Genomic DNA, 72,089 nt, shown 5'->3' with positions numbered 1-72,089 from the left:
GCTGCACAGCCGATGCGATATGTCTGTGAACGACGTCCCCTCCACCCTAATCTGGCCCTGACTGACCCCGCCAGTCTTTTGGCTAACTATGGAAATGGTCCCTGTGAGGTTGTAAACACAACTGATGCACCATGTGCCAGGCAACCGATCAGGGTAATCTTACGCCCTCAGTATATCACAGCCAGACAAGCTGTGGATCTCTTGGCTTGTTGGCACTTGTAGCTCCACAGTAGCCGGAGAGCCTCAGGTTGCTCTCTCTAACTATAGAGTTACTACTGTATGTAGTTGTTTTATAATATGTTATGTAACATGAACACACAACGGGTTCTTCTCCGCGTTTATATGTCACAGCTGGTTACCAAACGCTGAGCTGATCTCTTCAATGCCCAAATCAGGGAAAGGAGATAAAAGCCGAGACAAACACCATAATAACTTCAACATGAAAGCATGAGCCGTAATTACATGCAGGAACAGCAGACACACAGCTGGGAGACGTTTCTGTGGACACGGCTGGATAGACCCGCTTCCCATCCAGCTGTTTCTATGTAGACCCTATCTGTCAGTCTAGCAGCTCAGGGCTTTATGTGCTTAGATAAAAATAATCTGCAGAAACAATTAAACGTATAATTATTGTTTCTTTTTTTTTTTTGGAAGAACTTTATTGTTATATATGGGGGACATTTATCAAACCTTCTAAAGAAGAAAGTGGAGGCCGTGCCCCTAGCAACCAGCCAGATTTTAACTGTAATGTTATGGAATGTGCTTGATTCTGATTGGTTGCTATAGGTCACTCGTCTATTTAGAAGGTTTGGTAAATAACTGGTAGTACATATATCTCCCCCTATACTGAAGGAGGTCCATTAAGTCCAGTCCTTCATCATTTCTAATTGAGTTGATCCAGGGAAGATGAAACAAAACCGATAATGCGACAATTGTCATTTTATGTGAAGCAAATTCCTTCCGGATATGACAAATAAATAGTCCAGTTATTTTGTGTATTTTACTCAGCTCAGTAAAACACCAGCTTTGATATTAATATCAAGTAGCAGCTTTGCCCCTTGTTTTAGATGCTTCATTCTAGCACTGGACAGTGACCTTGTGTAAATCTCCCAGAGCTGTTCGTCTAGTTGAAACCCGCATGAAACATAAGATTGTATAACTGTGTCTGTTAAAGCATCTGGACAGGCAGAACTGACCTATGAGCTCGGCAGTAACTGTGTAACAAATGTCAGTGATACAGATGTAACGTTCGGACAGAGTAACTATAATTACACGGAGCACATTGTCGGTGGACATATAATATACACTGACTGAGGGTTCTATTCTGCAAGAGTGACGATGATCAGAATATTATCAGGCAACATCATCACAAGTTTTATCAATTATGATCATTTATTGCTGCTATTCAGCAATATTTTGTGCGAGGACAGCGGTTGCGGTAACACGCTGTCCCTGCGATGTCACAGAAGGCATTGCTATCGGGATTCCGAAAACAATCCCTTCTGTTAGTTGTTCTACACATGCTCAGTCATGGGCACGGGAATAGTCTCTGTCCCTGCTTGCGTTGACCGCTGACGGGGTAAGTACATCTCCAGCCTGTCCAAAGTGATTGACATGTGTATACAGGCTTTATACTAGCCTGTATACATGTATATATATATGTGATTTTATATTTAACATTTATATATAAATGTTAAATATAATCGCACATAAATATACATGTATACAGCCAGTATACACATGTCAATCACTTTCGGCAAGTTTAACAGACTCTAGTTGGACTTACCTTTCGGCGGTCACCGGAAACCAGCGATGGAGACTGGGCGGACTTACAAGATGCTGCAGGGGCTTATGGGAAAATTTCCCTCTGTCCCTGCAGTTTTTGGGAAATATAAGTATTTTCCTTATAGAACGCTATTCTGAGATGGCGTTATATAAAGTAATGATTTTTCGAGTAATTTAGCACTTTTTGCTTTGCTGAATAGCAAAAAGCGTTAAAGCACTGTACAGATCAATGGCTGATCCCTACAGTGCGGTACTCAGCGAGATGGGAATTAGTGGAGAAGATAATTGCGTTATTTTCTCCATTATCCCATTGCTGAATAGGGGAGTTACATAAAAAGTACGGAAATCATAGTTTCCTAATTTTTTAATGTTAAAAATTCATTGCTGAATAGACCAATGAAAGCCTACATGATTAACACTGACAGCATATAAGCATAGAGGTGCGAAACTAATGTACAGTGATGAGACAAATGAGTATTATCACAAGTAAGTGTCTAGTCTAAATAAACGAATAGGACATGATACCACCACTTATCTGATAAATGTCATGGAGACAAATGTAACATACAGATAAAGGGGCCTATTCATCATCACTTCATTTTCACAAAAGCAGGTGAAAAAGCACATTTTCACCTGCAATTGTGAAAATTAAGTTATCAGGCCATTCATTAAGAAGGTAAAGCAGTAGATATCACAGATATGACCACTGTCCCCATACACTAGTATCACAGATATCTCATACTTACCTTTCTCTCCCGGAATGGCCGCTGTCCCCGATACACTAGTATCACAGATATCTCCTGATTACCTTCCTCTCCTGGAATGGCCCGCTGTCCCCATACACTAGTATCACAGATATCTCCTACTTACCTTCTGTTTGGGGAATGGCCGCTGTCCCCATACACTAGTATCACAGATATCTCCTACTTACCTTTCTCTCCCGGAATGTCCCGCTGTCCCCATACGCTAGTATCACAGATATCTCCTACTTACCTTCCTTTCCCGGAATGTCCCGCTGTCCCCATACACTAGTATCACAGATATCTCCTACTTACCTTCTGTTTGCGGAATGGCCGCTGTCCCCATACACTAGTATCACAGATATCTCCTACTTACCTTTCTCTCCCGGAATGGCCGCTGTCCCCATACACTAGTATCACAGATATCTCCTGATTACCTTCCTCTCCTGGAATGGCCGCTGTCCCCATACACTAGTATCACAGATATCTCCTGATTACCTTCCTCTCCTGGAATGGCCCGCTGTCCCCATACACTAGTATCACAGATATCTCCTGCTTACCTTCCGTTTGCGGAATGGCAGCTGTCCCCATACACTAGTATCACAGATATCTCCTACTTACCTTTCTCTCCCGGAATGGCCGCTGTCCCCATACACTAGTATCACAGATATCTCCTGATTACCTTCCTCTCCTGGAATGGCCGGCTGTCCCCATACGCTAGTATCACAGATATCTCCTGCTTACCTTCCTCTCCTGGAATGGCCCGCTGTCCCCATACACTAGTATCACAGATATCTCCTACTTACCTTTCTCTCCCGGAATGGCCGCTGTCCCCATACACTAGTATCACAGATATCTCCTGATTACCTTCCTCTCCTGGAATGGCCCGCTGTCCCCATACACTAGTATCACAGATATCTCCTGCTTACCTTCCTCTCCTGGAATGGCCCGCTGTCCCCATACACTAGTATCACAGATATCTCCTACTTCCCTTCTGTTTGCGGAATGGCCCACTGTCCCCATACACTAGTATCACAGATATCTCCTACTTACCTTTCTCTCCCAGAATGGCCGCTGTCCCCATACACTAGTATCACAGATATCTCCTGATTACCTTCCTCTCCTGGAATGGCCCGCTGTCCCCATACACTAGTATCACAGATATCTCCTGCTTACCTTCCTCTCCTGGAATGGCCCGCTGTCCCCATACACTAGTATCACAGATATCTCCTACTTACCTTCCGTTTGCGGAATGGCCCGCTGTCCCCATACACTAGTATCACAGATATCTCCTACTTACCTTCTATTTGCGGAATGGCCCGCTGTCCCCATACACTAGTATCACAGATATCTCCTACTTACCTTCTGTTTGCGGAATGGCCTGCTGTCCCCATACACTAGTATCACAGATATCTCCTACTTACCTTTCTCTCCCGGAATGGCCGCTGTCCCCATACACTAGTATCACAGATATCTCCTGATTACCTTCCTCTCCTGGAATGGCCCGCTGTCCCCATACACTAGTATCACAGATATCTCCTGCTTACCTTCCTCTCCTGGAATGGCCCGCTGTCCCCATACACTAGTATCACAGATATCTCCTACTTACCTTCCGTTTGCGGAATGGCCCGCTGTCCCCATACACTAGTATCACAGATATCTCCTACTTACCTTTCTCTCCCGGAATGGCCGCTGTCCCCATACACTGGTATCACAGATATCTCATATCTCCTGATTACCTTCCTCTCCTGGAATGGCCCGCTGTCCCCATACACTAGTATCACAGATATCTCCTGCTTACCTTCCTCTCCTGGAATGGCCCGCTGTCCCCATACACTAGTATCACAGATATCTCCTACTTACCTTCCGTTTGCGGAATGGCCCGCTGTCCCCATACACTAGTATCACAGATATCTCCTACTTACCTTCCGTTTGCGGAATGGCCCGCTGTCCCCATACACTAGTATCACAGATATCTCCTACTTACCTTCTGTTTGCGGAATGGCCCGCTGTCCCCATACACTAGTATCACAGATATCTCCTACTTACCTTCTGTTTGCGGAATGGCCCGCTGTCCCCATACACTAGTATCACAGATATCTCCTACTTACCTTCTGTTTGCGGAATGGCCCGCTGTCCCCATACACTAGTATCACAGATATCTCCTACTTACCTTCCATTTGCGGAATGGCTCGCTGTCCCCATACACTAGTATTACAGATATCTCCTGATTACCTTCCATTTGCAGAATGGCCCGCTGTCCCCATACACTAGTATCACAGATATCTCCTACTTACCTTCTGTTTGCGGAATGGCCCGCTGTCCTCATACACTAGTATCACAGATATCTCCTACTTACCTTCTGTTTGTGGAATGGCCCGCTGTCCCCATACACTAGTATCACAGATATCTCCTACTTACCTTCTGTTTGCGGAATGGCCCACTGTCCCCATACACTAGTATCACAGATATCTCCTACTTACCTTCTGTTTGCGGAATGGCCCGCTGTCCCCATAAAACTAGTATCCCAGATATCTCCTACTTACCTTCCTCTCCCGGAATGGCCTGCTGTCCCCATACACTAGTATCACAGATATCTCCTACTTACCTTCCGTTTGCGGAATGGTCCACTGTCCCCATACACTAGTATCACAGATATCTATTACTTACCTTCCTCTTGCGAAATGGCCCGCTATCCCCATACACTAGTATCACAGATATCTCCTACTTACCTTCTGTTTGCGGAATGGCCCGCTGTCCCCATACACTAGTATCCCAGATATCTCCTACTTACCTTCTGTTTGCGGAATGGCCCGCTGTCCCCATACATTTGTATCACAGATATCTCCTACTTACCTTCCTCTCCCGGAATGGCCCTCTGTCCCCATACACTAGTATCCCAGATATCTCCTACTTACCTTCCTCTCCCGGAATGGCCTGCTGTCCCCATACACTAGTATCACAGATATCTCCTACTTACCTTCTGTTTGCGGAATGGCCCGCTGTCCCCATACACTAGTATCCCAGATATCTCCTACTTACCTTCCTCTCCCAGAATGGCCTGCTGTCCCCATACACTAGTTTCACAGATATCTCTAACTTACCTTCCGTTTGTGGAATGGCCCGCTGTCCCCATACACTAGTATCACAGATATCTCCTACTTATCTTCTGTTTGTGGAATGGCCCGCTGTCCCCATACACTAGTATCACATATATCTCCTACTTACCTTCTGTTTGCGGAATGGCCCGCTGTCCCCATACATTAGTATCACAGATATCTCCTACTTGCCTTCCTCTCCCGGAATGGCCCGCTGTCCCCGTACACTAGTATCCCAGATATCTCCTACTTACCTTCCTCTCCCGGAATGGCCTGCTGTCCCCATACACTAGTATCACAGATATCTCCTACTTACCTTTCTCTCTCGGAATGGCCTGCTGTCCCCATACACTAGTATCACAGATATCTCCTACTTACCTTCCATTTGCGGAATGGCCCGCTGTCCCCATACACTAGTATCACAGATATCTCCTACTTACCTTCTGTTTGTGGAATGGCCCGCTGTCCCCATACACTAGTATCCCAGATATCTCCTACTTACCTTCTATTTGTGGAATGGCCCGCTGTCCCCATACACTAGTATCCCAGATATCTCCTACTTACCTTCTGTTTGAGGAATGGCCCGCTGTCCCCATACACTAGTATGGGGACAGAATTCATCAAGCTCCGAAAATATAATATTTTCGGAGCTTGACTGCGGGAACATTTGCTGTCTTCAGATGGCGAATGCCCCCGCTTGTTGATCGCCACCCATTCATCCCTCTGGAGAAGGTCTGGGTTGCGATAAGGGATCCTTTCGAATCCCTCTGCCCCTGTCTGGCTCCGTCCGTTGGACGTCGGTGCTCCTGTGCGCATGCGTGACCTGTAGGTCGCGCATGCGCACCGCCGTCACTGCTCCGACAGGAGCAGTGAAAAGATTCACTGCTCCGAAAAGGAGCAGTGAAGCCGCTCGCGGGGGCAGCTGATTTCGTTGCGGCTGCGGCGAGTAAGAGTGTTAACTATAAGGGTCCGTTCGGACCCCGATAATTAACATCATGAATAGGCCACAAAGTGATTAACACTGCACATAATACTTTGTCATAAGACATAATATATATTGTATTGAATATTTATAAATCAAACACGGATAAAATTTAAGCCCAGAGATGTAAAAGCAATGTGCAGCGATAAGACAAATGAATATCACACATAGCGGCTGATTAAGCTACTAATGAAAATAAACATGAACATTTAATAAACAAGTGAAAAAATAAACTTACCAATAGAGGATATATAAGTCACCGGATAAAAAGGTCGTTGGGGCAGAGCCAAAAGAAACCTAACAAAGGAGATTTTTTAATAAATTAACGAGCCAAAATTCACAAAAAGAAGGAGACACAAAGTGAACAAAGTAAGACGGCCAAAAACGTACCAAAAAAATACACGACAAAAAAAACAACCACACCAAAGAAAACGAACGGAAAAATATAAAACAAAAAGACAAACCAAAAACAACTCCCAACAACGCCAAATCCAAATCCCGCCAACAATCCACTCCGACCAACGTAACCTCCAACAACCGCCACCTCGACTCGAGACGCCCCAAGCCATAAATAGTGTTTATTTTCCCGCACAAATTAAGGAGGGATCATAGGAACGCACAATCAATGATGCGGCCGAAAAATAAGGACGCATGTATAAATACGTCACGAGCCAAAAAAAACTTTCTGGTGTATTTCTTGTTTGGAGATAAGAAATGGCTACAGACCAGGGAAACAATGGCCAACAGTCTGCCGGTAAGTATTTCAGGCATTTCCAAACAATGATTATTTTGAAACATAATATAGTGCAAGTTGTCAAGCTTAAATTTCTCAACATTTAAACAAATAGGTGAGGAGGATGACATGGAAGAGGCTGCTGGGCCCAGTATTCTCGCCAAAGCAGGGAAAAAGAAAAGGCAGCCACAATTCACAAGAAAGGAGATGGAGGTTTTGGTTCAGAAGTGTGTGGACATCCTGCCACAGGCAGACAGGAATATGAGTGCAAGCCAGAAGTGGAGAATGTGGGAGGAGGTAGCCAGTGCTGTCAATAGGGTGGGTGATTATGTCCGTCTAGCCCAGGATGTCAAACGGCGGTAAGTAAAAACTTGACCCCCCTAAAACCAAACCCCCCCCCAAAAAAAAGAATAATGGTTCCATTTTCACCCACAGATGGGGCGACTTCAAATATCGCCTGAAGCAAAAACTGGCGGACAGGGCTAGGCATGCAAGGGGGACAGGTGGGGGTCCCACCCCTGTGTCATTGGAGTTGAATGATTTAGAAGAGCTGGCACAGGGGTGTGTGCAGCCTGTGGAGGTGTTTGGCGTGTCCAACATGGATACGGACATGCCAGACTTTGCGGCTCCTCATGTTGTCCCAGGTAAATATTGTGATGTCACCAACTCTGAAATGTTATTGTGCCAATATGTAGATTCTAATGTGCCTCTTTTATCATTTTGCCAACAAAGACACAGGCGGATGAGTCTGCTCCAGAGGGGAGCCTTGGCCGCAGAATTTCTGCTGGCTCTGCAGGGGAGGAACCAGTACATCCGGCTGAGGACCCTGCAGAAGCCAGTCCAGGGCAATCCCCCTCGCAGGCAGTGTCCCTCCTCACAGAACTCAATTTTAAATCGGATTTCCATACGGAGATTCTGCAGAGGATGGACGCCAGTCTTGTACGGGTGGCTGAGGCCCTGGAGCAAAATGCTGCGGCCAACGTGACCATTGGTCAGGCCCTGGCGGAAAATACCAGGGCCAACATCCGCATCGCCAATGCCCTGGAGCAGCTCGTTCGCCAGCACATGGTGGAGCCGACCTCCCTTCCTGCCGGAACATCAGGATCCTCCACCTCTTGCACAACATCAGCCAATCCTCCAAATGTGCCTAGCCCTGTGCCTAGTCCAGAGGCCACAACATCTGCCTCTGGACGGGCCAGCCCGATGACATCCCGGACCTGGTCTGGCGCCCACCCTCCCCCAGCCAAACGGGAGAAAAAACGTTGACAGCACTGGCTACTTTTCCCACACTCCTTCTGTGCTTGCCCCATATTCCTTTCTGGCCAAAACTTCCCTCTCCTTTCTTGTGAATTGTTTTTAATTTTTAGATTTAAGTTTCCATACCTTTTATGTTTACACAAATAAAAAATTTTTTGGGGAATAACACTGCCAAAAATGTTTGGGGCAAAAATGTGCCTGAAAATGTTTTTAGTTTCCAATAAATTTTGAAAAAATGTTCGACATTGTATTCTGACATTATTTTAGAAATGGTTTACATTTAATCCTGGCCCACAAGGCGAAAACGAGCTCCCCAAAAATTTAAACGAAATTAAAAAAAAAGGCCTCTTTAAGGAACACTTTAAAATTTACATAAGGATGCAAATTCTCCAGACAAAAGCAAAATGGAAAAATACACACAAACATGATGACATTATTGTTACAATAGCACAAAAACCAAATACCAACCAAAAAAAAAACACCAACAAATGTACGCTAATTGATTGTGTAATCCTGACATTAGCAGCTATGATTTCCACCTGCGTACGGTTTTGTGCTAACCCAAAAAACTGATTTCAAAACACATTACAAGCTGGTTTTCAATACAAAACTAATTGTTTTTCTGACAAGCCGTGATTAATCGATGAAACATCGTGGAGGGCCGGGACGGAGGAGAAGGCCATCGCCAATGTGGTCGAGTAATCCAGACCCTAAGCTGTGCGAGCAGTTTGAACGAAAGAGGATCATCCAGTGACGTATGAGTTGGTACGAACACATTTGACATTCGCATCTGATAATGTATGTACGCCCAAAAAACGCCTCGCCACGCCTGCGTTTTTCCATCTCCACCCCCGTCAACGCCCAAAAACGCCCTGTTCTGTCAATCACATTTGACATGTCACTTCCTGTACGCTATTTGACGAACGAGACAAAAAAAACTTGCAATATGCCGTACGCACATGTGCAGTGTTACACCGACGAATGCGCGCTTTCTCAACATCGGAACGCAACGAGCGTACTGCTGTTAACGAGCGGCTCTGAATGAGGGCCATTGTATACAGATGTTTGGTCTGACTTATGGAAATAAATGATTGACAAGCACACAGTGGACAAAATATATTATTTATTATCCTGAACTCCTCTCGAATATAAATAGAATACTGTGAGATGAGCATATAGTAACATTTCTGTTGAATACACTAAAGCCGGCCATACACACTGCGATATAGTAGCCGATCCGATGGATTGGCACGATACAGCTGCTATATCGTACAGTGTATGGGTATGATAACGTCCCGCGCGCGCTCGCATGGGGTCGGTACATCGCATCCCCAGATCTTACGGAAAATTCACTCGATCTGGGGATGCGATGTACGACCCCATGTTGTGCTATGCAGGTGAGGGAGGGGGATTTGCTGGCATATCGGGTGGTCAGCTACCACTTCGCTCCATTTGTAGGGACCGCCCGATATGTCGGGCATCGGATCGTCCGTCGTCATACATGGTGCATATTGCACTGTGTATGGCCTGCTGCATTAGACACACATTCAAGGCGAATTTAACCAAAAATTTTTGGAATAAAACACACGATGAGACTTTATTTGTTATAATTACTGATTCAGAACCGGACGCTCTGAAAGAGCGCTCGCTCTGAATCAGGACGTTTTTTTTTTTTGGTGCGGCCTCCAGGCCGCTCGCATAGCTGTGGGTGACCACCAACAGCTATTGCGAGCGTCCAGGTGATGGTCGCGATGGTCAAGACCATCGGGGCTTGCGACGAGACCCTTGCGGTAGGGTCTCGTTCCCGCAAAGCCCCAGTGAGCTTCTGGCTCTTAATAGAGCCGGAAGCTTACCACTGACATCACTCGTGATGTCAGTGGGGCCGCCCCCAAACGGCAGGCGTTCCGTCAGGAACGACTCCGTTTGGCCAGCCACCCCCCCTGCCCGCCTCCAAAACGGTGCGAGCTGTCGATCAAAATCAACAGCCGCCCCCTTTTGGTGCATGACCTGGAGCACCCGTCGCTAGCCAGGTCTCGCGCATGCGCACGTCGGAGCCGGCTCTGGCATGTGCAGTGGCCAAACATCGACCCGCTCACAAGCGCATAGCGCTTGCAAGCGGGTCTGAATCAGGCCCTGTATTCACTAGTATATGTCATTATATGTGACTCAAAAAATTTAGCTGATTAAAGGTTACATTGGGAGTGGGAGGCACATATAGAAACCGTTGTAATTCCTACACCGGTCACCTGATTTGGATGTAATTACCCTCAAATTAAATCTGAAAGTCTGCAGTTAAAGCACATCTTGTTTGTTTCATTTCAAAGCCATTGTGGTGGTGAATAGAGGCCAAAATATGAAAATTCTGTCAATGTCCCAATATTTATGCACCTGACTGTATATGGCGTCTTCATAAATATAGAAGACATTAAAATGTAATGACTGGTGCAGTCATTACACCCACAGCTATAGCGAGCGGCCAGGAAGATGGTCGCGATGGCCAAGACCATCGCAACCATCGGGCTTGCGACGAGACCCTTGTGGTAAGGTCTCGTGGCCGCAAGCCCCAGAGAGATTTCGGCTCTAACAGAGCCAAAATCTCTCTACTGACATCACTCGTGATGTCAGTGGGGCCGCCCCCAAACGACAGGCGTTCTCATGGGAACGCCTCAGTTTGGGCAGCCACGCCCCCCGGCCCACCAACCAAAGGGGGCGAGCTGTCACTCAACATCGACAGCTCGCCCCCTTTGGTGCGAGACCCGGAGGGACGGAGTGCCCGTTGCTATCCGGGTCTCGCGCATGCGCACGACGGAGCCAGCTCCGTCGTGCGCATGCGCTCTGGGCCACCATTGACCCGGTTGCGAGCGCTCAGCGCTCGCTTCTGAATCAGGCCCACAGGGCAATATGAGACATGGGGAAGGACAACATAAGACAGAGAAGGGGAGGGTTGGCAAGACCAATACATGGCACGGGGGACACAATATAAGGCATGAAGGGGGGTAGAGGACAATATAAAACAGAGGGGGAGAGAACAATAAAAGATGGGGTGTACAGTACAAGATATGATGGGTAGAAGTCAATTTAAGATATGCGGGAGCACAATACATGCTTTAGGTATGTTTGCGGCTTTTCCCACAAGACCTAGCCCCTTTATATTTTTTGGTCGCGCACCACAGTACCCCTGAGGGGCGCTGAAAAATATATTCGCTTACCAACAAAATTGGGCTTGGGCCTGCCCTGTGCATAGGCCCCATAGTCCTTACAAATGACTTATCTGGAGTTAGTTGTAAAGAAGTGACAGGTATAAGCTTGTAGATGAAAGTAAATCTCCTATCTAGAATTTACATCTCAGTTCCTCCTGGCAAGACAGCTGCTTAATCACCTCATTTCCAGCCACTTAATCAGCCAATTCCCTCCTGCAACAGTGTCGTTCACCTAATTGTAAGCGATAGGTGCTGACATCACCCGCTGAGGAATCTGTGTTACCTCAGAATGTTTTACACTAAGCCTGTGAACTTTAAAGGTAACTTATGGCGTGAGACGGAACGTGAAGCAGAATGGTGGATTTGTGCTCACTTTGGGGAAAAGTCTGATAATTTCTCATATGTCAGGGGATAGGATTCTATTTCTTGCAGGATGATGTTTATAGGTCAGAGGCGGTGTCAGTCTGTGGTAGGTGCGATACGGAAATATACTGTATACTCACTGTCTCATGCATGGATTTAACCTTCTCACAGCCCGACAGTTCCTCATCCTCAGAACGTAAGAGGAATGGTTTTGAAATTTAAAAGGGACACTAACATCAATGTCAGTACTTCAAAGAGCCCCCTAATGAAAATACAAGTTCACATTGTTTTCTTTTATTAATAATTCGTATTAATTGTTAATACGATGATTGTAGAAACTTTTTTTGGCTAACATTTTTATTTTATTTATTAAGTCATGAATAAATCATAAGTGTGAAATACAGTACAATGCCCCCCCAGAAACAGCCACGTTAGCTCTTACGTGCAGTTGCTGAATTTCTAGCTGCCCCTCCAGTTGGCACAGCATGGGGCATGGTGCTGCATAGGTGGGCGGAGCATGGGGAGTGGTGGCACAATTGCTTAATTGTGACCCCACTATACAATGGCCACATTACCATCATTGCAAAGCAGGGGGTGGGGTCACGATGTTGCAATTCAGTTGGTCAGGGCATCAGGTCGCTGCCCCCAGCCAGTATGTGTAAGTTGAAGCTTACTCAGCTTGACCGTCAGAACCCCTCTGCCGGGTGCCGGAAGTCAGCGTCACACCCAAGTGTTGTAGAATGGTCCTGGTCTACACCCACCAAAAGCTGCAGCAAGTCAATCATGCAGCCGATAAAGGGGTGACTGCGAGCCAATCAATCACATGCGCAGAACAGGTGCTGCACAATCCCAAAACCACTTTCCCTTTTCTCTCCCAATCCCCCAAACATAGGGCCTGATTCAGACCCACTTGCGAGCGGCTGTACGCTCGCAAGTGGGTCGATGGTATGCACTGAGCATGCGCACGACGGAGGGAGCTCCGTCGTGCGCATGCGCCAGACGCGATGAGCGAAGGACTTTCCTTCGCTCGTTGTGTCTGATCAAAGGGGGCGTGCTGTCGATGTTGATTGACAGCACGCCCCCTTTGGTGGGCGTGCCGGGGCCTGCCTCCCTGACGGGGGCGTTCCCAAGGGAACGCCTACCGTCAGAAGCCGGCCCACTGACATCACTAGTGATGTCAGTGGGAGTGATTTTGGCTCTGATAGAGCCACAATCACTCCGGGCCTTGCGGTTGAAAACCTCAACCGCAGGCTCCGGCTCGCAGTTTCGATGGTCGCGATGGTCACGACCATCGCGGCCATCAAACTGCACGCTCGTATAGGCTGTGGGTGGTGACCCACAGCTATACGTGCGTCCAGGAGGACGCTCCATAATTATGGAGGGCGGCCTCATTCAGAGCGTGCGCTCTGCTCAGAGCGTACGGCTCTGAATGAGGGCCATAATCTCTTACAATACCCCCCACATGCACACCAGCACACACACACGCACACCAGCACACACACACGCACACCAGCACACACACACACGCATGCACACACATACCAGCACACACACGCATACACGCACACCATCACACACATGCATGCACACCAGCACACACACATACACATCCGCACTCACACACGCATACACACACACACATATACATACATATCAGCACTCACACACACACACATGCAGACTTTCACTACATCCACCAACACCTTCTCTTTATAGCTGGGTACACACTATGCGCCATTTCACAGTATATTGTTCCAAGGCAGATCGTAATGATATATTGTCCAGATCGCATAGTGTGTACGCCCGTCGCGCATGTCTGTGGGGCGTCCATCGCATCATCTCATCCGCTGTGCAGCACAGCAGATGGGACAATGCAATGAACGACACCATGTTGCTAAATGCAGCATGGAACCACACATGGCGCCGTCGTCCACTGCATTGTGCAGTGTGTATGGACAGTGCCACGTATCGTGCTCTCGCTGGGTACCCACATCGTGTAGTATGTACCCAGCGTAACTCTGTGCTGCAATCTGGAGAAAAATAGAAACAATGACCCCCCTACTCCCTCTATCATTCCTTCCCTTCCTTTTACTCTCCACTTCGCCCGACCTCCCTTCTCCTCTATGCTATAAGCATCTTTGAGGTTTAGAGGAAAAAGAACCCGATGCTATAAGTAAATAATGTAAAAAAGAAAATCTATAAAAATTATATTTTTTGCTTCGTAAATAATGGTGATATATAGAATTCTTAGAGAGCTGCTGTTCTGATAGATTAATGAGATCCACATATAAATATAAAAGACAAAGAGAAACCAACAACTGCAGAACAGCCTCCACGGTGTGTGGAGCGAAACGCGTCAGACCCTTCAGCTTTTTGCGCCCCTGTTTTGCACCATCCACCTGTAACACCCTAATAGCCTGCCTGGGAAGCTGTGTATCCCTCTAACCAAAAACATACCTATCCAGAGTACCGTCCCTGTTTGTGGGGCCACCAGCTGGTGCGGTTCCATCTGACACCGCATAGAGGAAGCAGTGCAGCTAAAGCACGTGGCTGGAATCCCCAGCATTTGGGTGATCACCATATCCCGTTGGTTACCTGGGATTACCTACATGGCCAAATACTCTGATAAATATTTCCCACTTATAGGTCAGGTCTCTGACTCCGGGACACTATGCTATCTATGTGTGTGGACCGCTACCAAAGGATATGTAGGAGGGGAGATTTCACCTATTTGGTGGCTGATACACAGGACAGTGGGTGTATAGGGATCTGATTTTATACAGGTTTCTTAATATTGATTATAAAATTGCTCATGGGGGAGTTAAACTCATGGACTTGGACATTTTATGGTATTATTGATATCTGTATTATTTTTAAATATCAGTGCAATATATATAATAATACTTGTAGAAATATATTATTGCTACTGCATTTTGATCATTATCTCTGCCTTACCAGAGGTTTATATATATTTTTTTTGGTATTAGTGCTGTTCTGCAATTGTTGGTTTATCTCTGAGGTTTAGGTTTTATCATCAGCACTGTAATAAAGACAATTCCAGCCTATCTACGATAATATAGAAATAAATTCTCTCCGTTTCTCATATACTTACAGTACAAGGTTATTGCTACTACGTTCTGCAATGGCCATGGGCACTTAGGGTGCCAGGTAGGGGGCTGGGTGGATTAATCTCCACCTACAAATCTCCACGACACCTACAAAAATGGCATGGCCAATATAACTCTGCCTTGATTGCTGATTGGTCACATGAAGAGTGGTTTTGGTGCCGCTTTGTCTAAAGCCCCCCATACATCTACCATCCGGTCTCGCGATCCTGAGATGGGATCAGAAACACTGATCCGCTGTTCGGAAGTAGCGTCTGGCGGCCATCGATGTTCCGCGATCTGTCGGAGGATCGGTGAAATTCTCCATGTTAAATTTCACCGAAGTGCCAATCACACACACAATTTACTGTATCACACAGGGGATCTCCTGTTAGCTCGGGGACATTTCCCAAGGACCAGTGAGTGTGCCAACCACCCCTGTCTTAAACTACATTACATACATCTGATGGTGGGTGAGGGGGGTGAAAAGTATCATAAAATAATAACACACGCCACCAGATAATTGCACTCTGCATTCAGATTTAACTTTGTGTTTCTATTGCCTCATTTTTTATTCAAAGTATATATTTTCCCCCTATTTTTCCCTTCATATTTCCCAGGTTTTCCCTTTAAAGTACTTAATAAACTGCTTAAAATACTTTTATTCCTGTTCCAGTTATCAGGTGACTCTATTTATTCTAATATCCTTCCAAAAATAATTTTCTGTCTGTCCCAATTGAAACAATGCATTGTAAAAAAAAAAACAAATCGCTTCAGCTCCTTAAATGGTAGTAAAACACGTATTACCGCTGACACTGAGCATATGAGCCACAATGGGTGCTGGGCATGGACAGATTACATACTACCCTTCTCCCTAAAGAGGACAGTCTTCCTATACCTGTACAATCTGCCAATTTATATCTCTAATTAATGCTAAAACTTTGGCATCTACAAAATATCCACTGAAATGTATTTTAATTTTATTTTTTTCCCCCGATACTCTGCCGGTGTTACATAATAGTGTAACGGCACACGTGCAGGGAATTCATGAGACGATTCCACCATACCACTCAAATAAATAGGTCGTTTCCACATGCACAGGACACAACATGTCAAAGCGATATTATTCCCATCTCCCAAAAGTATTTTATGATCGCCATCTGCCTGCCCGAAGTGGTACTGCAGCAGCTGAAGTTTCTTACATATTTTTTTTTATTTAAAAGTTTCAAACTTCACAAGCAATATTTTTTTTGTCTTTCAGGCATCTGTGAGTACTGCTTGTTATTTTACAGGTTGTGTTTGAAAAAATGACAGCTAGCAGCTGATTGCTTGGTACTTTATCTCTCTCCACAGTGGGGGAGATGTGTCAAAGTTTGGAGAGAGATATCGTGGAGAGAAATAAAGTACCAACCAATCAGATCCTGTCATTTTTCCAAACACAGCCTGTAAAATTACAGTTAGAAGCGGATTGGTTGGCACTTTATCTCTCCCCAAGGTTTGATACATCTCCTTGATATGGGGCAGTATAGTGAAACAAACTCACATGGAGATTTGAAAGGTTGGGTTTTTAATTCCCGCCCACACTACTACAATAGTGACACTGATGGCTGGCAGATGGTAACTACCATTCTCTCGGTGCAGGCTCAGATCTCCTGGATCACATGACCATACAGGGGGAAATGTATCAAGCTTTAGAGAGAGATAAAGTGGAAAAGTTGCTCAATAAACCAATCAGCACCTAAACTGTCATTTATCCAGCACAGTCCATGAAATGACAGTTAGAAGCTGATCAGTTGCTCTGGGCAACTTTTCCACTCTCTCCCAGTCTTGATACATCTCCCCCACAGTGAGAAAACTTAGTCCGACAGTCAGATGTTTATAGTGGGAGTGTAAATGGATAATGCCAAACATTGCTGCTCCTCCCGCCTGTCAGCAAATAGCACTATTCAAACACGCTCACTGCACTTGACATTCAGCCGGAACAAGTGCTCAGGTTTCTGTGCTCCGGGATATGGGCTGACTTTCCAGCATCCAATCTGTGCAGCTGCTTGTGGGATGCTGGGACACAGAGATGCCAAGTGCCTCCTCCATACAGAGGGCGAGCAGCAGATAACGAGGGGCTGTGACGTCATAGCCGGATGTTTCTGTGCAGATTGTAGCACCAGCTCCCCTGCCAGCGATAGTTTACTAATAAAGCAGGAATAAACATCTCTCTGCAAATAGACACAGTGCAGGAGATCAGCATTGCAGAAATCACTGTCCCCAAGTCACCTACAATTAATGTGGCCGGGACACGTCTCATAGTAACCACAGACAGAAACCTCCCGTGTAGCAGAAGGCCTCTAATGGGCATAAAAAGGGTACACGTCCCCACATGCCATCATACCAGGCGATACTGGGATTTTGTATTAACTGAGAATTTTTGTCCTTGTACATCACTTGCATTTGATATATGCGCACTGGTATTAGAGTGTTTTAAACGATACAACATTGGTCCAGGTGGGGAGGAGTGAGGCATCAGGTGGCAAATCACATTATTGCAGCCCGACAGTCGCAACATTTTTCAGAGATTTTGGGAAGGAGGGTGGGCTTGGCACTAGACTCTCCCCCAAATTTGTGAGTCTCCCAGAAGGGCAAGTATGTTTTCAACATTTAAAAAAATAGCTTCTGTAGCTATTCTTATTATATATACAGTAAGTTAACCCCCCATGGACCATCCATGCCCCCTCAGGTGACATAAGCAGCTGTACAATGTGACCTCACGACGTCAATTAGAGAAAGCCTGCCGGCTTTTCGGAGCGCCAGGAGACAGACTGACCTGCTTATTCAGGCCTCCAGGTGGCCGTACTGACCCATAAAGCCATCGGCCCTTGTAGCATTTGCCAGAATTGCCAGATGGCCTGTCTGATCAGGTCGGGCCTCCCAGAGTTAATCACATTAGTGCGGCTGTATGAAGCTGGCGCACAATGCGTGGGCCATCCTAAAGCTCTCTGTACCAGTAGGAAGAAGTTATGTCTGTCTGTTGCGTAGCAACGGTTACAAAAATCTGCTAATTGTTAGCTTGTTATTTATCATCTTGGAGAAGTTCTGGGAACCAGTATCACCTGCTGCTATTAGGAATGTGCTGCCAAACATAACGGAGGGGGATGCCCCATTGTTGGGTAGAGCTACTTGCTTGTCAGCACTAGTAAGGGTATAGCAGGTCTGGATAACTGCAAGTAGCTACATAGACACCAATCAAACAGCAAATTCTTGGAAATAAATTGATGGATGAAATGTAAGTATCAGAACTCATGTTAATGTGCATGTAGCCGATGTGGGATATGTGTTTGAAAAATGACAGGAGCTGATTGGTTTTCACTTCATCTCTCTCCAAGCTTTGATACATCCCACCAGCACATAACCATGTCACCAGGTCTCTGTCCCTCCTGCCTCAGCCATCTCTACCTTCCCTACTTCCTGCACTCAGGTCCCCTTCTACACACTCATGCCTCATGTCATCTGTCCCTCTCCCCTCTCCACTAGATTGTAAGCTCCTAGGAGCAGGGTCCTCCTCCCCAATGTCTCACAGCCTTCTTCTCTAGCACTTCTATGACAGCCTTCACCTTCCCAGCTGTACTGTGTATGGAGAATTGTGTTGCTAATTGTGTTCTGTTTATATTTTGGTTACTGTATTGTAATGTAATGTTTTGTGTATGCTTTACTGTATATACGGCGCTGCGGACCACTTGTGGAGCCCTATAAATAAAATGTAATAATAATAATCCCACTCTATATACCAATAGCTAGCGCTTACTCTCTGTATCGCAGCCTTAAAGGTTGTATCTGAGATGGTACTTACCACACCGGAGCACCTCTAGGAGACCCGGTGAAAAACTCTGCTCTTCTGAGTATTTTCTCCTTGGTGTAGGGATGGACATCGAGCATCGATGATTCAAAATCATCGATTGTTTATGGCTTTGTGCGCCGGATATAGAGACTCCTTTTTTTCTTTCCTGATTAAATTATGGCTGGTGTCGAATACTTTTACCATCGATGGCAATGGTTTTTTGCCATCTATGGACGAGTTTGAGCCGATATTTTTTGGGATGGGACAGAGCTGATCCCCATGCACAGCACCCGCTAAGCCCCGTGCTGGTTTTTGATTGGCCTGCGGCCTGCCATTCCCCACCTCAGCGGTGGCCATCGAGGGTTGCAAACTATCGATTACCATTGATGGTTTTGTGCCATCGATGGCAAACAATCACTGATGGACCCATCAATGAACACCCCTCCGATGGCCATCCCTCGCTTGGTGTCTGAAGCAGAGCAAGTTCTGCCAAGGCTTACGTTAAAATGCGCATAGTGGTTTCACTCAGAGGGAACGCCACGCCAGTTTCGCTGGCCCATGGCCCGCCTGGTATAGGGAACGTCAGGTTATGATGGCATTAAACACTTTTTTTCCCGCATGATTATTTAATGATTCCTATGGGGATGGTGGTAAGCTGCGCAAATTAGGCAAGATTTATTTAGCTAAACTTCGCCCTTTATCTGGTTTCATAAATATTCCCTATAGTGTGGTGTCATTTGTATAGTAGATGATAGCACCTCTGCCATGCAGGAAGACGATCCCAATGATTGGCTCCAGGGAGATCCCTCCCACAGTCAGCACAAGGAACACAAGAGCAGCGGGTGTACAATACTCAGGAGGGCCTTACACAAAGGGGCTGTGTACAAACAGTAATGACACCTGTACAACTGGGTCCGTGCACCACCAGGCAAGGACCCAATGGCTTTAATCAGCTTTCTTTAAACTGAACAGACCAATTCACTCAGAAACATAATCAAACATTAGTCAATGATGTGGGTGCATGCTACCACATGTCAATGAAAGTCTGGCACACACTCCTAACTCAGGGCCCGTTGCAGAGTTGTAGGCTACTAGCATCACTGCTACATCTTTGGGCAATGCTAAAATAGGCTAATCCTGCAGGAGGCGTCTGAGAACAAAAGACGGCCCCTGATGGCATCGCAGATCAGAGTGCTGCGTCCAAAGGTGCAGCAACAGAGCACCATCGCGATAATTGGTAGCGGCATCGGCCATCTGAATGCGGGCCATTCATCTACAGCCCCAATTCCCCGTACTGCCCATCTGACCAGATATGCAGATCGACAGTCAGCAATCCGTCAGCGGATCGGGGTAATTCAACATTTTAAAAACTCCCTGACTTGCCGATTCCGAGTCAATGTCGGGGAATAGAGATTGTTCAACATACCGGATTCCCCGAACGGTAATTATGGCAATTAGTCGCAGAAGCATGGGCCCTGCAACTGATTGCCGTAATTCCCTGTTCTGCCAGGGTAGGGGGAATCTGGGATATTTTCGGGAAAGCTGGCTGCAAGTCTCCATTAGGGAGTGCTAAAACTATGGCAGGGCATGCTGGGATGTGTAGTTTCACATCAGCTTGAGAGCCGCAGACTGGCCAGGCCTGCTCTAGTACCTAACCATAACCCTCCCCCAACTACCTAACCTTAAAAAAAATTTTGTGTCCACCTCTTGAACATGTCGACGTTTTAACCCCATCAACCGTTTGTATATGTCGACCATCTGGTGTTGACATATTGAATGTCGACATATTAATTGTCAAACTTCTATGCGGATACCCTTAATTATGTATGCTATGTATGAAGCTATTCGTATAGCACACACATACTCCGTAGCGCTTTTACAGAGACTATTTAGTCATTCACATCAGTTCCTGTCCCAGTGGAACTTACAATCTATATTCCCTATCATATCGACGCTTAAAATAAGATTATTGTTTTTCTTTTTAGCAATAGCCAGGCACCCAAGGGGAGATTGTGCTTGCAATAAGCATTATTGGATGTAACCGCCTAATAAAGCATCAGAAGGGGATGCTGCCATCTTGTGGCGTTTTAAGAGATTAAAAAAATAAACACAGTCTGGTGCATAAATATTGGGACATTGACAGAATTTTCATATTTTGGCCTCTATTCACCGCCACAATGGCTTTGAAATGAAACAAACAAGATGTGCTTTACCTGCAGACTTTCAGATTTAATTTAAGGGTAATTACATCCAAATCAGGTGAACGGTGTAGGAATTACAACGGTTTGTATATGTGCCTCCCACTTTTTAAGGGGCCAAAAGTAATGGGACTATCAACTTTAAAAGCTATTTCATGGACGGGTGTGGGCTATTCCCTCGTTATTTCATTATCAATTAAACAGGTAAAAGGTCTGGAGTTGATTCTAGGTGTGACATTTGCATTTGGAATCAGTTGCTGTCGACTCTCAATATGAGATCCAAAGAGCTGTCACTATCAGTGAAGCAAGCCATCATTAGGCTGAAAAATCATAACAAACCCATCAGAGAGATAGCAAAAACATTAGGTGTGGCCAAATCAACTGTTTGGAACATTCTTAAAAAGAAAGAACGCACCGGAGAGCTCAACAACACCAAAAGACCTGGAAGACCACGGAAAACAGCTGTGGTGGATGACAGAAGAATTATTTCCCTGGTGAAGAAAAACCCCTTCACAACAGTTGGCCAAATCAAGAACACTCTCCAAGAGGTAGGTGTATATGTGTCAAAGTCAACAATCAAGAGAAGACTTCACAAGAGTGAATATAGAGGGTTCACCACAAAATGTAAATCATTGGTAAGCCTCAAAAACAGGAAGACCAGATTAGAGTTTGCCAAACAACATCTAAAAAAGCCATTACAGTTCTGGAACAACATCCCCTGGACAGATGAGACAAAGATCAACTTGTACCAGAGCAATGTGAAGAGAAGAGTATGGAGAAGGAAAGGAACTGCTCATGATCCAAAACATACCACCTCATCAGTGAAGCATGGTGGTGGTAGTGTCATGGCGTGGGCATGTATGGCTGCCAATGGAACTGGTTCCCTTGTATTTATTGATGATGTTACTGCTTGCAAAAGCAGCAGAATGAATTCTGAAGTGTTTCGGGCAATATTATATGCTCATATTCAGTCAAATGCTTCAGAACTCATTGGACGGCGCTTCACAGTGCAGATGGACAATGACCCGAAGCATACTGCAAAAGCAACCAAAGAGTTTTTTAAGGCTAAAAAGTGGAATGTTATGCAATGGCCAAGTCATTCCCCTGACCTGAATCCGACTGAGCATGCATTTCACTTGATGAAGACAAAACTGAAGGGAAAATGCCCCAAGAACAAGCAGGAACTGAAGACATTTGCAGTAGAGGCCTGGCAGAGCATCACCAGGGATGAAACCCAGCGTCTGGTGATGTCTATGCGTTCCAGACTTCAGGCTGTAATTGCCTGCAAAGGATTTGCAACAAAGTATTAAAAAGTGAAAGTTAGATTTAGGATTGTTTTATTTGTCCCATTACTTTTGGCCCCTTAAAAAGTGGGAGGCACATATAGAAACCGTTGTAATTCCTACACTGTTCACCTGATTTGGATGTAATTACCCTCAAATTAAATCTGAAAGTCTGCAGTTAAATCACATCTTGTTTGTTTCATTTCAAAGCCATTGTGGTGGTGAATAGAGGCCAAAATATGAAAATTCTGTCAATGTCCCAATATTTATGCACCTGACTGTATTAATAAAAAAATGCTCACGGTTAAACACACTTTAAAAGTAGAACAAAAATATTTTGAGATGTTGTAGAAGAGGATGAACAGCTTTGCTCACCGAGGAGTCCTTCAGAAATGATGCTCTAAAAACGTGAGACAGACTTTCAGAACAATATAACAGCATTTACTCACTGGCTTGTGTGAACAAAAAAAAACCCCACTATAAAAGCCTTTAGCCATTATGGTAACTGTGATACATAAAGCAGGTATAGATTCAGGGGCAATGTAGAACAAACACCTGTTGGTGGAGTGTACAGTATCTTGCGTGTTCCCACCCTGGCCATGCTCTGGGACACGTGTATGTATCCCAAGTGGCAATAGGCCCCCCACATTGGCTATCCCCTTCATGCAGGGAGCAGCGGAGCGAGTCTCGGTAGTCACCGATGGCCAGTTTGCACGGCATTCTGGGATATCAGCAATCACACAACGCTGTATTACAACCTGCAGGAGAAAAGAAAAAATATTTCCTGCCGGCAGATGGAGAGATCAGCTGCAGTAGGGGGGACTGATGGGTGGGGGGGGGGGGGGGGGGTGGTTGCGCACCACAAAAACACTTGGTGTCTGTGTGTGGGGGGGGGGGGGGGGATAATACTGTTGGGATATTTTGCAACTGTGGGGGCTATTTACACTGGGAGTGGGTGGTAATTTTACAATGGGGCGTAAGGACACAGGAGGCATGGGAAGCAAAACACCCCCTAGGTATATGTATGTATATATATATATAAAAATGTATTATTATTTTTTTTTTTAAATAAAATATTTGAACATTTTAAAAAATCTATTCCAAACTTAACTTGTCAGTTAAGTGTTTAAGCAGTTTGTGGATTTCCACACAGTCCTAATGCGACTCAGCTGCGCCAAGCATCTTTTTTTTTGCACTACAAATATACGACTTAGGGGCATATTCAATTAGGAGTGAAAACTCTGTTGCCGGACGTTTCGCCGTTATCGTTATAGGGATAAAGTATCGCGTTCGTCCCCGCGTATCCCAGTATTCAATTCCAAATCGCCAAAAACGGGAGCCGGCGAAACTGAAATAGGCAAAAAGTGTTGTCATTTTTTGGGAAATCAGCCTGACACCACCCCAAAAGAAGCTCTGACATGGGGATTCACTATGCTCAAGGTATTTGGGGTGTTTAAAGGGTCTCAATAGGTGCCGTTTAGCGTCTCTGCTTAAGGGGTGAAGAATAGCATTTAGCAAGTTGTTTTTTTTTTAAGTGAGTAGTCCTACCAAATTTGGGGTACATGAAAATGGGTGCAAGCATATTTTAAAGTGGCTAATGTGTACTTTTAAAAATCGAGAAGCATCCACCTGCAATAAAAAAAATAAAATAAAAAAAAACACCTGGGGCATACTTGGAGACCCCCCCCCGCTCACTACCACCGGGGTCTTTTTCACTAGTTTACAAGTTTTTCCCACAACTTTTTTTTTTTTCACCCCCAAAATGAAAATACCTTTTTTGGGGTGTCCTGTGGTAATTTTAAAACTTTGACACAGAATACCTTTGGGGGACTGTCCAAGGGGTGCAGGGTGGTTTTTAGAAGTTTGTACTCCAAAACCCCAATTCTGCACTTTTTTTCAACACCTATTCATAGGTGATACTTTATCGCTAGGATCAAACCACTGACTTTCAGCACCGGCAAAAAGTCGGAAGAATTGAAGACGGGGATAAGTCCAGATTGGCGAAGATGACGTCATCGGCGAATAAGTATCGCCGATAACGGGTTTTTGCCGGCAATTGAATATGGCCCTTAGTCACATAATTATAACACACTGACGTGACAAATCCTGCCCAGCTAGTGTGCACTGACCACTGGGGCTTGCAACATTTGTACAAGTGTGTGCGTCTGAATCTGTGCAAAAAGGGCTCCAAAGCGAGCGGTCGCGGCTTTTCCCCACGCCAAATTAGGTGGTGCTTCATCTACGACTTTGTACGTGTGTGAAAGCAATTCCTGTGCAGTCGCAGCCCAGCGTCTCTGGTGCACGGTGACTGGATTTCCACCGCGTCTGCGAAGAAACTTAATACAATACGCTATATTTTGCACAGCATATCTGTCACGCGGGGAATCTCACGCCATCTGGTGTACGGACACCCAGAAAGAGCTGTACATACATACACACTAGGGGCACAAGTTACATATCCTGATGCCACGCAGCAGAACACACCAATAAATGTTTTGAATGCATAATAAAATTGATCATGAGAAACTAACGTTTTGAATTGACATTTTATTTAGCAGTCTTTATAAAGGCACTTGTACAGTGAGCTAGCCCTTTAATTCCTGGCATTAGTAGAGCTTTACATTCATTGTGACACGAATGAGTTCACATTGAATTTTGAACACAACGGAGAAAGAAAGTTGTGTAGTTGGATTGTCTGTTCTTGGCCAGTGTAGTATAAGTGACAACAACTAAAATTATAGTATAGTAACTTACTGGTTCACACGTTGGGTGGTGATAATATATAACTAGGTGTTTACATTAGGCAGCCAGTCCCACAACCTTTAATAGCCTTCATGCAAACGAGCCACCAACACACTGGGGTCGGCCATTTTACGACAAAACCAATATTCATTAACATGTAGCCTACGAAATCATTAGGTGCTTGTGAGATCATTGGGGCACGAGGCACCGGATGTTCATAGTGAAATAACTGATTATCTGAGTTCCTCGTTGTGTTTGGGATTTGTTTCAACAAATGTCTTTACACTACAGATGGACAGTTTTAGCTAAGACACGTTTGCGGTGCATAAAAACATGGATATAATTAGTACACTGTACGGAAGGAACGCAAGATCAAAAATAATACTTATTTGGATTAAATTTGAACAACAAAGACTGGAAGATCTATGATGCGCTCAAGGAACAGCGCAAATAAAAGCTACCGGTAATGCCCATTGCTCTTATTGGACAATGCCATTAACAAGCTTATAACAGGCACAATGAGAAGATCTATTGTTGTAAAAATATAAATGGATTATAGCATTTCTCCAACAGAGGATGGGGTTGTCTGGTCTCATGTATTGCGTCACAGAAAGTGACGCGGCCTCTTTACATCTTCCTTAGCACTAGACTGTATCCGCCATTTGGTTTGACACACAGTCATACACAATATGCTACTACTTTATAACCGGTTGGTCATGTTTCCCAAAAAAAAATAAAAAAATCACACTGTCCATTGATTCCTGTGCTGTAGACGGAGATTTTAGACGACATTCTCCAGGATAATGGCGATCCCTTGTCCTCCACCAATGCAGGCCGATCCCACTGCGTATTTACCACCCCGACGCCTGAAGACAGGAAGGTTTAGATTAACATTTTTAATTATCATTTTTTTTCTAATTGTATTAATAGTTTCAAATAAATATTACTGTCAAAATTTGTTAGAACACATGACATACAGTAATAGATGTTTGCAATGTTCAAACCATATATTATACGATTATTTACATATCCTGATTAGGGGCGGGCTGCATGACACATCGCATTTGGGATCCCGCTGCTGTTTGCATTCATTACGCCGGTATGCATGAAACAATGCCCAAAGGACCACTCTCTCGGTAACAGTGGTCCTTTGCAAATGAGAGACTTCCAGCTCTATGACCCAGAAGCCCCTCTGGCATCCTTTTACACATGTGCAGAAAGACGCACGTACCGCGGGGGTGGTGATGCAATTGGATCCCTCTCACAGCACTCTACCCATAGAAGTCTGAAAGTGGCGTTACTCACCGCAACCAAACCCCGAAGTGCATCGCATTCCGAGGCTTGGTGCATATGGAGAAATGCGGTCAAACAATCATTTTTCGGGTTTTGACCACATTTCTCCCTTTGCTGCAACCCGCCCTCGATCAGCAAGGTGCTTGTAATTTCTTGCACGTTTCGACTATCATGTACAGACTTCATCAGGCAGCTGTACATGGCTTAATGCTGGGAGTGCCCATATATTCTGTAAGTATTCATTAGTCTTTAATATTTCATCAGTAAATATTCTAAGGCTCAGCAGTTTGAGCAGCGCATGTTACATGGTTTTGCTCAGCTCATGCACAAATACAGTATACAGTGACGTGTATTCTCCTATATGGTCGCACATGCACTTTGGACATATCCATCTTGTGACTGGAGAGGTGGTCCGGAGGGGTGAGGGACCTGGAGGAAGGGGCGTTCACGCATAGGCCAAGTTCAGTAAGGGTTAAACACTGCTCATGCAGGCGTGTTTATTACCCGGCTGCAGGGCAGGTGCAAGCACAGACTAATGATGATAACTTGTAGTAACCTAGGCGCATAGGCTGCGGAGGTGTACGCATCTTGGCAGGTAAAATAGCGCACTACGGTACCTATGCAGAGTACTATATGTGCGGAAATAGCTTTTTTGAGCAATTTTTTTTAGCTGAACATTTTTCTAGCAACGGTGTAGCAGCCCCTCGTTAAAATATGTACTTCGGACTAACCCTCAGATGTCAATAATTAACTTGTTTTAAATAGTGTTACCTTCATTTTCTCATCTAAAAGCACTTAGTGAATATTGGTCAGATATTAAAGAACATTTTTGAAAACTGTTACAACGACTATTGTAAAGGTCCTGAAGCTGCAAGGAAAAGTCCACCTCTGAATTAGCGCAGAGGGTAAACAACTGTAATTGAATCACCAGACGCGTGTAATAAGCAGCAGGGTTAATTGGATTCCCCCCTCAGTATACATCATGTACTTTCTATGACAGCAGCAATTATTCCGTAGTATGTGACCAATTGTTAAGTGATTTTAAATATCATAAAAGTAACAACTTCTATAGCAATTCATTAACTATTTAGTGATTTCTCATGTACCAATGTATGTTTTAATGTACTTTAAACACACAAAAAAAATGCATAAGTATATTGTACACATACTGTACATCTTATAAATGCTTACGTGGAAGTATGGACAGAGATTTCACTAAATGGACAAATTGTAAACAATTTGGATGTCGGGATTTGATAGGTGAAACGCGTTGGTCTTTACCAGCACTAAGGCCTTTGCTGACCAAACCCCAGCTTCTGTTTTATAACCCGTAACCCAGTAAACTCCACATGGAAAGCCAGCGGATGGGCTGACGCACTTGAGATTAACTAGCACTTGAGGTAAAGATCAAAAACCAACACAACATTATACAATAACACCATCACTAGACGCCATTTATACAAATACACTGTGACTATGCAAATTGCTGGTTAAGCCAGTGAAACGCACCTCAGTTCGTGGGTGAGGTGAGCAATGATTCGTGAACCTGACGCAGCCAGCGGATGCCCCAGGGCGATAGCTCCTCCATTAACATTGGTCTTCTCACGGTCTAGGCCTAAAACTTTCTCCACTGACAAGTACTGGGCAGCAAATGCCTCATTCACCTATTGATGGAAATAACAGATTTATTACAGTGTAATTATTACATACCAATTAATTCTTCAATATTTTAAAGTGTGACCATAACTTAGACATTCTAAAGGCGGCCATTTTGGCTGGGCTAATAGGAAAAAAATAAATAAACTCAACAGAAACTAGTGACCTCACCGAGGCATGAGGCACAGAGAGATATCATACGTTCCTAGTATATTCTCAGGCTGCTGGCTCGCTAATAAAGATACATTCACATATCCTCAAATTGCGCCAAAGAAACCTGTGAGGAAAAAGTAGCAAAACTGAGGAAAAAGTGCGCAATGCTGCGCCAGGCGTTTCGCACCATATGGTGCAATAAGGACACATCTGTATTTCTTCGGGCCACTAAATGAATTGTACACCACAAATGGCCATACACATTTTCACTGAACAGAAATAAACATATTTGCACATTACCCATATTCCTGCACATTTAGATCCAATGTAAAACTGAATCTATAAGCCATGCCATCAGTGTTGTCCAAGCACTACCTAGCCTGTAAACAATTGATATGTTGTAATGGAGAAAATCATTGGAACTTAAGTTTTCTTCTTACCACAACAACAGCTTTCAGAGATCAGAAATTCAGCAGTTGCTCAATGCATGCTGCCAAGTGCAGGCATAGATCTGTAACAGTCCATCCCACATTCTAAGTCATTGATCCGACTGCACAGACAGCTTATGGCAGCAGGTTACGTTACATGAATGGACAGATCCAGGTATTTACATTAATCTGCTTACAGCACTCGCCATCCGCAAATACAGTATACTGCATAGATGGAACCCTAGAGGAAGCGATTCCATCGAAGTTTAGTTCCTCTCGTCCATCAGCCTGATATGCGATAAACGGGATAGAGGCTTAAGCAATGGAACGTCCTCCCACCATCATGACTTTTTTTTTTCTTAATTAGGGTGCATCCGTTTTGTTAGAAATATTAGATTTTTTTTGTGTGTCAACTAGATGTTTTATAGGGAAAAAACACAAATCAAAAATATCAAGATTATGATGGTGTGAGTTTTTCAGCAGTGCAGGTACATTTACTTAAAACAATTAATGAGCGAGGTCTTTCACGTAGTAGGATCCCCAGATGTTTGTACGGAGACCCAGGACTGCTTGAGTCCCCCCTTTAGCCACCATTAAAGGATTCAGTGTAAACAGAACATTCACATGGATGTGAGGGAGCCAGCGGGCAGGCGAGATACACACTGCACTGTCCCGGGACTGCCCTCTGCTGGTGGATGTCATAGGACGTCTCGGCATTAAGAGAAGAGGATGGACACTGTTTTCTGTAGGAGTCAACAGCCACTAATCCACGGTTTGTTGAGAGCAGGCGGCCGGAAAATGGTTACAGAATTTTTTTTCCCCCTCATATCTGTATCGTGGCTGGTTATGAATTAGAGCACTTTGGGCAAGACCAGTAACCACGTCATCAGTTACCTCCACCAGATCCATGTCCTTGATGGTCAGTCCGGCTTTCTTAAGTGCTTCAGTAATGGCAGGAACGGGACCTAAAAAGCCAAATGGCAAAGAGAAAAAGGTAACAGGTCCATGACGTATCTCCCAGCCAGACAGTCACAGTAAAATAACCTGCTATATAATAAGGTCTTGAGGCAGATGTACTAAGCTCTGGTAAGTGATAAGCTACCAACAACTCAGCTCCTGCCATTTTTCAAACACAGCCTGTTACGTGACAGTTAGGAGCTGGTTGGTTGGTTGTTTATCACTTTCCAGAGCTTAGTACATCTGCCCCCTTATCTCCCCACTCGCGCACAGACAGCTGAAGCGCCCCCCCCATACGATGACAGCGCGCATGGAACCCTCAGTTCAAAACGCATGAAATGTTGTCATTTATGAAATAAACTGATTTGCTGACACTTCCATAGAAATGAATGGGGAAGCTCCGATTGGCTGAGAGTATGTGAACGGTTGCTATGGAAGTGTCCGTTATCAGCCAATCAGCTCTTCCCCATTCATTACTATGGCAGTGTCCGCTAATGACTTGTCATTTCACGGTGGCTGTGCCAGCAGCCTGTCTGTTGGGTTCCGTTCGGTTATTTTACCAAGACCCGTGGATGCCGACTTAAGGATTTAGAAGGTATTAATTTGGGGAAGAGTGATGTGTGGCGGCTGTTCCGTAATAAAGTATTACAACATTCGGTGTCAGTATCCAGTGATCATTTTATTATTTTCTTTACAGGCGGACTACAGGTGCCAGCGGGCACTTAATGTCCGGGCTTGCCATCATGCTGGGGCAGGATCGCTGGGAATTGTAGGCTGCCTGTAAAGAACAATATTATTAACTCTTAATTACCCATTAACCCCACATCCAGTCACCAGGAACACAGGGAAAAACCCTGGGCTTTCAGCCCTCGGGAGGGTAGACCCCATTTTATATTTGGGGTCCCTACTTTCTGATAGATTCAAGCCCTAGGCTGACCATTTTGGGGCTGGTTGTCCATGCTGCGTGTCACCCTACTATAGTGTCAGCCACCCTGGCTGGTTCTGCCAAGTGCTGGTTATTGAAAAAAAAAAAAACGAAAAAACACACATGCCGGTTTTCCCCCTATTTTCCAATGCCAGCCCAGGCCCAGAGGTCTGGGGCTGGTTACTGATTTGAGGACACACTTTTTTTTTTTTTTTTAAATAAGCTAATAAAGCCTGCATACACCATAGCAGGGTAAAATTGGATTTAAAAATAAAAAAAAAATAAATACATTTTAATACACGTTTAAAAATTTTAAACGTTTACTTAAAAAAAAATTGTAAATAAAAAATCCTATCTAAATCCAAAAAAAATCTGATTTAAATCAAAATTATTCAGTTTTTGATTTAATTTTTTTTTAAATCCAATTTTATGCAACCCTGCACCATAGTGATCTGTGCAGTACTTTATCTGTGCAGATACGCAGTTAATAAAACGCATTACCTCAGGTGGTCCCCAACTGCACTAGAAAACCCCTTACATGTTATGTTACATAAAAGAGCAACTTCTAAAAAAAGAGAGACACTACTGCAATCAAATCACACTGTATATGGGGTACTGATCAGTCACGTAAAAGCTATGTGATCCTGCTCTCAGACAACACTTATGCTGGCCATACACTAGTACAACCAGCATAAGATGCTATTCACCATACGATTTCCCCTGAACTCCCCGGCAGCTCCCTGGCAGTCCCGGAAGCACGATTTGGGCTTTTTTGACACACGATGTACATACGATCTCACGTACGATCATTCGCCCCTGTACGACGGGTCGTGATACAATAGATCGTGTGCCTCACTAAAACATGCGATCTTATAAATGACTATAAATCAAATGACGCCGCTCGGACGCACGATGCATCGCATGCACATATACATGGCATGATCTGCATACGATTACGACGGGTAATATGGGCCGCACGTCTGATCATAAGATACGATACAAGAGCAGCGGGAGCACGCATCGGATTGTATTCCTAACCAAATACTACACGATTTCCACACAATTCATCGTAAGAGGCGTCTAAAATCATGCAATCGGCAAGAAATTAAGGGGGAGATGTGTCAAGTCTTCTAAAGACCAATCATCATTTTATAGAATGTATAAGAGTGCAAGCAAGAAACTAACTGGTTGCTAAGGGCAACTTCTTCAGTTTTTACGAGATTTGATGCATCTCCCTCTAAATGACATGAAAACCAAACGAATTAATAAAACCACTGGGATCTAGAGAGGTAGATGTACTAAGATTTGTAGAGAGAAAGTACCAACCAATCAACTCTTGTCAGGCTACAGGCTGTGTTTGAAAAATGGCAGGAGCTGATTGGTTGGCACTTTCTCTCTCCCCACTTTACTTCTCTCCAAGTTTTTGTACATCTACCCCATAATGAGGAGACAATAGAATATTTACCAGCATGACTCAGAAAATAAAGGACTGAACAGTATATACATCCTGTATCTATGAATACATCCTAGTGACGCGGACATGTGATTTACTACGCAATGAAAAGCACATCTATTCTGCATTCCTAATGAATGTGAGGATTTTAATTTGCAAAAAAACAAAACAAAAAAACCCACACACAGAAATTCCTTACTGACCTACTGCATGTAGGGTTTATATAGTTTACAGTGCCTTGCAAAAGTATTCACCCCCTTGGCTTTTTCCCTTTTGTTACATTACAACCTGTCATTTTTTTTTTATCTGAATTTTAGGTGATGGATCTGCACAAAAAAGTCACATAATTAGTGACATGAAGTCCACCTGTGAAATCTCAGTGTCACATGATCTGTCAGTATATACACACCTTTTCTGAAAGGCCCCAGAGGCAGCAACACCACTAAGCAAGATGCATCACACCATGAAGACCAAGGAGCTCTCCAAACAAGTCAGGGACAAAGTTGTTGAGAAATACAATTCTGGGTTGGGTTCTAAAAAAATATCCAAATCTTTGATGATCCCCCGAAGCACCATCAAATCCATCATCATCAAATGGTCAAATGGAAAGAACATGGTACCACAATAAACCTGCCAAGAGAGGGCCGCCCACCAAAACTCACAGACCGGGCAAGGAGGGCATTAATCAGAGAGGCAGCACAGAGACCAAAGGTAACCCTGAAGGAGCTGCAGAGTTCCACAGCAGAGACTGGTGTATCTGTGCATGTGACCACAATAAGCCGTACACTCCATAGAGCTGGGCTTTATGGAAGAGTGGCCAGAAAAAAGCCATTACTTAGTGATAAAAATAAGAAGACACGATTAGAGTTTGCCAAAAGGCATGTGGGCGACTCCCCAAATGTATGGAGGAAGGTGCTCTGGTCAGATGAGACTAAAATTGAACTTTTCGGCCACCAAGGAACACGCTAAATGTCTGGCACAAACCCAACACATCTCATCACCCCAAGAACACCATCGTTTTTCAGCAGTAGGGACTGGGAAACTGATTTGAGTCAAGGGAAAGATGGATGGTGCTAAATACAGGGATATTCTTGGGCAAAACCTGTTTTAGTCTGCCTGTGATTTGAGACTGGGACGGAGGTTCACCTTCCAGCAGGACAATGACCCGAAGCATACCGCTAAAGCAACACTCAAGTGGTTTAAGGGGAAACATGTAAATGTGTTGGAATGGCCTAGCCAAAGCCCGGATCTCAATCCAATTGAGAATCTGTGGTCAGACATGAAGATTGCTGTTCACGAGCAGAAACCATCCAACATGAAGGAGCTGGAGCAGTTTTGCCTTGAGGAATGGGCAAAAATCCCAGGGGCAAGATGTGGCAAGCTCATAGAGACTTATCCAAAATGACTTGCAGCTGTAATTGCCGCAAAAGGTGGCTCGACAAAGTACTAACCTGCCTCAAAACTAGCCTGAGCGGCTTGGGGTGATAATGCTTTGGCCCTGGAAACCTGGTAATATGGTCTCCTGGCTGTGGCATTATACCACGGTAGTTTTGGGTCCGGTGCTGGTTTTAAATATAGGGGGACCCCTACACAATTTTTTCCCCCTATATTTAAAGGTATACAATCGGGAAGCCGGCTGCCTTAATACCAGCAGCTGGCTTCCCGACTGTCATATCCCAGCGAGGGTGAAATGCCGGGCGTCTATATCTAGACGCCTGTCATTTCCCCGAAGCCGGGAGACAGGCGCCCGGCATCCTGATTGAAGGGATGCCGGGCGCCGCGATTGGACAACCAATCGCAGGGGGGGGGGGGTAGGTTTAGGGCACCCGGGGGGGACTTAGGTTTATGCACCCCTAGGGAGGGCTAGGGGGGTTAGGTTAGTAGATACTTATCTTAGGACGATCGGGATTTTCAGCGCTGTTGGGCTTCCGCTGCCGGGCTCTGCTGGTTTGTCGGCCTGCCGCTGCTGGAATTCGAACTCCCGACCATGCGGCAGCCGGGATATCATACCGATTCCATATTTAAAACCAGGACTGGACCTGCAGCCTGGTGCTGGTACCTAAACCCTACTCGTTTTGTTCCACGTAATTTAGGTACCAGGCCAGGCTGACAAGTCCGGGGCTGGATAGGCTGTTGGGGGGAGACCCCACGTCTTTTTTTTTTTTTTTTTTTTAAAGAATTTAACCTGTTTTTTTTTTTTACAGGACTAGCACAAAAGCAGCCTGCACATATCTCACGGATATGTGCAGGCTCCTAGCTCGGGAGAGATTTGCAGAGAGAAAACACTGCAATCTCGGGCGAGTAATCTCCTGCAAAACGAGATACTCGGGAGAGATATTTCGTTCTGCTTCACCATCGACCAACTCAATTTGCCTCAAATCGCCTGTTGGTAAATTTGAGAGATAAAAAGTGATTAAATCACCCGAGTTTTGGGGAGTTCCAGCGAGATTAATCTCTTTGAAAAGCGGGACCATCTCGAATCTTAGTAAATTTACCCCTTGGTCTCATGCCCATGGCACTTTCTGTGTTATATTCCCAGCTGGCTTCAACACTCTGGCACAACACGGTCTCATTACAGTCTTGTGCCAGAAGGTCCTGGAGAAATGACAGGCAGCAATCTAATGCATGTTGGTTGAGCCCCCATTATGAAACCTCTACTATATGTAGTTAACAGGTGATATTTAATATAGAATATTGTACTAGCAACACTAAGAAATAAAAAGCTCATGTTCCAACACTTAGAATGATGACTGTAATAATAATAATAATACTACAACCTATAATACAACGCGTGACCCCAAAATGTATAAACTCCCGAGAACATTACTTCTCCTTACCAATGCCCATGATCTTGGGGTCACATCCAGACGCGTGGTACGCCACGATCCTAGCCAGCGGGGTGAGCTTGTGTTTGGTGGTGGCTTCCTCGCTGGCAACAATTACGACGCCGGCTCCATCACAGATCCCCTGCGGCATAGAATCTGTGTTACTGGATGTAATAAGGACAGAAATACGGCAATAGAGTGGGGTAAATAAATGAGGTATACAAAGTATATGGAAAGTAGGTGGTTGAGCTGTTCCCAACATGGAAGTCTGAGAAAAGGCCTCAGCGAGGGCAACGGAGGACAAAGAAGCCTACCCCAAGACCGCCATATCTATGCATTGGTTTAGTAACACAACTATAGCGCCTCTCTCACCGATGCGTTTCCGGCAGTCACCACGCCGTCCTTCTTGAACACAGGGGGGAGTTTTGCCATCTGCTCCAAGGTGGTCTGCGGTCTGGGGTGCTCGTCTTGCTCCATTTTAATAGGACCTTTCTTCGACTTTAATTCAATAGGAGCCATCTCAGCGGCGAAGTATCCGGCGTCCTGGGCTGGAGAAGGGATGAGATTCAGATCATGTATATTGTAGCTAGTTATGAAATTCACCTTCTCAATGTGAACACACGTATAACCGGCAATAGGTGGCGGGTTCTAACCAGTGGCGAATCCAGGGGGAGGAGGGGGGGGGAGGGGTTCAGTGTGATCACCAGCGCTAGCCGCTGTATAGCAGCTCAGCCGTAGGGACACATCTCGCAGGGAGTGGGAGAGAGAGGAGGCTGCTGCTTTGCACACACCCCATGTGCTATTGGTTTACAGCGCCTCCCCAACAGGGCTTCTCACCAAGAGGATTTACGATAATGGGCAACATATATACTTTACATGTCAGGGATCCTTCAAAATCCATCCATCAGTAACTCACCGGCTTTCCACCTCTGCTGCGTCTGGAAGGAATAGTTGTCAACATCCTGCCTGGTGATGCCGTATTTTTCGGCGAGGTTCTCGGCTGTGATGGCCATGGGAGTCTTTATGTGGGAGTCGGTGAGACCAGCCCACAAAGTGTCTTCCATCTGGGGGTATGGAGAGTGGAAGACTGAGCTATATAGCAAGCGGCAAGCACGGCCATACGGTGATGGCATTTACAGGACGCAGACACCACATATAATACACAGACATCAGGAAAAAGTATTCGTGCTGGCCGTAATTAGAGCAATAGGCTCATTAGATATAGGCTACTCCAGCACAGAAGGGTCTTGTATATGGTGATAAAAATAAGAACACACATCGTGCATACCGAAACAAATTATCTACTGACATAGCAAGAAAAACATAGCAACCATCTCCTGCTCGAGGGGCACAAACAAAATATATATATATATATATATATATATACACACACACACACATATATATACACACACACACACAAGATATACCGAATTTAGAGCAACCCATTAGATCCAAGGTTGACCCTAAAAAGAGCAAGGTCATCACAGAATGGTCACATGACCAGCTCACTGTCACATGTTCAGAATTTGGACAATAATATCACCTTGATGTCTGTTCCCAGCTTGGTACCGAATCGGATATTCCGAACAGCGTATGGAGCTTGGCTCATGCTCTCAGACCCCCCGCAGAGCACAATCTCCGACTCCCTTAGGGCAATTTCCTGGGGTAAGAAAGGTGAAATCAATATTTGCCGGACTGAAATGAGAATAATCTGCAATACACTGTACAAACAGCAGAGGTGATCTACCAGCCCTATATCAGTATGATCAACTATTATCTAATAACAAATAAAGACCAAGGGACCCATTCTGCGTCAGGCACAATGTCGGACGCAGCGTAGCGATGCTTTTCTTCTGTGCGTGCGTCTATGTTACACTGCGCATGTGCAGAGTGCGCACAGAATCGGGGTTACGATTGAGGCTCACGGGAGTCATGAGTTGAAAACTTATTGGGCGTCCCTGGGCGGTGACAGGGGAGGTGGTTTAGCGCAGGCACGGAGATGCACCGTCTTATGTGGCGAGTGGCTGATAGTGCCTGCATACAGAGATGTACAGCCACTCACATAGGATGACGTTCTCAGATGGAGAAGGTACAATAGGGCTGGTGCAAGTTTCGAAGGGGATACCGGTTGGTGGTCTAAGGACGCACCAATCGGAATTACTGCTTGTCCGGACGCTGTCTCAGTCCTCGGACGCAGGGATGTACACAAGTACTTTGTAGCAGCATTGTATAAAGTCACCGATGGGCTATAACTGTAAAGTAACATCCAACACGGATTTTCGGTTGTGTTAGATTCAAATCAGCAAAAGAATGTTTGGCGGTTACGTAACTACTGGCGACGGATTTATCTGAATAATGAGCACGTTTGTTTTCCCGTACCTGACACCCACTGACAATGGACTGGAAGCCGGAGCCGCAGAGCCTGTTGACGGTTAGAGCTGGTACAGGTACGGGTATCCCTGCACGGAGAGCAACATGTCTGGCCAGGTAGATCGCATCGGTGGCCGTCTGCAACGTCAAATAACATTATTCATATTAAATCAGGTCTTCCTGTAACGATGGCATGAGGTACAAGCAAAAACCTAGTGAGATCTTACCTTAAATTCTAGATATCTTTAATAAGAGTCCATGAAACGCACTCATTGTAAATCTGAGCCCAGTGATGCTAGTAACCCTCCTCTGCCTCCGCAATTATCTCAATACCATGGACAGCATGGAGGAATGCCATTATCAGCATGTTACTGATATAAATTGGGAAGCTAGGCTTTATAATAAAATAGGACCAACAAAAAGACTAAACTAAAGAGTCATTCTATCTAAACCACATCTCTATAGAAACTATAACCCCCTCTCTATTCCCCTAGTCTTGCAGGGCTTCAGTCGGAAACCCTGCTGGGGAAATACGGTCTCCAATGCTGCGGGGCTTCTCCTCTGGAGGACACCTGCAGAAAGACCATTATATTTTTGCAACAATCAAGACGCTGTCAGTCATTATGTAGACACCATAATATCGACGTACAGACAAAATGTCAACATTGTATACAAGGAAAAAAAAAATGTTGACTGTTACTTAAGGTTGATACCCAATTTTAAGCCTAAACCTAACCCCAACATTTCTATTGCCGACATTAACCATGTAGACATTAGGACATTCAACATTATGTGCTGACCTACTTACTGTTAATACTGTAATTGGTGACAACCTGACTACGTTCCATGTGTGATCTGGCAGTGACAGCTAAGATGAATTAGAGCAGAGCCTGCTTTGAGGATGGCATACTGGTTAGCATAGGGTTACAATAATCACTATGGGAAATGATGAGTGCATGTATATAGGTGTTAGCAATGGTAGCGAAGGAAAATAAGATGGGGCTTTATGAAGCACAGAACAAAAAATAATGAAAAATAGATCCCAAAAGCAGGTAAGTCAGTGAGGGCATAAGTGTGGTCTGGTGTTGGCCTTACATTTGTCTGTAACGGTCATTCAGACCCGATCAATGAACGACAGGTTGAAAATTTTGCCACTCACGCGAGTGATGACTCTGGACACTTCAGACTAATGACCATATCGGCCAGTGACATCCTACACTAGGAGTACAGCAAAGAATAGAGTCCAGGGGTATTCAGTGGTGTGGACTGGAAGATGGTTTAGGAGAATGGGAGTATTTCAGCATCATCAGGATTGAGATGGTGCGAATAAGCATAGCTAGAACACAAGAGGTGCCGACTGGGTGCATTATACACCGCGACTAGCATCATACCTGGGCAACGTTGCCGAAAACCACACTATCCACGGCATCAGGAGACACGTTCCCAGAAGCCAGGGCGGCTTTTGCTGCAATCTCACCCAGGTCTGTGGCAGTGTGATCCTTCAGCACCCCCCCATAGGTGCCAAATGGGGTTCTTTTGGCAGCAACAACGAAAATACCTGTAAAAAGCGAAAATTTTAGATGAATGTACATGGCTACTGCGTAACCACAGGGTTATTCAACTTTACACAGGTCACAGTGTCGACAATTTTGAAGAAGTAGGTGGTGATAGAAAAACCTGTATCAGAAATCCAGGATGCTCACAGCAGCACATTGTATTTCAGGAGAGTGTGAAAGGCTGTAACCCGTGCACACATGTGAATGAGCGAGGACGCGCCAGCGTGCCCCAGGGGCAGTGGGGCGGTTTTTAGAGGTGGTCCTCTTTGAAGTCCAGATTCCAAATGAACGCACATAGACAAAGACTGGAGAGGGTACGCACCAAGTTCCTGAATTTAGGATTTACGGAAAAGAACCACATACTGCCAAAAACAAGAGGGGTAGGGTCCACATTTCGGTCCGGCATAACAGACCTTTCTCCAGACATAAACATCAGACAAAGGTTCTCCACGCGGGGAAATTGCCAGAGGTTTACGTCCATTATACCAGACCGTAACGTCAACTCCATCCTTCTGCTCTTTATGTGAATCTTCAATAACTCTATATCTAAGCACATAGGCCCTCATTCAGAGGCGTTCGCAAGAAGCGACCACTCGTTCTGAATGAGGGCGGCCGCTTCATTTTTGCAGAGTGCGGCCTCCTGGTCGTTAGTTAAGCTGTGGGTTACCACCCACAGCTTAACGACCGACCAGGTTGATGGTCACGATGGTGATCACCATCGGGGCTTACGACGAGACCCTAAGGTTGGGTCTCGGCACTCGTAAGCCCGAGGGGGCTTCCTGCTCTGTTTGAGCAGGAAACTTCCCACTGACATCACTGATGATGTCAGTGCGGCCGCCCACAAAACGGTAGGCGTTCCTTAAGGATGCCTCCGTTTTGATAACCACTCCCCCGGCCCGCCTACCAAACGGGGCGAGTTGTCAATCAACATCGACAGCCGCCCCTTTGGGTAACGAGCTCCGGAGCGACAGAGTTTCTCTGTCGCTCCGGGGCTTGCGCACGCTCAGTGCGGCCGCTGCGCGTGCACAGGACTAACCATCGAGTCGGTTACGAGCGCATCGGCGCTTGCGACCGACTCTGAATGAGGTCCATAATGTGGATGGGGTGATTCTATCTATTCCAGGTGAAGACATTATGGGGCTGATCTAGGTGTGGATGCGGAAGAGGCTGCGTCTGATGGCGGTCGCCCCTTCTGTGACTTTATGCAATGCCGCTACAAAGTCCCTCCCTTGTGTACAGCAGTTTGTGTGCATCCGAACGTGCAAGGGCTAAGGCACCCACTGTCAGTGTTCATACACGCTGTAACACCGATCGGTATTACACTACGTCCAACATCAGCCGTGCGCCCACCTCCGATTCACGCCCTATGTGTTCTGCCAATTGTACGACCCAAACTACTGTATCAGTTAGATTAACAAATAAAATGGATAAAATTTTATATTCATGCCGTGAAATAATTTGCTCATTAAGTTACTATTATTGGGGTGCAGTTGGACACAGCTTTTATTTTCTTTCCCCCATAACTGCAAGACCCATATTGAGATACTATAAGCAAAGTGACTCATTAGGTGCGCAGGACCAGCTATAGGGGAACGTATGATCTCAGAATATGGCTGGAGGAGGGCACCAGTCAGCAGGTGCAGACATTCATTAACTGCCCCACGTTCGCGCTATTACGTCACGGACAGCGCAGACTGCAAAGAAGGCTTCTGACCGTAACATGGTTTTTATCCAAGGAATACAGAACATTTAAGGGGTTTACTCAGTACCATTCATTACCAGCCATCTACACTGTTGGTGGCGGATCGCGTTAAGCCCCATTGAACAGGACAAAGGGAATATTATTACTATTACCAATGCTAGGCCGCATTATTCCCTGTATATACCAATTAGACAGTGAAGGAAACCACTGTCCGAATGCCCTGTGATATAAAGGGTGAGATGTATCAAACTGGCTAAAAACAGGACAGGTGGAGAAGCTTCCCATAGCAACCAATCAGCTTCTTCCCTTTATTTTATAGAAGGTACTTGATAAATGACAGCTAGCAGCTGATTGGTTGCTACGGGTAACTTGTCCTCTGAACAGGCATTCCCTACTCAAGGGCAGGCTGACAGGGCCTTTGTCCAGGGCGATGAAGCCTGGGGGCGCAGCCGAAGTCATATTGCCAGTCCTCTACTAGCCGGGGGGTGCAGCCGCACTTCCGCAGTGACCAGCCATCTGCACATACAGGAAGAAAGCATCTTCCTCTGCCCTTTTCCCTGAACGTCGGGCGTGATTAAGTCACCGCGGCATTTGTGAGGAGCCGCGTCTAAGCGTCCGGCATTCCTCCTCACAGACTGTCTGTGAGACTCAGGGAGAGATGTACTAAGCCTTGGTCAACATGACGGCCGACCGGCCGTTGTACCGACTGATTCAGGTAAGTATACACACTTACCGATGAGCCACTCGACATGTCGCCTTGACGTCACAGCTGGGTGGGCATTTAAATTTGCCTGCCCAGCTGTGACATCAGTCGGCGGACTGCCTGTACACAAAGCCAGATGCACCGCTATGTATCAGCCATCGGCTGTGCCACACACCCGACACATCTGTGAACATACACACCTGTCAACTAGACTAAACGGACGATATATCGCCTAGTGTGTATCCAGCTCTAGTCTTCACCACAGTGAGTCAGTGAGTGGGAGGATGGGACTGGGACAGTCTAGAAGTGAACCTGACCTGGAGGGACTGTCACTCGGGGGGAATGAAAGAGTCCCGAGATACTCGACGGCCGTGACGTGCCTCATGCCTGGCTGGTCTGACTGAAGCTGCATACACACATGATGTTTGAACGATTATCGTTAACGATATCATTTATCGTTCAATCGGTGTAAAAATCGTTCACTTTCTGAGTTAAAACGATGAACGATCATGCGCGTTCAGGTTTGTAGTTCAGTCAGACTGGCCAACTGAATGATTTTCATTAAGGGAATATGCAAAAAATCTTTGTAGTTCCATAAAATCGTTCATTACACTTTAAAAAATCTGACAGAAAATCGTTCATAAAATCGTTGGTAACAAAATCGTTGTGTGTGTGTATGCAGCTTTAGTCACACTCACTCCTGGTTCCAGGTGAGGTATATCGATCTGTAGGGACTCCTATATCATACTATGCCTTTTTTTTCTTTTCAAACTTGTTCTACAGCTTATTCAACAACATGTTTTGTTTTCACATCCTGTAACACACTACATCAGAGGTGCCCAAACTCTGGGTCTCATTCAGACCCACTCGCGAGCGCTGTATGCTCGCTAGCGGGTCGATGGTGCCCAAGTGCGCATGCGCGAGACCCGGCGAGCGACGGGGAAGCAGTCGCTCGGGGTCTAGCACCAAAAGGGGCTTGCTGTCGATGGTGAGTGACAGCACGCCCCCCTTTGGGGGGCGTGCCGGGGCCGTGGCTGTCAGACGGAGGCGTTCCCATGGGAACGCCTACCGTCTGGGTCCAGCCCCACTGACATCACTAGTGATGTCAGTGGGAGTAATTTTGGCTCTGATAGAGCCAAAATCACTCCAGGGCTTGCGGCAACAAGACCCTACCACAGGGTCTCGTCGCAAGCCCGATGGTCTTGACCATCGCAACGTTCTTTTTGGCCGCTCGCATATGCTGTGGGTGGTCACCCACAGCTATGCGTTCGGCCAGGAGGCCGCTCCAAGTTTAGGTAGGAGGGCCCTGATTCTGAGCGAGCGCTCTGGTCAGAGCGTCCGGCTCTGAATCAGGCCCTCTGTGCTCAAAGCACCGTAACAGTCCAGGTTTTAAGGATATCCATGCTTGACCAGAGGTGACTTCATTACTACGTCAATTTGATTTAACCACCTGTGCTCAACCATGGATATCTATAAGACCTGAACTGTTGGGGAGCCTTGAGGACCACGTCTGGGAACCTCATGTTCACCTGTATGTTCTCTTATTTTATATGCACCAAGCTGCCTTTATATGTGTACTTAGTGAATACCCTTATTTGCTTTGAACGAGAGAGACCCGCTATGCTGCTTGTCAGTAGGCCAATGTTTTAATTGTATTTAGACAATGTAATACCTAAGTAACTTATTTAAAGAAAACATATACAGTATACGTGACTGTTAGGGACCTCCCAATAGCTTGACAAAGTAGACTGAAAAAAATATTTTTGAGAATAAGCCCCCTCCCTTACCAGTCAGCAGAACGGCAAGGGTCACGTCTCCAGGAAGCCCATAATTTGGGTGGACACCCCCTTGCGATATCATGATGGTCCAGAGTCCGCATCCTGCACTTTAAATAAAGTGCTGCAGACGGAGGCTGTCAGTATAGATTGTGCACTAAGCTGCACCAACAGCCTATATATTGGTATAAACACACTTTAAGGGGTGGGCAAAGGGAATATTCGCCCTGGGCTCCACATGGTCTAGAACCGGCCCTGTCCCTACTCTTCTACCAATCAATGTACTTCACCCACCCCTCGGACAGCCCCACTCATATGGGGCGAGATCTATCAAACCTTGGAGAAAGATAAAGTGAAGAGAGATAAAGTACCAACCAATCAGCTCCTAGCTGTCACTTTACAGACTGTGGGGTCTATTTACTAAGCCTTGGATGGAGATAAAGCACCAGCTAATCAGCTACTAACTGCCATGTCATAGGCTGTGTTTGAAAAATGACAGGAGCTGGTTGGTTAGTACTTTATTGCGTACAATTTCGCTCCCTCCAAGGCTTAGTAGTTAGACCCCTGTAAAGTTTATGTATCAAGCAGTGAAAAGTGTGGAGAAGTGGACCAGTTGCCCATAGCAACCAATCCGCTCCTACCATTTACTTTATAGACTGTACTTGATAAATGTTACTTGACAGCTGATTGGTTGCTATGGGCAACTACTCCACTTCACGCTGTCACTGCTTGATACATAAACCCCTGTGTGTGGTACTTTATCGCTCTTACCAAGCTTTGATAAATCTCCCCCATGGTTTGCAGCAGGCAGCTATAGCTGGGAGGCAGCGTGCTCACATACATTACATACTGTATGCCGTGTAATCAGTATAAGCTCTGTATGTACAAGGGTCAGTCGGCACTGGAATAACGGTTACAAAGGTCACTAATCCGTTTTGCAGGTATAATTGGTATCTTTGATGCATCTCAATACGGGACTTTCATGTTACATTCTAGCCATTTTGGGGCACTACCAGTCATATGATGCAATCGGTACAGATGGCTTACAAGGTTAAACTTTGCTTGATGCCAACAATCTTATTAGTGATTGTCAAAGTTTCATATAGAGCGGAATAATAATAATAATAATAATAAAAATAATAATATAGATCAGGTTGCCTCATTCATGCACTCAGCATTTAACAGACCCAGCAGTAGGCGTAAGCTGCACGCCGGCCATAACATTTATATTTAATAATACTTTAGCGCTCAAGAGTACACACCAGGGGTGAAGCCGACACCACACACACCAAGGGAGAAGCTGGCACCACACACACACACCAAGGGTGACGCCGACACCACACACACATCAGGTTTGAAGCAGACAGCGCACACACACACACACACACACACCACGGAGGGAGGGGGGGGGGGGGTGAGGCGGTAAGGTGGCACCACACACACACACAAAACGATTAAAAACCCACATTTATAACACATTCTCCTGGGCTGACACCACACACATACCAGAAGTGAAGCTGGCACAACACAGACACACGCCAGGGGTGAAGTCAGCACCACACACATCAGGGATGAAGCAGACACCACACATGCAGACACCACACACAAACACACACACCAGGGGTGAAGCCGACACCACACACAAACACACACACACACACCAGGGGTGAAGCCGACACCACACACACACACCAGAGGTGAAACCAACACCACACATACACACCAGGGGTGAAGCTGGCACTACACACACCAGGAGGTAAAGCTGGCACTACACACAAGAAAGGATTCAAAACACACATATAACACATTCTCCCGGGCTAAGAGGAGGGGCTGGTAAGCTGGCACCACACACAAGAAAGGATTCAAAACACACATATAACACATTCTCCCGGGCTAAGACTACACACTTACCAGGGGTGAAGCTGGCACTACACACGCCAGGGGTGAAGCTGGCACTATACGCACACACACCAGGGGTGAAGCTGGCACTACACACACACCAGGGGTGAAGCCGACACCACACACGTCAGGGATGAAGCCCGCACCACACACACACACCAGGGGTGAAGCCGACACCACACACACACCAGGGGTGAAGCCGACACCACACACACACACCAGGAGTGAAGCCGACACCACACACACACCAGGGGTGAAGCCGACACCACACACACACACACACACACACGGGGTGAAGCCGACACCACACACACACACACACACACACACACACACCAGGGGTGAAGCCGACACCACACACACACACACACACACCAGGGGTGACGTTGTCAACACACACACACACACCAGGGGTGAAGCCGACACCACACACACCAGGGGTGAAATAGTCAACACACACACCAGGGGTAAAGCAGGCACTACACACACCAGGGGGTAAAGCTGGCACTACACACACCAGGGGAGGGGCTGGTAAGCTGGCACCACACACAAGAAAGGATTCAAAACACACATATAACACATTCTCCCGGGCTAACACTACACACCTACCAGGGGTGAAGCTGGCACCACACACACACCAGAGGTGAAGCTGGCACCACACACACTAGGGGTGAAGCTGGCACCACACACACACACACCAGGGGTGAAGCTGGCACCACACACACACCAGGGGTGAAGCTGGCACCACACACACACCAGGGGTGAAGCTGGCACCACACACACACCAGGGGTGAAGCTGGCACCACACACACACCAGGGGTGAAGCTGGCACCACACACACACCAGGGGTGAAGCTGGCACCACACACACACCAGGGGTGAAGCTGGCACCACACACACACCAGGGGTGAAGCTGGCACCACACACACACCAGGGGTGAAGCTGGCACCACACACACACCAGGGGTGAAGCTGGCACCACACACACACACACACACACACACACACACACACACCAGGGATGAAGCAGGCCAAACACACACACCAGGGGTGAAGCAGGCCAAACACGCACACCAGGGGTGAAGCAGGCCAAACACGCACACCAGGGGTGAAGCAGGCCAAACACACACACCAGGGGTGAAGCTGGGAAAGGGGGGGTGGGGGGTTAGTAAGCTGGCACCACTCACACATTATACTCACACGAGAGAGGACGCAAAATACAAACACACACACACTCTCCTGAGCCCTGCATTATACACTGTACATAGAGATTACAGCGGTGTAAATTACCTCTGAGCAAGGCCATGCTGATGTGTCTGCAGCTGTCACAGGATAAGGTCACACTCACTACTACAGGCCCGGCCTGTTCTCCTTCACTGCCTCATTATCATGATCACAGCCAAGGTCCCCCTTCTCCCCACCCCCTCCACTACACTACTCTCCACCCAGCTTGTAGAGCTCAGCCTTCCCTTGCATTGCATACACGGGTTACACAGTCACTACTAGTACTACATCCAGCCTGAGTGCACTGCAGACTGCTAGTTCCACCTGTATTAAGTTTAACCCTACACCCAGCCTGAGTGCAGAGCCTCCCCCTGTATTACACTACACCCAGCCTGAGTGCAGAGCCTCCCCCTGTATTACACTACACCCAGCCTGAGTGCAGAGCCTCCCCCTGTATTACACTACACCCAGCCTGAGTGCAGAGCCTCCCCTTGTATTACACTACACCCAGCCTGAGTGCAGAGCCTCCCCTTGTATTACACTACACCCAGCCTGAGTGCAGAGCCATCCACCTGTATTACAGTACACAAGCTTGAGACTGTGCACTGCAGAGATGCCCCCTATATTTAAACTACACCCAGCCTGAATGTAGAGCCTCCCCCTGCATTACACTACACCCAGCTAAAGTCCAAAGCCTGCTCCTATATTACACTATCGGTACAGGGAGGGGGCATGGCCAACCCGGGGAGGCATGATCACACCCCTCCTTACAAAAAAAATAACAACACATTTAGGGGTCTAGGGGGAGATGTATTAACGGCGACATCGGCGTTGCGGTACATCCCCCCGACTTCGCGTACATACCGCGGTTCCTTACCGCGGTATGTACCAAGGATTTCGCAAAGGACAGCTCTCTCGGGGGCCCATTTATTAAGGATCGCATTTTGCAATGCGATCAGGGCATGCAGTACCGCCCATGATCGCATTGCAAAATGCGATCATACCGGCCGAATGTATCACCCGGCACATGCACGGAGACGGGCTCCGAAAAGAGGGGTAGGGGGGCGCCAGTACATTACATTGCCAGGGGCGCTTGGATCCCTAGATACACCCCTGGTGAATAGTACCCGCCCCCCCACACACGCACTCTCGGCGCCCCTGTACACTAGACTCAGCCACAGGGCAGAGCCTCCCTCTATTGTGATATTACTTTATTGAAGAGACAGCTAGCTATAGATGTGGTGTGCTCCCTGCACAGTATTAGAAAATCATTGTTGTGTCTTTTCCCCTTTATTTGGGAATGAGACTGAAATGCCGGCTGATAACCGACAGGATTAAGATCCCGACAGGGGCAGCTAACCTCCCCCCTAACCCTCCCTTAGTGGTGCCTAACCATAACCTCCACCCCTAGTGCCTAACCCTAACCTACCCCCGGGGGTGCCTAACCCTAACCATTACCGCTCCCTAAACCCAGGGCCGTAGCTAGGGTAGTGCGGTCGGTGACATCGCACAGGGCACCACAGGTCAGGGGGCGCTGTTTGGGCCTGTAAAATTTCTGTTTATTATCATTCTCACTTGTAGCTTTCTCTTATTTCATCCCCAGCATCTCCTGGCCTCTCATATCTGTTCCCTGGCCCTTCCCCATGAGGCTTTTTGGGTGCATTATGACCCTTTGAAAAATGAGGGGGGCGCCAATGCTCTTTCTGGCATAGGGCACCAAAAAATCTAGTTACGGCTCTGCAAACCTAACCCTTCCAGGGGGGGTGCCTAAACCTAACCTCTCCCTGAGGGTGCATAACCCTCCCCTCTAGGGGTGCCTAATCCTACTCCCCCCCCCCCAGACCTAACCCCGCTACAATCCCTAATCCTAACCCCCCCCCCCCATGGCTAACACTAAGTTCGCCCCAGACTTACCTTCGTTCGTGATGTCGTCCCGGCGTCGGGATTATAATAGGCATTGGTATTTCGACGCCTATCATAAATCCCTAGCCGGCATTCCGCTGTTGGGATTGTGACCGGCGCCCGCCGGTCACATGACTACATCCCGTTATTTGTACATCCCGTTATTTGTACTGTTCATATATCTATTATCCTAAGCACCAAAGAACTGTATGTTCCCACTGCCTGCTCTTACTTCAGCAATGGCAACACTATATTTGTCAGGTCTCAGGGCTGTAGTTGTACACGCCATTGAGGACGAAGGTGATAGTAATTAGCAAATAAATCACCTATTTGACACATGTAACTGCGGTTTCCCACTGGCGGTCAAAATGCTTCGGCTGACTTTATTTATTTTTTTAATCAAGTGTAAAAAAGTAAAAAAAATGTCAAATGCACATTATTATTATTTCAATTTTTATTTAATTTATTATTATTTTTATTTTTTATTATTATTTATTATTATTATTGTTATTATTATTTATTTACTGACTTCATTTTTACAGCAATTACAAGGCATGAAAAAAACATCAACAGATAAAACTCATTCTATCCTACGTCAGCATAACCATTTGCTCCCCTGCATGTGCCTGCGTGCCATGTTATGTAAATATTCTGATAAAATGTATAAAACAATGTTTTTATTATTATTATTATCATTTATTTATATGGCGCCACAAGTGTTCCGCAGCGCCTTACAAAGTACATGAACAAATAAGAAACCAGTGACTTATAATACAATACAAAGCAGGACATGGACATGTATAAGAAACATTGCTATATTAGCGACCTTTACGCCCACATAAGCAGCCGAGTGTTAGTTGCCCTAGTGGGGAGTAAGAGATAAATTAAATTACAGTAGGGAGAAGCACAAGAGGGTAGAGGGCCCTGCTCAAAAGAGCTTACATTCTTTAAGGGAGGGGCAGACGAACAGGAGTGACACAGATGGGGTAGGCGGGGACCATTATTACTTAATGGTCTCATAACAGAATATTAACCTGCTAGGCTGAAGTTATAAATAACAGAGGGCTCCATTGGCCTGAGAGCATGTAAACGCCCTGGGTTTTGGTGTAGAAATTACAATTATCACATTTAAAACCTGATAATTGATACATACGAGTATGCTTCTTAAGGGGCCTATCCATTACACGACTTTGCGAACAATCATTGTTCACAAAGTCGTGTAATTGATAGCCGGCAAGGACCAGCGATGAGCGTGCACGCTTGGTCCTTGCCGACCCTGACTATCTACTGAACATGCCCGTCAACCTGACAACAGGTTCGCCATGTTCAGAGATAGGAGGTCGGACTCCTGCACTGAATGACATTCAGTGAGCGCCGTTCAGTGCGGGCACCGCACCTTGACGACCTGAAGGTATGAACGCTAGACATTCAGTCTTTCAGGTCGCCTAGTGGATAGGCCCCTTTAGTGTAAACTGAGCAAACCTTTGTTTAGAGTCAATGCACTCCTGGGGGAATTCCTATATTAAGGAAAGAGACAGTTACTGTACAGTATGTGTTGAATCAGATTGTGTCCAAGTCAAAACGGTTCGGTTTGGGTAATAGATAGTGGCGGCTCCAGAGGTTGACCTGCAGTGCTGTCCAAAATTCAAATAGGGAGCCACATCAACTGCCACTGAGTCCCGGGCGGTGTTTGAGGTGACAGTTGGTGTGACCTATTTGTATTTTGGACTCCGCTGCATCCCCACCTCTGAAGCCACCACTGGATATATCAAAGGAGGAATGCAATTGACCAGTTTATGTGAGTTGTATTTATTTTTTGTGTGATTTTCCTGACTTGTGTAATAGTCTTAAGGCCGGTACACATTACACTATGGCTAGTGTGCCTAACCTCGTCAGTGGGGGTGCCGGCATCGGCAAGTTCATACACACTTTCCGATGCCAGCAGCGACGGCGGGGGCCATGCTGCATTCTAACGATATCACCAGTCGGATCTGCATGCAGGACCAACGGAGGATGTTACTGACAATGCGCAGGTGCGTGAATCATCAGCGACGAAGTGGGTACGCACTAGATGATGTGACTTATATGTCACTCCGATCCACCGGATCGGACGCAGGGCCGGCTTTTGGGGTGTTCGACCAGTGCAGTCGAGGGCGCACCCTTCCCAACATCCCCATTTCAGTGTGACAGCACTGTCCCGCTGTTCCACCCGTGGACCGAAGTGTCCCGCGGGTGGTCTGGTCGGGAGGTTTGGCACCCCCCACCGCCGCAGCTATGTGGCGGTGACGGACCCCGGAGTAGCTGAATTGATGCTGCACGCATGCGCGCTGCATCCACTCAAGCCCGGGACAGGGCTAGGGGAAGCCCAGCTAGTGACGGAGTGCTGGGCTCTCCCCCAGGCTGACGTTACACCAGACGCCTCCAAGTAACGTCACTTATGGGACGTGGCTTATGGTACTTAGGCCAAGTCCATGCGCCTACCCCTGGAGCCAGCCATGATCGGACGACATGTCGTCTAGTGTGTACGCCACATTAGAGGTATATGGGCAGGATTAAAACCTGCTGTATTGTGTCGGGATGCAGTCAGGAAGCCGACGGTTGAAATGTTGACCGCCAGCTTCCCGACTGTAAAATCCCGGCAAGGTACAAATGACAGGCATCGAAATCCCGACGCCTGTTCTTAGACCTACGCCGAGAGCCAGATGCCCAGCATACCGAACAAAGGTAAGCCGGGCGCGGACAGCCGCGGGAGGGGTGGGGGATGGAGAGAGGGTTAGGTTTTAGGGCTCCCGGGGGGACTTAGGGTTAGGCATCCCACCAGGAGGGTTAGGTTTAGGCTAGGGGAAGGGGGGTTAGCGTTAAGCACCCCCGGGGGGGAGGGTTAGGGTTAGGCACCCCCCAGGAGAGTTATGTTGCGGGGAAGGGGAGGTTAGGTTTACGCACTTAGAGGGGGGTTAGGCACTAGGGGGGAAGGTTAGGGTAAGGCACCCCTAAAGGAGGGATAGGGTAGGAGGTAGGGTTAGGGGTACTTACCTAAATTAGCGAGTTCACCCCTGCTGGGCTTCCGCTGTCGGGATTAGAACCGGGGTCGCCTTTATTACATACTGGATCCATTGTGTCCTCTTGCTATATAAAGGGCTGATGTGACCCTGAAAGTGTGAGTTTTTTTCCATGAACATCTAGAGAGGATTGTGCTTCTGGAGAATATCTGTATACTGTGATTGTCCCACACTGCTACAGCAAGGGTCTTGCCTTTTTAAAGACGTTTGAGCCAAAAATATGCACACTTATATTCACGCACACTCACCTATAACACCTTCAGCCATTCACGTCCCCTTGTCCAGTAGAATCCATGACACCTGTAAAAAAAATTCCATACTCACCTATTCCTAGCATAGATCACGTCCTCTTCGGTGCATGTTTGCTTTAATAAAACTTTACTTTCACGGTGTGTGTGTTGTCTTTATTTTGCAGGTGAACTACAGGTACCAGCAGGCCCTTAATGCCCCGCATGCTGGTACTTGTGATTCTCAAGTTCCAGCATGCCGGGGAGACTTGCTGAGACCTGTAGTTCTCCAGCAAAAGATAATATCATTAAATCTATCTTTTACACTACACTTTACACAATTTACCCGGCACCCACGGGCCACGGGTGCTGGGGATAGTCCTGGGCTATCAGCCCAGGCCTGAGTTCCCTGGAGAGGGGGACCCCTTTATTGGGGGAGTCCCCACCTCCCAAGGGATCCCCAGCCTGGGCTGGCTAGCGGTCATGTGTAATGCTTTGGCCGGGGGACACGGTAAAAGGGTTCCCCCGGCTGTAGCATTACACCCCCGTTAGAAAGAGTCCGGTGCTGGTTATGGAAAATTCAGGGGACCCCTACTCATTTTGTCCCCTGTATTTCCACAATCAGGACTGGCTCAGCAGAGCCCAGTGCTGGTTCTTTTATATACAGGGGACCCCTATGCATTTTCCCCCCTGTATTTTAAGAACCAGGATAACAGGCTCTACAGAGGCCAAGGCTGGTTATGCTTGTGGGGAGGGGATGCACGGAATTGTTTTATTTTTACTGTTTACTTTTTTTTTATACACACAGAAAAATACATGGATCTGTACATCTTTCTGTGTAACTCGCACTCTATTACATTGCCCGAGTTCTATGCTCACAATGGCAAAATATCTGGATGCAAGTTTTGCCATTGTGAGTTGCAGAGGTGTGAGAAACATGCCAGTTTGCATGTTCTCAGGGCTGTAGCTAGGGTAGTGCGGCCATCGCACAGGGCACCACAGGTCAGGGGGCGCTGTTTGGGCCTGTCATATTTCTGTTTATTATCATTCTTGCTTGTAGCTTCCTCTTATTTCATCCCCAGCATATCCTGGCCTCCTCTATCTCTTCCCTGGCCCTTCCCCGTGAGGCCATGGCCCTTTTTTGGGTGCATTATGTCCCTTTGAAAAATGAGGGGGGCGCCAATGCTCTTTCTGGCACAGGGCACCAAAAAGTCTAGTTACGGCTCTGCATGTTCTCACACCCTATTACATAGGGTGAGTTCAGAAAATGTGCGAGTATACTGTAGCTCTATACTCGCACTTTTTCAAAACTCACACCCCAGTACATATCGCCCTAGGCGTTAGTTGCACCCTGTCACTGTATTTCTATACTAACAGTAATTATCTTACAATATTGCTCCTGTTATATCATATTGATCCACTAGAGGGCCTCATAGCCCCACCTAGACATTAAAACAAAATATATATATACTCTTTCTTACAACCTCATATAATACACCTACACTAATTTTATTTATTTTTTAAAGCTTTTATTTTTTAATTTATTAATGCATATCATATTCACTGTCCTTGCCTAATTGTATTTCTTATCTAATGCAAAAAGAGTAAACAAATTAAATAAATAATGCAAAAGACAACATACATTTGTACTTTACTGTATGGCTAGACCTGTCAGTTATATAATTGAAAACATACCTGAAACAAAGGGTGACTATACTAAAGTTAATCTGTTATATTACGTTCTGTCTTAGAGAAAGTCAGTATTTGCGCACAAATATTTAGTTATTCCTGTGTTTTACGTTACTTCATTAGCATATTTTGTTATGTTATATCTTTTATGCATAGTGGTTCCCAAGCTCTATCCTCAAAGCACCCTAACGGTCCAGGGGCCTGATTCAAAGTAATGCGCAAACCATACTTGCCTACCCTCCCAGAATGGCCAGGAGGCACCCGAAAGTGAAATGGGCGGCACAGGCGACCGATGATCTGATTTGCGTTGAATTTCGTCATGGTGGCTTCGTCCGGAGCTCCAAAATGCCGGTAATATCGGCATTGTATAGCGGGGGTAGGGATACAATGAAGCAATTGCATTGCCACACCCCTGGACCCGCCCACCTTTGCTGAGCCCCACCCATCTTCACCCCCAGACCCACCCACCAACATCTCCGATTGTGAGAGACCTGGGCAAGCACAGGATCTGTACGGCACATGTGCAGGTCGCCCTCTGCAAGATCACGCACGGTTTCCCCCTGTTATGTAGGAGTAGCCCCGTCTGAGCAGTTCCACTGGGCATTCCGAGTAAGCTGAGGCGCGCGGATCTGCGATGCAGTCAGGAGGTGTTTATGTACACCAGTCGCCTCCTGCTGCATTAGCATATTAGTCTGTGGTATCGCTCAGCCACTTCCCTACGGCTGCGCTATACTGTACAAATCTGAGTCAGACACCAGGTTTAAGGATATCCACGCTCGAATATGTTGAAATAGGAGTGCGCTACTGCACAGACTCCAGCCTTCCTGTCCCTCCAGGGAGACTTCATGCCCTGTTTCAGGATGGCCGCCGAGGTCACTTCTGAGTTCTGAGCATGTGCAGGGGACATCTTGTCTTTACTATGTACTGTGGGGTCGATTCAGACCCGGACGCTAAGCTGCGCTCTCCCACAATCAAAAGGGGACGGGTATGCAAATTCCGCGATAGCACTGTCTGGTGTAAGGACGCCCTCTATGTCTTAGAGAGCGACGGCAGAACGAATGCACGCCGGTATAAAGACGCCCACTTTTCTTTCTTAGCACACGTCATGTCCAGGAAGTGTATGATTAATCAGAACCATCGAGAGCCATCGGAGCTGCACGCAGCGCTTTAGGTAGACCCTTCCCCTCCACAAGCACTGCGATCACTGCAGGCTGAAATACAACTAAGTGACGTGTACAATGACGCTTCCATGCTAATTATGCATACCCTTACAACTCCGTTTTGACGGCCAGACACGCCAGCGTTAGCAGCACCACTTCCCTGTTCACAAGCACCTTCCCCTGTTACCACCCACAAATGGCACATTCTGTCACTCAAAATAGCGTCCAGTCTGTGTACTACGAGCACACGATTACCGGACTCAGTGACTGGTTCGCGCATGCATATTTTGACGCATACGCATGCACAGACGGGCGATAATGGCCCATAGCGTGCGTCCGTGGCTTAGCGACTGGGTCTGAATCGGGCCCTGTGGGCCTGATTCTGACCCGCTCGCGAGCACTGAGCGCACGGAGGGAGCTCCATCGTGCGCATGCGCGAGACCCGGCGAGCGACGGGGAAGCCGTCGATCGGGGTCTCGCACCAAAGGGGGCGTGCTGTCGATGGTGAGTGACAGCACGCCCCCTTTGATGGGCGTGCCGGGGGCGTGGCTGCCAGACGGAGGCGTTCCCATGGGAACGCCTACCGTCTTGGTCCGGCCCCACTGACATCACTAGTGATGTCAGTGGGAGTGATTTTGGCTCTGATAGAGCCAAAATCACTCCAGGCTTGCGGCAGCGAGACCCTACCGCAGGGTCTCGTCGCAAGCCTGTTGGTCGCGATGGTCTTGACCATCTTTTTGGCCGCTCACATATGCTGTGGGTGGTCACCCACAGCTATGCGAGCGGCCAGGGGGCCGCTCCAAGTTTAGGTAGGAGGGCCCTGATTCAGAGCGAGCGCTCTGGTCAGAGCGTCCGGCTCTGAATCAGGCCCTGTGTTCAATGACATGGTGGGAAACAGAAGTCTCCTCTTTAGCCATACCTGCCGACTTCTGAGTTACCCTGCCCGGGAGAAGCCTGGGGAGGAGAAGCAGGGCCTGCCGGGTTGCACCATTAAGCCCCACTCCTCGCAGGAATTTGATGCAAATGTGCATATTTAATTAGGAGGCGGGGCCAAATGACACACTTCTCATAGAATCGTGTCATTAGTCCCCTCCCCTTATGCACGGACCCGCCGATCCTGGTAATATTCTTCCCATTATGCCCACTTCACTAGGAAGTGGGCAGAATGGGGAAGAAATGCCTACCCTTCCGGGGGTGCGGGGTGTTACCCGAAAAATCGGGAGCTTCCCGCTGGTCCTGGGAGTGTAGGCAAGTTTGTGTTTAGCTTATATGAGAGACCCGGTTAATACCTGTATTTAACGCTGTTCCAGCATCCTGCACCACTACAAGTTTGCAGCATACACTCACCGGCTGGTGAGATGTATAGAACTCTGGGCCTGATTCAGACCTGCTCGCGAGTGCTGAGCGCTCGCAAGCGGGTCGATGTTGGCCAAGTGCGCATGCACACGACGGAGGCGGCTCCATCGTGCGCATGCGCGAGACCCGACTAACGACGGCCAAGCCGTCGCTATGGGTCTCGCACCAAAGGGGGTGTGCTGTCGCTGGTGAGTGACAGCACGCCCCCTTTGGTGGGCATGCCGGGGGCGTTGCTGCCCAGACGGAGGCGTTCCCATGGGAATGCCTACCGTCTGGGGCCGGCCCCACTGACATCACAAGTGATGTCAGTGGGAGTGCTTTTAGAGCCAAAAGCACTCCAGGACTTGCGGCAACGAGACCCTACCGCAAGGGTCTCGTCGCAAGCCCGATGGCCGCGATGGTCTTGACCATCGCGACCTTCTTTTTGGCCGCTCGCTTTAGCTGTGGGTGGTCATCCACAGCTATGCGAGCGGCCAGGAGGCCGCTCTAAAAACTAAGAGGGACGGCCCTGATTCAGAGCGAGCGCTCTGTCAGAGCGTCCGGCTCTGAATCAGGGCCACTGCTCCATCACCAGTGTGCATGGCTGTACCTGCTATATCTATCAATAAACCAACACCACTGTAGCCGGGCTGTAAAGGTGCGTATCCACTACCCAATTTTAGCAGGCGGATGAACGATAACAACGTCGTTATCGTTCAATTGTTTAAAAATCGGGCACAAATAGGGCAATTTAATGTCAAAAACGACCAGCGATGCGTGCACCCTGGTCGTTTTTGACATCTATCATCTCTCGAACATGCTGGTCAGCCTGACGACGTCGTCAGGTTGCCCATGTTCGGGGATGATTGATGTGCCTACACTGAACGACTGCTCGTTCAGTGTAGGCACATAGACTGTGAAATGACTGCACGATTACAATGTCGTAATCAGCTGGTGTGTGCCTACGTAACTCTGCAGTATCAGCGCCTGCACACACATCATGTCTGCATATGGAGCAAGGATGGTTTAAGAGAGGAGGGGGCCTGTGTGCAGACTCCTTGCTGGCCCCCTCCTCTCTGCAGTGCAGTATGCATTGTGCCAGAGTCTACTGCGCATGTGCAAATATCTGGTAACATGGTGTCCGCACCATGGTTCCAGAGACTTCTCTACTGTTCATGTGCAAATCTCTGGGAAAATGGCCACCACCCTGCTGCCGTGGTGCCAACACGGGACACCAGAGAGGTAGGTAACTTGGCATAATTATATGTGTGTTGTGGGACTGACAAAACAGAGCCCCTCACAAGTATTTCTGCAACTCCAGACCTGCAGTTCTCTCCAGCTCCAGCCAGCCCCCCTTCTGCCTCTCCAGCCAGACCCCTTCTACCTCTCCAGCCAGCCCACCTTCTGCCTCTCCAGCCAGCAGCCCTTCTGTCTCCCAGCCAGTTCCCTTCTGTCTCTTCAGCCAGCCCACTTTTGTCTCCCCAGTCAGCTCCCCTTTTGTCTCTCCAGCCAGCCCCCTTCTGTCTCTCCAGCCAGCTCCCCTTCTGTCTGTCCAGCCAGCCCCCTTTATGTCTCCCCAGCCAGCAGCCCTTTTATCTTCCAGCCAGCACCCCTTCTGTCTCTCGAGCAAGCCCCTTCTGGCTCCTCAGTCAGTATCCTTTATGTCTCCCCAGCCAGCAGCCCTTTTATATCTCCAGCCCGCACCCCTTCCGTCTCTCCAGCCAGCCCCTTTTGTCTCCCCAGCCAGCACCCCTTCTGTCTCCCAAGCCAGCTCCACTTCTGTGTCCCCAGTCAGTACCCATTCTGTTTCCCCAGCTAGCAGCCCTTCTATCTCTCCAGCCAGCCTCCTTCTGTCTCTCCAGCCAGCCCCTTTCTCCCCAGCCAGCCCCTTTCTTTCTCCCCAGCCAGCTCCCCTTCTGTCTCTCCAGCCAGCTCCCACATCCAGCCCTCTGCAGCCCACAACACTTACCTTCTCCTATGTTTTCTGGCTGCTCCTCTTTGTGCTGTGTTAAGCTTCTCCGTCAGTGGTGCAACGCGCAACGCTGGCAAGTGGCTGTTCGGACGGACCCCAGAGTAATGGATAGGTTTATAAACGCTGCCTGTGCCACTGCAGTGTTCAGCAGGGCGCAGGCAGCGGTATAGATGGATCCCTCCGTGGCCCACTGACAGCTGGCATCCAGAGACCAATGCTTCCATGGCCTCTGGAAGTTCCGTCACTGTGTAGCTCTACAGGTATCAGCGGTAGGAGCCAGGGGTGGGCCCCCCTCTCTGCCTGGGCCTGGGACTCCAGTCCTGGCAGTCCCCCGATGGTGGTCCTGCACATAGCAGATTGGCTTAACCAGGGAGTAGGTTCAATAACCATGTAAAAACAGGCAGCGTATGACACATGCCAGGTTGCAGAGATATTGCCATTTGCAACCCGGAGCTCATGGGGCATGCTGGGCATTGTAGTGAATCAGATGCAGTATCCACTGAGAGCGCTTGTAGCATGCAGTAGTGACAGCGGGGTGCTTGCTATGCTAAGCCGTGGTGATACAGTGGAGTGTGGGAGTCTTGAGGCTTCAGACAGAGTAGAGTACTCGGGACATGTCCATCCATGCAGGATGCCACAGGACAAATACATGTGGTGTATGTGCAGTAGCGTATGTTGGAGGTCAGACCTCTGGGGAGAGCCGCACTGGGTCCTAGTGCCAGCCGGCTCTGGGGCCAGGAACAGAGGATGCACAGAGCGCTCCTCTCTAACAACCATCTGTGCTCAGCCATAGATCACTCTTGCCTACCCTCCCGGAAGTTGCGGGAGGCTACGGAAGAGTGGGCAGATCTCCGGCATCCTGCCCACTTCCACTTGAAGTGTGCAGCATGGAGAGATTTTACGGGGAACTGCGTGTGACGTTTTATGTATAAAAGTGTTGTTTACATATATTTTAAGATTTACATTGCTACAGTTGTCATCATTAGATATATATTATGGTTTACAATATATTTATAGTTTAGTAAATTTTAGTATGAAATTGGAAGTATTTATTCAATTCACCTCCCTCCTGGCAATTGACCCGGAAGTAGTTGCTTCCTAGGGTGGTAAAAGGATGCCTGGCTTCACTTCTGTCACACTGCCCTTGTCACGCCTGTATTTGTTTGTGGGCCGGGGGTCGAGTAGATGTCTGTTTGAGTAGTGGGAGGTGTGTATGCAAAGCTGGCAGGCCTGAGGAGACCTCCTGAAATGTGAATAAGAGCTTCCCTGACTGGGATTCGAACCCGGGTCTCGGCAGAGAGATGCCGGATCGTACCCACTAGACCACCAGGGACGTCGGTGTGGTAGATGGTATGATGTATGTAGCAGAGAACAATGTAGCAGTAGATTTACCAGGCTGAACTAGGTTGTTACTTGATAATAATAAAAGCCCTCTTCTTACTTGGTTCTGTAGTCCAGGACACCTGAGTGGCAGATCTTGGCAGAAGTAATTACCAGGCTTGGACTGGGTTTTCTCTGTAGTCTGGAAGCACTCTAATGATGACAGGACCGGATACAGGCCCTGATTCAGAGCCGGACGCTCTTTCAGAGTGTTCACTCTGAATCAGGGCGGCATTTATTTTTTTTTGAGCTGGCCTTCTGGCCGCTCGCTAAGCTGTGGGTGACCACCCACAGCTTTAGCGAGCGGCCAGGTGATGGTCGTGATGGTCCCGACCATCGCGACTTGTGACGAGACCCTTGTCGTAGGGTCTCGTCTGCCGCAAGCCCCAGTGAGCTGCCGGCTCTAATAGAGCCGGAAGCTCACCACTGACATCACTCGTGACGTCAGTGGGGCCGCCCCCAAACGGCAGGCGTTCCTTTGGGAACGCCTCCGTTTGGCAAGCCACCCCCCCCCCCCGACCTGCCTACAAAACGGGGCAAGCTGTCAATCAATATCGACAGCCGCCCTGTCTTGTAGTGAGCCCAGGAGCGACGGAGCTGCCGGGGCTCGCGCATGCGCATTCCGGAGCCGGCTCTGGCGTGCGCATGCGCAGTGGGGGACCATCGACCCTTTGCGAGCGCTGTGCGCTCACGAGCAGGTCTGAATCAGGCCCACAGACCGAACACCGGAATGGATGGTAGCTGTGGAATAGTCTGATACGGAACCAGGGACAAAGGGCTGATAAACCTGAGCAGACATGTGGATGCTTTGCCCAGGTTTACTGCTCTGGAACAAGCTGGGATTACGTGTGCAACTTGAGATACTGATATACATGAAGGAAATAACATGGAAAGTTAGTGCAGTAAATATAAATGGCACTGCACCAGCAGGATCACAAATGAATGTAACCGGAGCACAGTTGCGCTTCACTCAGTAGGGACTGACCTAGACATTGTACTGGGAGCCAGAAGCTAGATTATATACCCCAGGGTTAGCCAGGATTGGATGAGCAGCGTCAGATGGTCCCTGCCGACTCAGACTGGTTAGGGATTAGCCGGATTGATCAGGTGAGCAGAAAGACGCCAGAAGCACTTCTGAGTCGTAGGGGCAGATGTACTTAGCTCTGGAAAGTGATATATTGCAGAGTGATAAAATACCAACTAATCAGCTCCTAACTGTCATTTTAGAAACAGCCTGTAACATGACAGTTAGGAGCTGAATGGCTGGCAGTTGATCACTCTCCACTTTAGCACTTTCTAGAGCTTAGTACATCTCCCCCATAGACCTTTATGCATACCGGCGTAATTAAGAGTGGTGGGATGCATCACATGCAAATTGCAATGTATCATCATACATCCCACCCCTGGTGATTTCAGAGTCACTATTTAGGACAGAGGTTCCCATACGTAGTCCTCAAGGCTCCCAAACAGTTCAGGATTTATGGGTCCCATACATCGGAGATGGATTGCCGCGATCCCGCAACCCGGCATCGCAGAAATCCAACATGTTGGATTTCGGTGATTTGATGATCGCGATCAAAAAATGATCAAAAAATGATCGCAATTGTCAAATCACAGACATTTAACATGTGAAATGTCTGCGATCCGGCGACAGATTGCAGGACATCGATGGTGGGAGGTCGGCATTTCCCATCGCATCGCAACAGTCGCTGATTTATGGGCACCTTTAGACATATCCATGGTTGAGCACAGGTGGTTAACTCAGACTGACTGAGGTACTAATTAAGTCACCTGTGCTCATCCATAGATATCTCTAAAGGTGCATACACACACAACGATTTTTTGAACGATTATCGTTAAATGATATTGTTTAACGATAATCGTTTGCAAAAATCGTTCACTTTCTGAGTCAAACGATGAACGATTATTGTTCATGCGCGTTCACGTTTGCAGTTCAGTCAGACTTGTCAACTCAACGATTTTCATTAAGTTAATATGCAAAAATCGTTCATTACATTTAAATGAACATAGTAAATGAACAACTTTAGTAAACGATTTTAGTTCATTTTTTCAAGGTAGAAAATCGTTTATTAAAATCGTTCATTAACTCAATCGTTGTGTGTGTATGCAGCTTAACACCTGAACTATTGGAGAGCCTTGAGGACTGCTTTTGGGAACCTCTGATTTAGGAGCTTCTAGTTGATAAAGTTCATAATTTTTATGATATATATATATATGTAATTTTTTTAGGGCCTGAATGTTTTTTAGTTATTTTTATTCCTTTCTGAAACAGTCTGTCCCGATCCGTCCCAGCACCCCCCTGCACCCCCTGCGTTACTCAGCGCGTGTGCAGAAAGCCTTCTGGGAAACTCTCATCGGGAGAGCTGTCCTTTGTGATTCTCTTCAGGCATATCGGCGTTATTTACACCGGCATGCATGCAATAAGTGGCGGGATGTATCGCATGCATCCTGCCCCACATGTGGTCCAATACCGCAACATTTATGTGCCTTGTGTTTACTTATATAGACAGAAATACAGTATGTATGTGTTGTGTTACATCCATAGTATGCCCACCACTCAGTTACACACTTTCCAGGCGTAGTACATGTAATAATAACCCTAATATCCAGCAATTACTTCTCTGGCTATAGTCACAATGCAGAATCGAAGTACAATGTACATGATTGGCAGAGATGGTCAATACCCACACAGCCTATCCCAAGCAAGGTGTCAGGAGTCAGCCAATCACATTGCAGGAAGTGAGGTTGGCCACCTTAAAACCTTTTCCCACCGCAATGTCTTCTCCATCCAGAGTCGTCCTGTTGGTCAGACTACTAAGCCATAGTAAGCCTGTGCTGTAGGGGCCGCTGTAGATAAATACACGAGTGACACAGTGGAGTACAGTACATACTTTGTACATCACTGTCCTTACATGATACAGTACAGCGGTTTGTGCTCTCACTGGGAACACTGCCTATCTCATGATGTAGCCCGTGGCCTATTGTTCATAACTTCGCCATGGTGAATAGGAGTTCTGTGGGGGGCTGGGGAAGGTGCACTTCACGCTAGTGTACAGCTAGATTTCCCAGCCGGCACAGGCGTGTGCTATTCACCTGGCATTCTGGGGTGGGAGATCATTTCATAATGAGACCATCAGGTATAAAACTGTACAGTAGACGATAATGCAGGTGACCAGGATGAGGAAGCTATGACCTATATATTATCAACGCTGTCACTGTATGTAGGAAGCTCCAAACTATTCAAAGTATTTTTTTCCTTTGCAGGACACTGGGTGATTGGGTGGATAATGTAGAATAGAGGTTGTGGTTGTTGTGACCCAGAAACAGTACCCAGGGATGAACAGCGCTACTCTGGACAATAGTGGGTATGTTTACTAAAGTGAGTGTTTTTGGAAATGGAGACGTTGCCTATAGCAACCAATCAGATTCTACTTAACATTTAACTAGCACCTTTTACAAGATAATGGCTAGAATCTGATTGGTTGCTATGGGCAACATCTCCAATTCTAAAAACTGTCACTTTAGTAAATATACCCCTATGCCTTAGGCCCCCAACAATACAGTTACAGGGTATGAGGACCACAACAGCACCCTGTTGAGGGTGAAAAGGATGGTGTAATAGTTATAAATCGGGGGCTCAGAGGGGTCTTAAGTATTTAAACTTTTTTTTATTATTTAATTGGACTCGTGTTTTTATATTGTACATACTCCCATTAATACAAAGCTGTTATTACAAATTCATCAAATAAGAGTGAGTTTAAGGTTTATACGGCATGCTGCACAAAGTGCATTACAGAACAGCACTGTAAAGTTCTGTATATAGTACACTGCAGCCTGCAATATCCCAAACACCACGCAGTACAGGAATGCATTTTACACAGGGTAAATTAGTGGTTCATAGCAAGACTACAGGTGAGAGCTGGGTGACAGTACAGCGTGTTCCCCTGTTATAGTGTGACCAGCACCAGCCCATCTGGTGTTGGTTATGGAGCAGGGCACATTGCCAGCTTTAATTTATTATGTTTCATATTATGTGCATACACACTTACTAATCGTCTGCCCGATGTGCTGGGCTTGACATCACAACTGGGCGGGCATTTAAATCTTCCTGCCCAGATGAGCTGTCACATATTGGCAGGTCCCTGCAGCATGTGTATGGGCGAGCGACGGGTCTCCTGTCCTGTACACACCAGATGACCGATATATCTTTCAGATCTATCGGCCATATGCTGTGCTGCAGGGCTGATCCGATATGTCTGAACTAATATAGCTCAGACATATTGAGTGTACTCACCCGCCGATGTACTATAGATATATCAGCAGGTCAATTGAATGGACGATATATCTATCAGTGTACCCAGCTTTAGTAGTGTGTTCCACTAAAATATATATATTACACACACACACACAGTAGTGCATTACCATATATTATAATTTTTGGGTGGCTAATTGAATGTTTAAGAAACAAGGATTTGATGAGAAGATCAGGTAAATCCTACAAAGCAGAAGACTGGTATGTATAAATACCCTGACAGAATACATAAAGCCTTAAATAACATTAAACTTTCTTCAGAATGTTTCCCACTTTTAATTTTCTATCATTGAGGCAGAGAGAAAATAACACATTAAAAAAAAATTAATTATAAATATATATATTTTAGTGTACCACCTTTTGATCCCAAAAATATATATATTATAGATTGCATTTGCAAGAAATAAAACCAATTGTAGCACATCATATAATCTTCCACAGTCACACATACAGATTAGACTTTTACCAGAGTACAGAGAAACATGGGCACATCCGACAGAAGTTTGGCAGGATCCCGGGCTGTAACTGATTACCCCAATGTTTGCCAAACACATTACTTCTGTAACACAACACATTAATAGAAATTATCTCAAGAACAGTCGGCTTTTTACTTTCATGATTTGGTCTATATTAAGTATTGCTGGCCAGCTGAATTACTGGAAGGCTGGGTACTTACTAGACAATGATTTGACGATTTGGGACGACAAATCGTCCACCATAGTCTAGGGTGTACACACTATTGCGCACTCCGGATGTCAGCGACGTCGTGTGATTGGCCATACTGCATGCCAATCACACAGTATCGTATGCGGTGCAGAATAATGAAGGACAGAACGAGCGATTGATTCATCTTTCGTTAAATCTTCTAGTGTGTACCGGCAATCTTGCATGATACGAAGGGTAAATTGCCCCACCAATCTTGCCAGATCATTTAATGTGTACCCGGCTTAAAAGGCACAGCTAGCATACACTAAGAGTTTTACATTTGATACCAACACTATTATAGTTACAGCTGGCTGGCTCTACAACAGGGATCAAAAATGCTTCATCATACTTTTAATATATTCTTCATTTAGGAAAATAGTAGAGAGTATCTGCGCACTGAATATAGATGGTTGTGCAATCTGCGAGCTGCTGTGTATGGTAGCTGACTCTACCAGCAACAATGTACAAGAAATCTTAAGTTATACACTGCGCTCAGCAGAAGGCTGTATACTAAAAGCCCTTTGGTAATGTTAATATCTGCTGTGCATATGAAGAATAAATTAACATATAGTGTGTTTTACAAAACCAATTCACGTGCCACTGTACTCAAATTATGACCACATGTGTAATGGATGAAAATAAATGTTCATTTATTAGTATATAGAATTGATGGTTATTATTGTACTAAACTGGTAGTAGATCAAATCAAAATAATAAAAATAGAAATTGTATATAGAAAAAAATTGCTTTGAAAAATTGTAATAAAATAGAAAAAAAGGGCAAAAATAAATAAAAAAAAGTGGTTGGGAAAAAAGGTTCAAGTTCTTACAGTCACTGGAATCAGCTACTATATATACCAGTCTTAAATAAATGATGGCGGCGTCCCGTTAATCCTATTCAATGTGGTGTTGTTATGGGTCGATAGTGATGGTGGTGGTTGTTCTTCCTGGAGTAGGAGTGCGGTGGGGAAGCTGACAGGAGGCTGGGCTCTCAGGCCGGTACCTGTCACTGCTGGCAGATAGCGGCCGCGCGCCCGAATGACCGGACGGGCGTCCTCTCCCGCCTGGCAGTGGGGGTCGAGGCCTGTGGCAGGGGTATGCGGTTGTGGCTTGCACCAGACGCCGCAATCCCCTCCAGTGTGAGATGCACTTACCTCCTTGGATCCGTCAGCTTCACCGTTCCTCCTCCTTGCCGGCTGATGTTCTCCACGAAAGCTGCTTCCGACTTCGACTTCCGGGTCTGGTCACGTGATCGTGGCTGCATAGAATTGAATAGAGTTCCGTGTGGATCTGGTAGCCAATTCCTTCTAGATGCAAATAAAATGTAGGGTGTCCTCCAACGCGTTTCAGCTTCTGTGAAGCCTTCTTCAAGGAATAGTGTGACATTGCTCTGATCTGGCCTGGATATATAGGGAGATTTCTTGTGCTGATAGGTGTTCAGTAAATTGGTTTGATCGGATTGGTTCTTCCTATGTAGTCATAGGAACCAGAAACTGTCACTCAAACACACGCTTGATCTTTTAGAGGTGCCTTGCACATGTGGATGAATGTTAACCAATCATTTATGTAAATTAACTAGCATGGAAATTGGTATGTAAACATATGTATCTCTTAGGACACGCATGTATATCATAAAGTGTGGAAATTAGGTAAACAGACCTAAAACTAAAACTGGGATTAAAATTAAAAGTATATACCAATTAAGGTAACCTAGTATTTATAATGTAACTGTATTATTCCATTGAAAAAATGATGTGTTATTATGAGGGGGTAACTTGATTGCATCACTCTATTAGTTACATATGTGAAAATGATTCTTTATTTCTTGCAAATAATGGCTTTTACTTCGTTATCTACATTATGTCCCTCGGAGAGCAAAGGTTTTTAGTTCATACATCCATTTTAGTTCTGCTACATAAATTTTGTGGTTGAAATCCCCCCCCCCCCCCCCCCCCTCCAATTAGGTGTCACTTCTTCTATCCCCAGATTTCTTAAGATATTCTTCATTTAGCATATAAATTTTAACGGCATCGATTCTACCGATCCAGGAAATGTAAGGGTGAAGATCCCGATCGTCCCTAAGGTAAGTATCTCTAACCTAATTCTACCCCCTAACCCTCCCTTAGGGGTGCCTGTACCCTAACCACCCCCCCCTTCCGCTAGCCTAACCCTCCTGGGGGGGTTCTCCTAACCCTAAGTGCCCCCCAGGAGCCCTAAACGTAACCACGCCCCTCCTGCGGCTGTCCGCGCCCGGCTTACCTTCGTTCAGTATGCCGGGTGTCGGTCTTCCGGCGTATGATTAATGACAGGCGGCGAGTTTTTGACGTCTGTCATTCATACCACGCCAGGATTAGAAAGTCTGGAAGCCGGCATTTAAAACATATTTTTATTGTAAGACTGCAATAAACAATATAGCATGTTGGTCAGAAAATAACAAGACATCAATAGGACTACAACAGTAATGTACAATACAATACATCCACGGGTAACGTATCATTACAGGATCTAAAATGGGGGTCTGCCTGAGGATAAGGTTTCTTCATTATACCAGGCTGTAAGTTGGACTGCAGCACGGAGCGTGTCTTTAACCTGAGGTGTTAATGTGTGAACATACGGAAGCCAAACATTAAAGAACTTCTCTGCCTCCTTCTCTTTATTAAGGGATAGTTCTAGCCAATCCATATTAAATAGGTGCGCAATTCTAGGCTGTAAAAGACTGAGCGTTAAAGTGTCAGTGTAAATCCATTGGGATAAAATGCAGCTGCTGCAATCTTTACTAGTAGTAAACGGGCACCTCCAGGGGGACAGGATGACCCAGATGGTTGATATAATATCCCACATAGCCCACTCTGGTGTTAGTTCAAAACCAATTCCCAGCGTGGTGGATATATGTGTGTACTAAGGAACAGAACCTCTGTACCTCCGCACAGTGCCACATGCATTGCATTAGATCCGCATCAGGTTGACCACATTTAAAACAATTTGAGTCTGTAGAAGTACCTGTAATGAATCTTAATTTGGGGGTGTAATAGGCGCGATGTAGTAATTTATATTGCATCTCAGCGTAAGAAGCCGAAATTAATTGCTTATTAAGTCTAACAAAAGATTTTAGAATGGTGGATAGGGGTATGTTAGGGAATGTGGAATGCCACTTGGCAACTCCTGCTGCCTCCACCTCCAGATTTATTTCTCGGCGTATATAAGTGTATAGCATAGAAGTGGAAAATGACATAGAGGGGCAGCGAGACAACACATCATCCAAACCACTTTTCCCAGAAGTAATGGGAATTTTATCGAGTAAAGTATTGACATAGCTACGTATTTGGAAATATATGACTAGTGGGATTTGGATACAGGGAAATTTTTCCTGTATTTGGTTGTGAGAGTAAATAGTCATGGTGGATAGATCTAATAATTGATAAATGTAACGAAGTCCCTGTGCGTTCCAGGTTTTGAAAATCTGTGTTAAAAAAACCAGCATTAAACCCTGGGTTATGGCTGATAGGAAGGAACAAGGAGACGTTAGGAGGGACTCTCATTTGAGTTCTGGCTCGTTGCCAAGCCATGCATGTAGTATGAAGTAGTAGATTTTGTGTTACGTGAGGTGGGAAAGACGAGGGTCGTGTGTGTAACAGACTAACTAGTGGAGTTTCAGCACTAAAAGATTGCTCCATTAGAGTGTCAGCAAATCCATTTGTTCCTCTAATCCAGTCAATTGATTTTAGACAAGGGAGGTTGATTCCGCCTAAAGTAGGTGGTTGGCTGAGTTTGGATAGTGAAATCCTGGGGTTTTTGTCCGCCCAAATGAACTTGGTGACCACTTTGTTAATTTTAGGTCAGACTCCAAAAGGAAGCAGAGTGAGCATCTGAAAAATAAAAAATCATGGAAAAGGATATCATTTTAATTAACTGACATCTACCGATGTATGCGAGTGGGAGGTGTTTCCATTTTTTAAATCTAAAAGTGTACATTGTATTAGAGCAGGGAAGTTGTCTGAATATAGGGCCGAGGGATGTGCCGGAATGTTAAGGCCCAAGTATTTTAGAGTCGTCTTCGCCCATTTAAATGGAAAAGAATCTTTCCAATTTTTTTTGTGGGGTCCAAGGCCACGGTTTTGTTATAATTTATCAAAAAAAAAAAACAGAGATTGTATGAAAATCTTTCAAGATATGAAGAAGTTTAGGTATAGCAGAATGTGGGTTCTCCAAATACAGCAATAAGTCATCTGCATACACGGAAACTTTCAAGGTGTTATTTCCGATATTTATTCCCTGCCATTGTTGACATAACAAAAAGGTGCGGATGAGAGGGTCTATAGCCAGGTTAAATAAAGGGGATAGGGACATCCCTGTCGGGTGCCTCTATGCATTCTAAAAGGGTGGAGTATTCCAGCCATTAACAGTTAGGAATGCTATAGGAGTGTGGTATATTGTTTTAAATAATGTGATAAATTCAGGACCAAAATTTTGTAACTGGAAGATACGTAATAGGTGAGACCACGACACCCTATCATGGAAGCCAACATTTAGACAGTCGGCTTCCAGACTACATCCCACCCCAGCTCTTCAAATCTTTCTTAAATTGCGCTAGCAGTCTTGGGTAGTTAGCCTGGAAGAGCAGCTGATAATTCCAGCTGACAAGTAATCAGTCATCTGTTCCATTGGAAAGGATGAGTGTTCTAACACACGTTGGGCTTCTTGGGGACTATAGAAACAAAAACAAAGAGGCCGGAGTCTTATTAGATAATAAAAAAAAAATATATATATATATATATATAATTAAATACCATGTTCTCGGTCTAAGAAGCATTCATGCATGGTGCCTATGATCCGATAACACCATGCGGGAGAAGTGGAGGTGCTGGTCAAACCAACCAGATTATAAAATGTACTAGACAATTGTTGGCTATAAAGTGCTATAGCAATTAAAAAGATTATAATGTACATAAGTAAAACCTCTACTTTTCCATTTTTGAAACTGGGAGAGATTTATCCAACTTTGTTTGCTGCTCGGACTGATTGATCACTGAGGAGAAATATTGTCCCAATGTAGTTTTGCTCAACTAGAAATCGAATCATCTTTATTGGCCAAGCAGGGGAGTCTTTAGAGAGAAAAGGGGGCCCCCTCTTCCCGGCGGCCGGCAGCCGATGACTGGCCACCGAAGCATTAGACACTGGGCACTAGGGTGTGGCTGGAGTCTACTGCACATGACGTTGAAAAAGTGTCTGCGGCAGTCATTTTTCTGGCTTTTTGTACAGCGCCGACACCCAGCACGGGACCTCTGAGAGGAAAGTTATAAATAGTATGGGTGCAAGGTGTGTGGTGCAGGCACCCCTGCACCCATTAGAGATACACCCCTGTGGTGAAGAACAAATGTATACCTGGTATTTAGCTCCAGTTACTGCATGCCAAAAAACACAAGTCAATCATAAAATACATAAAATTACCACAAAAAAAAAAAAAAAAAAAAAAAAAAAAAAAAAACACACCTTAGCAAATCCTTCAGCAAATGAACAGCCTGTGGATAAAACTGATAATGTCTGGAAGTTTTTGCAGGCAGTGTTCTATAACGCCTGCCTGACGGAAGAAGTTTAAAACAAGGGACAATCAGGATGAGACTGATCCCTTACAAGATCAGTAGCCCGCTTCCTTGCCCTAGACGGGAACAGCTCCTCAACTGAGGGGAGACCTACCCCAACAATCTTTTCTGCTGTTCTCACAACCCTTGAGCCTACACTTATCTTTTTCCGGTCGCTGAACCAAACCAGACTTTAACCGGAGGAACATAGCACAAACTCGACTATGGCAGTGTAAAGAGAATCAACAACTCATGAGGGAGATTGTATTTTCTGCTGCAGCTTTAAGAATTTAATCTATGTTGAGCTTTGACATCAATATTAGGCCCCCCACTGAAGGTCTCGTGAGATTGTGGACCCCAGAAACTTGAGTCAACCATTTACACAGCATTTCCATCTATCACAAGTGGGGACACAGGGGCAGAACTCTTCCTGAAGTCCACAACCATCTCAACTATTTTGAGCGGATTGAACTCTAGATTATTCCTGCACCACCACAAGGTCAACTGTGCCACCTCTATCCTATATGCACTAATCTGTCAAATAGTAGCCATGATGGATTACCATCTGGGGCCCCAGGCAGTGTGCATGCAGTGGGCCCCACAACACATGCAAGCCTCAGCCTACTTACTGATGATACCTGAGAGTTTAGGGGCCACGAAGGAAGCCAGGTAAATCCTTACACAGACTCTTATTGTCCATCTCTGGCGCTGCTTGGAGTCTCCCCAGGCATAAAACAAAAATATTGCTTAAACTCAGTCACTGCTGTTTACGCAATGCCCAAGCCATGAAGGATCACCAGTTAGTGGCACCAACTCCCGCTGAAAAAGGACAGACTGGTGAAGTCTTCGACAAACCAGCATGTAAGGAAGAGGCGTGGTAACCTTAAAGACATCAACAGAGAGACTGTTTGCCCACCACCCCCACCCCCGGAAAATGTAATGTTTCCAGACTATGGTTAAACCGAGACGTCACAGGCTTGACAGTCTGAATCATGGTCAGGACCACTGGCATGGAAAACCCACGAGCCTTCAGGTTCTGAATCTCGAGAGGTGTGGACAAGGCTCCTGTTTCAGTTTTCCTCTACAACAGGATCTACTGTAAAGAAAAAAAAAAAAAAAAAAAAGGGGAGTCATCCAACATGCTCTGCAGAAGATTGTACTATTGTCGACGAGGTCAATCCAGAGCGACAAGAATGAATGGGAGACAATCCCGCTGAACATGTTGAAGTATCCTGGACAGCATGGATAGTAGTGGAAACCGGTATCCCAACTGAAAGGACCAAGGTGCTGTCATGGCGTCCACAAAATAGAGCCTGTGGATATCGAGAGCTCCATACACGGTGGAAGAGTTTAAGATGGCGGCCATGATACACAACTGGCAACCCCCACAATCCACAGAGACATTCCCTGGTGCAGTTGCCATTCCCTGGGATGGACAGGGACTGAGGAAGTCCGCATCCCAGTTGTCCACCCCCAGAATGTGAATAAACAGATGGCAGGGACCCACCCTTCTGCCTCACAAAGAATGAGAGACTCCTCTGTTAGAGCCTGGCAACTGCAGGTCCCACCCAGTTTTTCAGATGTAGGCCAGTCACATTGTCAGACTATCTAAACCAGCCTACCCTGTAGGAAAGGTTTAGCTCATATTAGGGTGTTCCGCACCACCTGCAACTCTAGAACGTTGATAGGGAGGTAGGATCCGGCTTCGGACCAAATGCCCTGAAGATGTAAATGCAGAGTGACCACACCCAAGCCTGTCAGCTAAAACGGGGATCCCTTTGAGAGGTTCAGGTGTTCAGTCACCATAGAAGACACTGGCAGATCTGGTGGTACTGCAGATATAGCTGTCTGTCCTGTCCACGATCTGCCATTATAGAATCAGAGCATGAAACTTCCCCAGAAGTTGCATACACCGAAGTATAGAGACCTAAGGAAGCTGTGGTAGAGACATCACCAAGTACTGTAGATCCAGATTCTGTGAAAGGCAGGCAGTTTTCTGATTTTGAGTGCCCAAGAATAGATCTCCTGTGAAGATGTGAGGTTTAACTTTGAATCATTTATGATCCAGCTGTGAATCTCCAGGATGTCCAACCCCAACTGGAGATGGAGTACAATCTCTGAAGGAGCCTTGAGAAGGTTGTCCAAATAGAGAACGTCTAACGCGTCTGCACCGCTGTATGGAGACCATACGGGTCACGACTTTTGTTGCGGAGCCATTGACAGATCGAATGGGAGAGCCTGGAATTGAAAACGTAGGTCTCCTACAGCAAACCGGAAAAATGGATGATTGTTTGGTGAGGTGGAACGGGATAGAGGGGACAGAGCCTAACACTTTACCTTTTAGTACCTGAACTCCTCAGCCAGCCCCTCTACCAAACATCATTGCCAGTGTCCCCCAGCATGGATGCCACAAGAATAGTCTGGTCAATACTTTAGAGCAGGTAATATATGCCAACATATCACTATACAATAGCCCCTAAAGCTTACACTAATTTACAGACCAGTCTCAGCTGTG

The 72,089-nt window shown here is 46.3% G+C and overlaps 1 protein-coding gene across 1 annotated transcript; it reads right to left on the bottom strand.

Moving 5' to 3' along the window:
- Positions 1-25,099: 25,099 nt before the first annotated feature.
- On the bottom strand, positions 25,100-46,449 carry ACAA2 (acetyl-CoA acyltransferase 2). Its single transcript, XM_088476484.1, has 10 exons — positions 46,301-46,449; positions 38,769-38,935; positions 37,387-37,515; positions 36,551-36,667; positions 35,921-36,068; positions 35,377-35,552; positions 35,017-35,146; positions 29,739-29,809; positions 28,117-28,271; positions 25,100-26,180 (listed from the first exon to the last, which is right to left on the bottom strand). Exons 1-10 carry the CDS (start codon positions 46,314-46,316, stop codon positions 26,096-26,098), a joined length of 1,194 nt encoding a protein of 397 aa, XP_088332610.1. The 5' UTR covers positions 46,317-46,449; the 3' UTR covers positions 25,100-26,095.
- Between the last annotated feature and the right edge of the window lie 25,640 nt (positions 46,450-72,089).

The sequence above is a fragment of the Taudactylus pleione genome, unplaced genomic scaffold (genome assembly GCF_031769625.1).
Source record: "Taudactylus pleione unplaced genomic scaffold, aTauple2 ptg000189l, whole genome shotgun sequence".
NCBI lineage: Eukaryota > Metazoa > Chordata > Amphibia > Anura > Myobatrachidae > Taudactylus > Taudactylus pleione.
The sequence above is the reverse complement of the archived record's forward strand: the minus strand, read 5'-3'. Positions and strand labels throughout refer to the sequence as shown.

Bases quoted from the DNA above. Each gene is read 5' to 3' on its own strand.
- ACAA2 (XM_088476484.1), bottom strand. The intron at 35,553-35,920 runs GTGAGTTACTGA...TCCCTTCTCCAG, and splicing joins GCAGCAGAGGTGGAAAGCCG to CCCAGGACGCCGGATACTTC. The intron at 35,147-35,376 runs GTGAGAGAGGCG...TCTATGCCGCAG, and splicing joins TGACTGCCGGAAACGCATCG to GGGATCTGTGATGGAGCCGG.